A 72,089-nucleotide genomic window follows, 5' to 3' on the forward strand; every position below is an offset into this window, starting at 1 on the left:
TTTCATTTTAAAGGTCATTAATAAACATCTCTTTGGATTTCTTCTTGTTGTATCTTTCCATAGTTTCGTCAAGATTAATTTGGTTTTAACGCTTTTATCATGTTCTTCTCTAACCATGGTTTTCTTGAGTGTTTTAAGATATTTTTCTTTAAGTTCAGGATTAGTGATTTGGCTTATCAGGATAATCAAAAGGTTTTCTTATTCTTCACCTTTGTTTAATACATTAATAGCTTTGCAACAAGAATTATTACAACCAATTTTAATGTTAGGAGAATTAGAAAGCTGAGTTGCAAAATGATAGTCAAAATCACTTGAACTATAGTCATTGATATCAGATAATTCTAAAGATCTTAATTAAAAAATACGAATCAATTCTTTTTTAGCATTTTTATCAATATTTTACTGATTAATCTTATTTTTCAATCTACTAGGCTTTGTGTATAGTTTTTACTAAATTGACCATATTTTTCACAATTTAAATATCTTCCTTTAGTAGGGCTTTGTTTAGCATGTTTCTTGAAAACATGCTTCTTTTTGTAAAAGTCATCAGGTTTCATTTTTTTTTTCGTGTTTTTTTTTTTTTTTTTGTAAAACTTATCATGTTTTTCCTTTTTGCCTGGAATGAACAATAGAAGTCAAATTGTTCACAAAAATATCTCATTTTTTATTTGTTTTTTTTACTATTTTTTAACTATGGTCGAAGCATTTATTATTATTATTACACATGCTTCTACCAAGTTTCTTAATAGTATTGATAATATCACTATAAGTAAAATTATCATAATTAATCATACCGATAGCATTAGTAAGTTCATCGTTTTTACCTTACGAGAAAAAAGATAAGGTAGTCCATCAATGAACTTCTCTTTCCAATAAGGTTTCAGACTATCTTCTCATAGCATAATTCTGGAAATAAAAACATCTTGACATCATTTATAATCAGACATAGTAGGATGTTGCAAATTATTTAGGTAATCAGTAATGCATGTAGTAATATTAGAATGAGTACCAATAAAATGTTTAATTATAGTATAAATAAAAATATTAACATAATCAGGAATACCACGACCAATAATAATATAAAAAATAGACATTTTATTATCATCATGTTTAACAACATTCTTAATAATTTCTCTAGAATTGTCAATAAGATATTTATCCTACCAATGATGAAGAGTACAAGATAATTCAGTAGTAAGTAATTCAACAATTTCAAGATGATCAAGATTATGGTTGGTAACGTAAGCATTAACAACCATAGACATATATGTGTGCATGTGTGTGTGCGCGTGCGCGCTACTTCTAATTCCCTGCAATCATCTTAGTAAACAAATTAGTATATAGGAGGTAGAGATCATTACAAATTGAGATTGTTTTCTTACTTTCTTTTCTGTAGAAAACTTTTGCAGCTAAACACATTATTTATTGTACTTGAGTCATTCATTACTGTAAAAAACAAAACAAATATGCCCCATGTGCAAGCAAAATGAGAAAAGCATTGATAACCTTATAATGCATTGTGAGTTGGCTAGTTAAGTATGGGAAGTGATGCTCAACACTTTTGTAATTGATTGGGTCATCCTTGATGAGTGCTTTTGTTTTCTTGTTGGCTTGTAATATTTATTTTCAATTTCTTTCTGCTAATGGTTGAATAAAGAGAACTGACTTCCTTTTATACTTTTCAACATATAACAAATTTGTCTAAAAGAAATTAAAATAATGTTGTTTATGCTACACAAATGCAAGATAGTCAGATAAGAAAATTAATTTGGATAGATAAAATATTAGAGGATTATGTAGACATATCCATTAATAAGATTTATGCCAATAATCATCAAGGAAACCATTTTAAGGTAGGGTGGAAAAATGTGGTAAATAAATTTAGCAAGAGGATGGAAGTTTTCCTATAAACAACTTAAAAACAAGTGTGATAGTTTAAAAAATGATTACAACATTTGGACAAAATTGGTAAGAAAGGAAACTCGCATTGGATGGGATCCGGTGAAGAAGGTCATTGATGCTATTGATGATTATTGGTGGGCAAAATCATTACAGGTACTATGTTTTTACCTATTTATTTTCTTCTATATAATCAATTAATATTCACTATTACTAATTACACTGCACCCACATACAAGAAATTCTAGAAGCAACTAACTTTCAGAATACAGGTTTGTCTCATGCCTCCAAGTTGGATATAATGTTTAGGAGTATAACTGCCACTAGTGATGGAGCTTGGGCACCATCCTCTAGATTGGGTTCTAAATATGCAATAATATGTGAGCAGGATAATGATGTATTGTTGAGAAGATTGATGATTCAGATGATGAACCTTGTGATATTTAGGCTGATTTAGACTCTCAGACGAAGGAAAGTAAATGGCTTAGTCTCCAATCCAAGATAGGAAAATGAAAAAAGGAATTCAAATATTTGATCAACATTTCACACGTTTTTGTGATGTACGTGAAAATCGGTCTACAACACTATCCTCTGATAAACCTAGTTGTAACATTGAAGAGGTTATGGTTGTTGTACGAAAGTTAGTTGAGAAGTGTTCTCATCGGGTCTAGGTTCTCTATCCATTAACTTGATTTTAGCTTTCTTGGAGATTTTTCAAATTGATTGTGGGTTCAAAGGATTCCATTCCCGCGGGTTCATATAATAGAAAATGACTGAGATTCTTAAGAATACAATTGAGGTACTCCTTACAAAATCACATAGAAAAATATTCATTGCCCTTAAGGACCCAACATTTCAGGTTGATTTTATTAAAAGAATAAAAATAAATAATGACTATCGTGATGTTATTTTAGGAATTCATTGTTACTTTATTTTTCGAATGCTTTGTAATGAACTATTTTAGAGGTTGTTGTGACTTTTTTTTTTTTAATTTCATTATGTGGTTGAATTTTTCACAACATTCTATTTTTTTAGTTATGCTTATCCTTAAGAATCGCATCTTTGTTATTTGTTTTTGTCCATTTTTTTCATCATTTTATAGAAATGGAGAATAATGGTTATGACAATGAAGATTACACAAGCAATATTGATTGTGGTGAAGAAGAAGAAAAATAGAATGATACTAAATTTGTGATAGCATTACAATTAATGGTGGCTTCTAAATATTACACAACGTATATTGTAAAGGAACCTCGTAGGACCTCTTTCCATATGGATCATAAGTTTGTTATGGAGGTTCTAAATGGTCATCATGATAGATGTCATCAACAATTTAGAATGAAAAAATATGTATTTCATATTTCATGCAAATAGTTGAATGGATGATGTAATTTAATGATACACGAAACATAACTAATGAATAAATGGTAGGAATTTTTTTATTACATTAGGTCATGGGTTTGGGAATGAATGACACAAGAAAGATTTCAACATTCGGGAGAGACTATTAGCAGGCATTTTAATATTGTATCAATGGTTGTGTCACGAATGGTGGTTGACGCTATCAATCATACTAATAGGGAATTAAGGGATGCTAAAAATAAATAAAAAAACTCGTGAAGATAAGCGATATTAGCTTTACTTCAAAATTTGTATTGGAGCTATTGATGGAACGTACATGCCAATTACTATTTCTCCAACAAAACAAACTTCATTTATTGGTAGAAAATGGATACATACTCAGAATATCATGGCAATTTGTGATTTTCATATACACTTCACCTTTGTTTGGGCTAGATAAGAAGGTGTAGCACATGATACATGTATTTTTATGGAACCCATTCAGAAGGAGAAATTGCGCTTTCCAAATTCACCTAGAAGTTTGAATGTAATAAGAATAACATTGATAAACTAAATAAGATATAATAAACGATTGTTTTCATCACTTTTCAATATCATAAATTGTATGCAAGTAAGTATTATTGTTGATTCTGGATATCCTTATATGAATGGATACATGATGCCATATAGAAGAGAACGATATCATCTATTAGAATTTCGTCGTGGTCCTCAACCAATGGGTATGCGTGAAATATTTAATCATGCACATTTGTCACTCAGATGCACTATGGAAAGAACATTTGGAGTTTGAAAAAATAGATGAAAAATATTAGATCATATGTCAAATTTTTCTTATAATAAACAAGTTAAAATTGTCGTGGCGTTTATGACTATTCATAATTTTATTAGAAATAATGCATTGAAAGGTCTTGAGTTCAAGCTGTTGTGTAATATTGTACAAAATACACACACCAACGATGACAAATAAAGTAAAGGCAACCACGATCAAGCACACGACACATACTATACGTGATTCGGTAAATTGCCTACGTCCACAGAGTTATAAAAATCTTATTAACCGGAGGAGATTACAATCACTCAATCTCAACTCACACTCTCTAGGGTTTTTGCTATTTTACAAAATATGCACTCACTTGACAATTGTTTTCTCTCAAAATATGCTGAAAGTCGTACAAAACAAGTCAAATATGACATATATATAGTAAACGACACTAGAAACTCTAATCTGGCAAAATCTGTGTTCTTCACTCGAGCGGCGTGTCGAGCGCGCATCGAGCGAACTGCCAAAACAACATTGGGTCGAGCAGGGTGTTGAGCAGACCTTGAGTGAACACTAGGGTTTGTGTCTCGCTCCAGCTCACTGTTGCGTGGTACTCAAGTGAACTCAAGGGTTGAGCTTCGCTCGAGCCCACTGTGGAGCAAACACTCTGTTTCTGGATTTTCAACTCCGAAACTAGTCTCCATATACACCCCAACAATCTCCCACTTGGAGACTGGATCTCCATATGCCAGCCATTGTTTCCAGCTAAGCTTTATCATCTCTGCAATTCACAACTCCCATCTTCAAGCTAGAAGACGCACTGAAGTCAAATCTGACTTCAGCCTTCCACGTACATCGCTCTTAGTCAGCACATCCACTAGGTGACTCACAACTCCCACTACATTAGGAGTATCCAGTCTCGAACCGATCTTGACAACCTCAACCAACTTTCCTAGATTTTCATGAGGAACAACAAAGCTGACTCTCTTTGACTTCCTCACATGTTTAGCGCGATCAAGCCTACTATCACAACCCTACCCCAATCTTAGGACGGGATCGCGACAATTAGACCTGTTCTTTCCTTATCATTTTTAATACTATATTTTTATGTCTTTTTTTTTCCTACAAGTATGATAAGAGACATGAGTGAACATGTCGTGCATGCATTTTGCACTTCTAGTTTAGAAGAACACCTGATAGACGATCAATTCAACATTCTACATAGAGGATTCTCAGAGTCCATCATTCATTCATCAAAACAATTAAGAGGGGACTCAGTCCCTACAACACATACAAAAGGCGTTAAACCTTCTTATGTGGGATTACCATCACCCCACCATAGAAGTTACACCATTACCATCACTCCACCATAGTATTTACATCATGCCCGAAGAAATATTGTTTTAAAGTCAAACCAACAAAATGTCCCAACATGGGATCCATCATAAAAACATAAAAAACATAACCATTATTATCAAAAGTTGAACCGACAGGGAACTCTAAGCATCGGCCCCTCCCTCCTCTGCAGTGCCTAGCTCCACAGCCTCATCATTCATACCTGGAATTTTAAAACATAAACACAAAGTGAGTCTAATACTCAGTAAGCAGTACATCATATTGTTAACTTATTAATCACATACTCTTTTCTTTTGAAAACATGCCTACATAAAACATTTGCTGATTTTTGACAATGCTTTCATGCATAAACAGTTTAAGGAATAGCTATACTTTCATGTATAAACATTTTTTTTCTTTCATGCATAAACATTTCTTGCTTTCATGCATAAACGATTCTTTGCTTTCATGCATAAACATTTTTTTGAGATAACTTTATTTTACGTTTCACTTTCTTTGGCCAATACACACTATTACGCCTCGTGTGTTGGGGTTTGTGGTCTTTTGGATCTGGATCCTGCCCGTGGCCACAAGTTGGGAATCCCTTTCATGGGGGCAGCACTAGGTGCACTACCAGCACTACTTACCCGGCATTGCAATCTGCCCATTCTTTGGCACCCTTTCATTCATAAGGTCGTTACGTATATTCATGCTTTCATTCCTTTTTCGTTCCTTTTCTTTCAGTCAAACGTTTTCATTATCTTTTCTTAGTCCATATGCATATGCGTTTCTTTGAAAAAAGTGTTTCATGTCATGTTACATATAGGTAAGGCATAGCTATTTAAGAGAGAGCATGCATAAAAATCTCATGATGCATTACTTTACATATACAAAATTATAATCAATAGGGTGCTTAATAGGAGCTATCAAGAAAGGCTTGTACATAATATATACTCTTTCTTGAAAAGAACGTTTGAAGATAGAGCAAGACATTCTTTCATAAGAGAGCTTTGTGTAAGAAGCATGGTCATAACTACTTACATCGTGACTTTACAAGTAGATTCCTTAAATCTTGAAATTAAACTTCTAATCAATGAAAGGGAATAACATATTAAAATTAATTTCACTTAAGACTTTACTATCCAATACCCATATGCCCTCCCTTAAATACCAAATGGAATTAAGGCGTCTTCCTTAACCCATTTAGCTACATAAGTGGCACTAAGTCAACTCTTAGTATTCTCCTTCCAATATTTAAGAATCCATGAGAGTGTGAGGCTTGCTTGTTGTCCCTTTTTGAAGGCTACTATTTTCTATACAAGGGATAGGTAAGAATCATAAGTTAAAAAGTATAGGATAGTAGGGGTTTATTTAAGCATGGTGGGGAACAAGGAAGTGCTACAAAATCTGAAAATGTCGACAAAGAGGGCATTTTGACAGCTTTGTAACATCATGTAGAAGTAAATCTAACAAAAGGCCAATGCCCACAAGAGGGTTGGTTTTTGTCACTTGTTCTTCAAGGGTTTCTCATACTAAAGTTTATCTTGATTAAACAAAAATGGTGAAGTTGAGCAAGGGGTAAAGTGGCCTGGTTTAGGCTTCCAAACCAGAACATATTTTCAAAATTTCTGGAGTACATGGACAGCTAGCAAATTCTCAATGCTTTCATGGTCATAAACATCCCTTACTTAACCAAAACCCAATCATACAGTTACTAGCACAAGAGTGGTAAAAACTTAAGAAAGCCTCATATATATATATATATATATATATATATATATATATATATATATATATATTCTAAAAACAATACTAATAAGGAGATACAAGTCTTGGCAAGTTTTAGAACTCCTAAGGTAAGCTTACTAATTTAATTTAAAAGTCTTAGTGGCTTACTTAGGCCATAAATCTTAGGAAAACATGTCTAAAATTATAAACGTTAACTCCTTAAAATTAACACGTAAAGACTCGACTTTAACAAAATTGAAACATGGCTTAAGCTTTGATAAAACACAAGGATGGACTACTATTTTTGCTTTGTACAACACAGTTGGAACCCTCCAAAACAAAGCCTAAACACACACACGGCTGGAACCATAAAACAGCACACACACACACAACTAGAACCATAAAACAGAACACACACACAGGGCTAGAACACCAAAACAGAGCAAAGTATATCTCACAAAACACCTTCATTCCTCTATTCGGCTACTACGCAACCAAAGCAGCTAATAGAGGGAACAAATGAGAATTAAACCCAGAAATCACTACACAACAATCGGTTCACACAATATTTTGAAACCCCCAAAGCACAAGAAAATCTCATGGAAGATGAAATACCTGTTTGGGTCCCCTTTCAAGCCACGAAAATACACAGCAAATGAGAAGGGAAAGAGAAATCCGAAATCTCAAAGCTGGAACACAAACAGAAAATTTCTTAAACAAAACCCTAAGTTAAACCCATAAATCTAAGATTTCAAACTGGAGATTAGAGCTATAGAACTCACTTACAAGGTTGATTTCCTTGAAAGTTTTCGGTGGAGATCTTATGTTTACGAAAAGAGAGAGATCGGCTTTGAGAGAAGAGAGATAGCACGGGTTAGAGGAAACCGAGAGGTGAAGGAATAACACTTGAGAAATTTTCTCTTTTGTTTGCTTTAGAGCTGATAGTGTAGGGAAATGAGGAAAAGAAATTCTTTCCTTGCCTTAGACGATGTCGTGTAGGAGAAGGAAATGAGATTTAATTAGCTTATGGAGGAAGCTACGGGTAAGGGGATTTACTCGGCTTCTTGAGGAAGCTACGTGTAAGGGAGAAGAAAAGTCGATGAGTTTGATCAATCTTATCCCATAAGCCAGGGAATGAATGTTGGAGATCAAAAAGAGTTTGGGCCATTTCTTGAGTAAATAAAATTAAAGGGTTTGAAAGAAAATATTGTAAGGTCCTAAAAATCACACTCTTAAATTATTTAATAACCCACTTTAAAAAAATAAAAGCACACCCATGTTAAAATAAATTAATAAAATACTGAAAGTCTTTATTTCAAAATATTTAACTTAAAAATATTAATAGATGATGTAAGGACCTACGTAGTAGGATTCGGGTATTACACCTACCTTTTTACACTCTTGTATTTTCATATACATCACTGGACCCTGATGTTAAATATAACGAGTTAGATCTCTTCTCATGCGCTAAGACTAGCGCACTCTTAGTGATCTTCTAAGCTCTTCCAAAAAACACTATTACAAAACCACTGTCATCAAGCTGTCCCATAGAGATCAGGTTTTTCTTCAGATCTGGAATATGTTTGACTTGTTGTAAAGTCCACACACCCCTATTTGGAAGTATGATGTGCACATCACCCATTCCCACTACATCCAGTGTCTCTCCATCAGCCACATACATCTTTCCAAAATCACCAGCAACATAATTCTGCATGATCTCTATACGTGAGGTGCTATGGAACGAAATCCCTAAATCCAACACCCAATCATCAATCGGACTATGGACTGTAAGAAGTAAGACATCATGAATTTCTTCTGCCATTACATTCACCGCATCATTCTCAGCACTTTCTTGATTCTTACAGTTTTTCTTGATGTGGTCCGGCTTGCCACAACTCTAGCACGTGATCTACTACCCATATCTCATCTTGCTCTTCCCCTAGCTCCTGGAGCTTGACCTGTCAATTCCTCTATTGTCAACATTCAGGGCAAATCCTGAGCTGAAGAACTCACCCGAGTCTCTTTTATGTACCTCTTCAGCAAGGATCATGTCATGTACATCGTCGTAGTTCAGTTTCATCTTGCCGGCTGAACTACTCACAGCAATCCTCATGGCCCCCAACTATTTGGCAGCGATGCCAACAGAATCAACGTTCTAATCTCATAATCAAACTCAAACTCTATAGAAGATAGTTGATTTGTGATCGTATTGAATTCATTCAAGTGTTAGGCTACAAATATACCTTTTGATATATTCAAATTGAACAATTTTTTCATCAAGTGCACTTTGTTATAAGCCGACGACTTTTCATACATACCTAACAAAGTCGCCATAAGATCCGCCGTGGTCTCTCCTCACTGACATTGTGTGCCACTGTTTTGGACAAGGTCAGCAGAACGATCTCCAGAACATGTCGATCTAACAAGGTTCACTCAGCATCATCCATGCTCTCCGGCTTCTTTCCCATTAGTGGAAGGTGGAGTCTCTTCCAATAGAGATAATCCTCGATCTGCATCTTCCAGTGCCTAAAATCAATGTCGTTGAACTTCTCGATCTCGGGTGCGGGCACTTTATCTTCAGCCATCATTCTCCTTCAGATCCGACTTTAGCTCTTGGTACCAGTTGTTGTGTAATGTTATGCAAAACACACACACCAACGATGACAAATAAAGTAAAAACAAGCACGATCAAGCACACGATGCACAATATATGTGGTTCAGCAAATTGTTTATGTCCACAAAACTGCATAAATCTTATTAACTAGAGGACTTTACAATCACTCAATCTCAACTCACACTCTCTAGGACTTTTTGCTCTCTCACATAATATGCATTCACTTGACAATTGTTCTTTCTCAAAATATCCTGAAAGTCATATAAAATAAGTCAAATATGACATATATAATAAACGGCGTTGGAAACCCTAATCTGACAAAATTTGTGTTCTTCCCACGAGCGGCGTGTCGAGCGCGCATCGAGTAAACAACCAAAACAGTATTGGCTCGAGCGGGGTGTCAAGCAGGGCTCGAGCAAACACTAGAGTTTGTGTCACGCTCAGCTCACTGTCGCGCGGTACTCGAGCGAACTCACGGGTTGAGTGTCGCTCAATCCCACAGTCGAGCGCACGTCAAACAAACACTCTGTTTCTCAATTTTTAGCTCCAAAACCAGTCTCTATATACACCCCAACACAAGCCATACAATGATAATGAGGAATATCTACCTCCTAAAAGCATGTAGGGTGAAGAAGCAAAAGAATACTCAAGGATACAACAATAAGAGATATCCAATGAAGATGCTTAAATATTAAGTATAATTGTATTGCTCTTTCACTTATGAATCGTTGAAGAGATTTTTTTTTCATTATACTTACTAAAAATCCTATTAAACTATTTTCGTTGTTATTTAATTATAAGATTTGATTTCTATCAAGTATATGGTCATAATCTATGAAAAATAAAATTCCCTTTTATGTCATTTCTACCTCAAAAAATAATTTTTAATTTGTCTTCAAACAAATATAATATGTTTGAATGTGTTTTAGACATATAGTTACTAAATAGTAAATAGATTTTTAATAGTAGATCTTATTACGTTAAGCTCTAAGCTATAAGATATATTTTCGATCGTAATCTCAAACATGCACTTAGTCTATTAATAAAATGCTTTTAATCTATTAGAGTTGTGAATTGTGATAAGGGCAAGTAGCGTTTTAATCAATCTATACAAGCTTAGATTGATTGTTTATTACGAGTAAGAATAATCTATTATATTATTATGTTAAGAGAGTACTCGATGCGATTTCCTGTCCACTCTCGAGTTAGTATGGACATGAAGATATCCTACTCAATGAATCGAGCTCGAGCTTGATTCGATACTAATCATGTTGAGTTTGACCAAACGCTACTCACTTGAACTCGACTCAGATTACAATCTTAACAACGAGAACTAGATGGGCTAACTTCAAAACTAACAAAAACTTTGTTTTGAGTAGGAAAAAAAAAAAAAAACTTTAGAAGCATATTGTCAACTATAGAGTCCATTAAGCCCTTTTTTTTTTTTTTTAATTTGAAACAAAGTCTATTAAACCTAAAAACTAATATATATACATAATAATTGTATATCACTTAGCATATAACATCGCTTTAATGAAGAAGAAAAACTGAAGTGTAAGTGATTATTAAGTGTCCAGTTAGATGAAATGTAAGGGATGCTTGAGGAATGAGATGTGATAAGAAATCTGTAAATATTAGTGAAATTATTTAAGTTAAGATGTTTTATTGATTTTTAAGAAATGAGAGAAAAATAAGTTGAATAAAAATATTATAAAGTCAAAATATTGTTACAGTATATTTGCTAATATTATTTTTGTCTTAAGATTTGAAAAAATTGAATTGTTTTTTGTATTTTGTTTAGAAGTTTGAAAAAGTTGTAATGATTAAATGAAAAAGTTAAAAATTTAAAATTAAAAAGTGTTAATGCTTTAATGATATTTAGGAAGTAAATTATGAGAATTTTGAGATGAGATAAGATGAGATGTGTTTTCCAAACAATCCTTTAGGTGCGGTATGGGTATTTTCGCCCATTAACTGTTTTTTTAAAATTCGAATTATATTCCGCATTATTCAAAAAAATACGTTTGAGACTTTTAACTTCTTTAAGATTGAAAAGTACTTTAATATATAACACTCAGTGCATGTCTGAGATTGTAGTGAGAAATATAGTTTATAACTTTAAGACTTATAGCTTAAGTAATAAGTTATATTGTTAAAAAATTATTTACTGTTTGATAACCATATGTTTAAAGAACTTTCAAACATGTTATATTTGTTTGGAAACAAATTAAAAAATGTTTTCCGAGGTAGAAATGACATTATTTGATTTTTAAAGATTATGACCATATTTTTAAAAATTTAAAAGTTGTAATTAACTGAAAGTTGTATGAATATTTTCGTCGATTAATAGTTGTTTTAAAATTTGAATTACGTTTCACATTATCCAAAAAATAACATCCGAGGAAAAGTATTAAAGTGATGTCTTTCCTTAAACGTATTTTTTTATCTTGTTTGTAATTAAAAAATACTTTAATATGTGACACCCAAACAATGTAATTTTTCCATTAAAAAACTTTTAAAGCTATATAAACACTTTTTAAGACTCCTACCGCAATTTCAAACAAGCCCTCTAACAACTTAATTTTTTTATTAAAAAGATCTTAAGTCTATTTAAGCATTTTTTAAGGCGAAATTTAGATTGAGAAACACTCTCAACTCATCTCATCTTATCTTAGCATTATAATTGTCATAAATTCTTACATAAAATACAATAAACAATTTAACTTTTTCAAATTCTAAAATAATAATATTCTAATAAAATTTTATTCAATTTTTACTTTTCATTTCAACTCATCTCATCTTAATTCACTGTTCAAACCTAACCTAAATTTTCGAACAGAATTCAAAACATGCCCTTATAATAGAATTTTAGTAAAAAAAAAAAAAAATCAAACAGAAGCCGTATAAGTACAATTCATTAAGGCCTCGTTTGTTTTATAAATGAAATGAGATGAATTGAGATTAAAATTAAAAGTTGAAGAAAATAGTGTTAGAATATAATTTTTTAATATAATTTTTATTTTAGAATTTAAAAAATTTAAAAAATTTATTTTATTTAATATGAAAATTTTAAAAAATTGTACGATGAAAGTAGAGAAGAGTAGTGCTACAGAGTAACCACTGTAGTTGTGCACACATTGCACACACTATGTGGCTGCTTCTAGGCCTTTTGTTTTGTTTTTTTTTTTTAATTCTCTGTCATCACTTTCTCTCTCTCTCCTCTAGCTCAATTCTCCCCCACGCCTGATTCTCCTTCAATCCAGCTCAGTGCCGCCGTGCGGCGCCCAACCTCACCTCCACCACCGGCGACTCCGTCTCAAGCCAACAACCAAGCCAGCCAGCACCGATATCTCTCATGAGCAGCTCTCTCTCTCCCCTGTAGTAACCCAACCAAAATGGGTTTCACTTGTTTCTCTCCACTTGCGCCATCGTACACGGCCACCGCACATCCACCACCTCACATTGGCGACCACCTCTCGCAGACCCAGCCACCACGAACCTCACTCTCCCTATCCGTCGCACACACGCAAACTACCCATAAAATGGGTTTCACACAAGCTCGGGGTCACCGACGGCCCTATCGCCGCCATGTGTCGATTCTAGCCCCATCAAACACCTCCCTTGACCACTGCGACTCCTCCTCGAGCACCTCCGAGCCAACTAAGCCCTCCACTTCTCTCTCGGTCTCTCTGTCTCGCAGTCCACCTCTCTCTTGCTCTCGACTTCTCATCCATCAACTCTCTCTCTCTTTCTCAACCCAGTTTGGATGATGTGTGAAAAATGTGTGATTTGGATGATGTTATGTAGTGTTTACAAAAATGACTACTCCTAATAGTGGTTTCTCCCAATATTTTTTCAAGTAGAGAATTTGAGATTAGAGGAGTTAGCGAAAACAAAATTCTAATCCAATCTTGAAGCTCTCCTCTCTTCTTCTTCCCACCCCCTAAGCAAACCCTCCCGATACCCTCCTCTCCATCTGTGTTGAGCTGCCGCCCACGCCGGCTAGCTAAAGCTCCTGCTCGTTGCCGCACCTCCTCCTCGGCATACGTCCATCACCTCGAACGTAAGCCTCTCCGTCCGTAGGTCTCTCTCTCTACTTCTGTCTCTCTCTCATCTTTCCCTGTACGTTTTGCCCTACCTTTGCTGTCGTCACCCAAGTTCCGGCACTGCGAGCTCCACCACCATCCGCCAAAACTAGCCTGCTGCGGTACAGCACCGCCACACGACATCGCACCCCAGCGCCGGAAAGTTCCTTTCGGCCTCTCTCTTCTCTGCTCCATTCTCCTCTCTCAACCGTAGTCTTTCTCTTCACCTCAGCCCAGCCAACACCTTGTGGACGCCATCCTCACACCACCAGAAGCCGAGCTCCTCCAAGCCACACAAACCAAGCCGCCCAGTTGCACCGGCAACGACCAAGGGGAAAAACCAAACCACGGAACTCTTCTGTCACACACGTTTTCTCGGAAAAGAGCCGTGGACCAGCAACCATCACCGACGGAGACCTTTGAGACACACCGCCCCTGTAGAGTTGACATCCCAGCCACCAAATTCAGCCGATCACCACCCCAAGTTGGGGAAGATACTTTCAACCTGCCAGTGTGCATCTTGTTTAAACCGTGTCTAACCCGAGTTGTTGATAAATTAAAACAGTTCTAGGTAATATTTGCGGAGTTCCTTTGTATACGTCCTGTGTACTTGGGCCTATTTCTTGAATAAATTATTGCTTATCAAAAAAAAATATTTGTGGAGTTGATTTACTGCAATTTTGGTTAATGGTTTGATTGGTTGTAAATTGATTTTCTTGGAGGTTGTTTGAAGTGTATTACGGGCAGAAGGAGGATGATTTCTGCTGGCTTAATTATTATGGATTGCTGAAATGAAAAGGAGAATTTAGGTGTGAATGTCTCGGATAGGCAGAAAATTGGGCGGGACAAAGGTTTGGTTTTTGGAGCTCGGACGATTTTATAGCTTGTTTGGGAGACAGTTGGAGGTTCAAAGAGTTGGTTAGAGGATGGTAGTAGGTTTATTTCAATGTAGTTTGGTCAATTAGGGCTTGGGTTGATGCTTAATGGATAATTACATGGGAGTACTTTATGCAAATTGTCAAACTGTCCAGAATGAGAGTTTGTTGCTAGAAACATATTTGATGATATGTGGTTAGATTCAATTAAATGGGTCGGCGTGTTAAGTAGCTAGTGCTTATGAAATATTTGAATGGACATACTCATGATTGGAGTAGTTCCGGCCAGTTATAGACAAAGTCCTGGAAGTTATTTTGGTTGGCTTGAAGTTGTGTAGTAACCGAGCTAGAAGAATTGGAATGGTGGGGTTATTGCCATGGAATTATTTACTATGTTTCATCTCATTTCTTTTTGAGGTGCTAGGTTATTTGTATTACATATATATTGTACTAATTTTGTCTAGGATTTGATCGATTATGCTCGACTTTGTTAATAGACAAGTTATGTTGTGCTAGCAAGTTCATGTAAGCGATGCTCCTATGCTAGACTGGCTAAAATTATGCTCCTATGCTCCAAGAGATGTTCAGTTAAGTTTTGTATGCTTTGGTTACAATCCTTGGCATGGGTAATAATTGTGGCCTCTGTTTTGTTATTGGCCCTGCCATAGGTAATAATTGTGGCCTCTATTTTGTTTTTGGCCTTGCCACTGGTATGAAATGTGGCCTATGTTATGATGTTGGTACCAACATCTGTGTTTTGCATCTGAGTGAACTCACTTTGGTGACCCCGCAAGGTTCACCCCGTGGGTGGCTGATTTTAAAAACCCAGATTTTAAAAAATAAAATAAAATCCAGGTATCTGGACGGATATGCAGATATCTACTTGGATCTAAATATATATATATATATATATCCGCATCCGGATCTCTACCCGAATATGGGTTTCTCCGGATATCCACATCCGTATCCAAATCAACACCCTTAAATAACACATCTTGAAATGACTTGAATTCTTCTACTGGTCTGGCAATATATGGATGGATAATATTATATTTTCTGATTACTGAAACTAGGCAATATGCTTTCTTGCTTTCTTTACTTGCATATTGTGTTACCATGTATAATGGTACTAGTCCAAATAATGGACACGTACAGATGGAGCCAAAATGGTGGGATCCATATCTTAGATTACTTGTGATTCATGAAACATTGCATGTGAGGTATGAATCAAACAGGAGTTTCCAAAAAGTGTCTTTCCTGGTAACCAAACATCAATTGTTGGTTTTTAATTTTGTTTCTGATGATTGCTATCCTTGCTTATTTAGCTTCTTGTATGTTCTTCAGGTAAGGTCTGCCCCTTCACTGGGAAGAAGGCAATCAGAGCAAATAAGGTTTCCTAGTAACCTCAGAGTTGTTTCTACCTGTACACTGGCCACACTCCTTCCTCAATATTCTGTCACCGTAGACCAGAGAAGAGATATCAACATTCATAGGGTTTTATATAGTTAGAGAATAGAAAAAACAAAAAGCGTTGGTGCTGGGAAACTCGAGCAAAGATTAGTCAAATCAAGATGGTAAAAAAGGAGAAAATCAGGTTGGGCAGGGCTTTGGTGAAGCAGCACAACCAGATGATGCAGCAGTCAAAGGAGAAGGGCCACATCTACAGGAACCAGCAAAAGAAGATTCTTGAATCGGTCACCGAGGTCACAGACATCGACGCCATCATTGAGCAGGCCGAGGAGGCCGACCGTCTCTTCTCCCTTGACCACCCCATCCCCAACCTCCTTATCAATCTGTTAGTTCCTAAAAAAAAAAAAAAAACTATTTTTATTGTTTGATTTTGATTATTTACATAATATGGTTTAAACCTTCAAAAATTTTGGATGCTAACCCAACTATTTGGTCTTGCTTTTAGGATCTCAACTTTTACATTTCGAGCCGATTCTTTCCTCATGATTTATGTTTTGTTTTAATCTTTATGGCTTAGGAAAATCTTAAGCTTGCCCATGTTACTTTGAATGCACATAAAAAATGGTATTTCTCTTATGCCTATTTCTTGATGTAGGGATTCAAGCACTAGCACTAGCAACATGACACCAGAGGAAAGGAGAGAGCAACAGAAGAGAGAGGAGATGCTGCATGCCAGTAGTCTCCAAGTGCCACGCAGGCATGTGTTTCATCCCTTTCCACATTGGGGTTTTATCAATGTAGTCTAAAAGGTTGTCCTTTTCTTGCAGGCCACCATGGAATGCTGGAATGTCTGTAGAAGAACTTGATGTAAATGAAAGACAAGCTTTCTTAGTATGGCGCCGAAACCTCGCAAGGTTAGGCCTACGCCATTAGTTTATATTGCCCATCAACATGGACTCCAATACACTTGATGTTCGTTCCTAAAATTTATATTTTATATGAAATGCTTAATGTAGTTGAAACATCTGCTTAAATTATTATAATTTTGGCATATGGTTGTTTGACTGATCAAGTCACATTTTTTTTTTATCAATAAACAAAATTTTATTGAGCATGAAATAGAGAGAAAGGCTCGAGTATATGGCACAATTGTTTTGATCGTCAAGAGAATTGTTCTAAAAGCAAACTCTTGTAGTAGTTGACAATGTGTTCTATGATCTCGGTTTGGCTGGAAGAAACAGCTCCATTGACCATCAACATCTCTATGGCGTTGTTCCTTCTATGCTAGTTAGCCACCCGATGAAAAAACTTGGTGCATTTATCCCCTTCCTTCAATCATAGTGCTCTTGACTTTTGTTTTCAAGATATTTCTTCTAGTAGAGAAACCCTTTCAAGGTTTCAGACAATACCATCTCCTCCTCTACTCCCTCCAATCCTTTGAGTTCCTCAAAGAGATTAGACTTTTGAGCTTCCATATTGCCAAACGCTTGCTCATTCCTAGCCTTCAAATCTTTTTTCAGAGAATTCAATTTACATGACATGATGTAACTTGGAGTGCCATGAAATTGATAAGAAGACCACCATTGTCAAACTCGATCGAGGAAGCCATCTGATTTCAGCCACATGTTTTCAAACTTAAAGTGCCTTGGGCCCCTATGAATACCTCCACAATCAAGAAGGATGAGAAAGAGATCTGAGCAAAACCTGGGGAGTCTCTTTTGGATAAGTTCCGGGTAATGTGCTTCCCATTTAGGTGATAAAAGGAATCTATCAATCCTTGACCAAGAGAGGTGTTCTCGGTTGCTTGACCAAGTGGAGGTATCACCTGCAAGAGGAAGATTTAATAAATCTTGTTCATATATGAAGTTAGAGAAATCTACCATTGGTGAATTGAACCTAGAACCACTTGATCGTTCACTCAAAAATCAAATAACGTTAAAGTCGCTACCAACACACCAAGATAAATTCCATATACTGCTTAGGCCAGCCAGTTCATCCCATAGTACTTTTCTTGCACAATCCAAGTTAGGACCATAAACACCTATAAAGGCCCACTGATATCCATCCACAACGTTCTTGAATGAGCAAGCCACCATAGAATGTGCAATCTTCTAGCTTTTCCACCACTATTTTATCCCAGATCACTAAGATGCCACCCGATGCTTCATTGGATGGTAAATAATGCTACCCTACTTGATTACAACACAACGAACTCCTAATAGTGCTTAGAGCATTGGCATTGGATTAGCCAAATGCCTTTTCATCTTTATATTTGACTAATTTTAACAATAAATGGCTCACATTGAATTAGCTAAAGACTTTTCATCTCAACTATAAGCTACAGTAATTTCATTTTTCTTTCCAAAGATGAAAAGTCCTGTAGCAAGTCTAAACCCATTGTTTATTATATTTTGGCTCCTCTCTCCAGTGGCTCTTTTCCTTCTTCTTTCCCGGGACCCTTTTCCTACAGTTGTGATGTATTGCCTCACATTATAATATGGTGGAATAAAAGCAACAAATATCATCTCATGTTCGTTGCTTTACCTTTCTCTTTATATGGTGGGATAAAAGCAACAAATATTGATATCGATTTTTTTTATTGGATTGTGAAAATGAAAATGAAAATGATTGTTAGAAATTATAGGTGATTATAGGAGGTTATGAAAATAAAATTAATTAAAAAATAAAAATTAATTATAAAAATATAAAAATAAAAAATAATAATATTTTATTATTATAGAGAGTGTGATGACTAATCTAATGTAGACTTTAAGTTTTGAATGATTAGCTAAAAGTGAAAAAGTTACATATTAGTCAAAATTTGAAGAGTAAAATAGCCAATCCAATGCCAATGCCAATGCTCTTAGGGGGATAGATTCCAATTTTGTTTCTTGTAAGCAAACGATGTCTAATCTCCAACTGCGTAATTGGTTTCTAATTTTGAGACACTTTTCCTTCTCATTCAGCCCCCTTACATTCCATGAAACAATTTCTGCTTCATAAAACAGCATCCATTGTCCTTCCCTTCAATCTCCACGGTTAGAACTCCTCTCTCCTATTCCATCGTTGACTGTCCAGTTAAGCCTTTTTAATTCTCTAGCCTCTTCTTTGTTGAGTTGATCTCATTTGGTGAGCTAGAGAGAGTCTGTTCAGCCTCTATAGCTGTGAGGAGAGCTATAAATTGGTCCTCAAAACCATTGTATAATATCCCCACACAATGTTGAATCTCCTTGACTTTGTCTAAAACCCTATCAGAGACCTAAATGTTGCTTCTTGGGTGCAAAGAATTCAATGGAGTAGGTGCTTCCCAATATACCTCCTCATTGGCTCGAGGATCTGCTTGCAAGTCACCCACCCTAGTCGATATAGAAGAAAACGTCTGCCATTATTTTCCGTTGACCCCATCCAAATCATAAACAACCATAGCTTTATTTGGGATTACACTTTCCTTTGTATCACCCACTTCGTAAGCCCCAACCTTCTAAACTTAATAAGTCACCTATCTTCAGAGACAACTCTTTCTGGGATGATACCATCGTGTTCTCCTCCATTTGGAACTCCCGGGCGACATTTTATGCTTCAAAAGTAGAGTTAGTGTTGTTGGTATTTGTCGTTGGCGCCAACATTTCATCAACTAGGACACTACCCACCAACTCACCTTCTTTTGTCTGTGGGTTTTGTGTAGTCCCCGGGCGACGTAGCATTGGCTCTGATGGCTGCTTTGCACCATCGAACAACGACCCTATTTTGACGCTATTGTGACCCGTGACATCCCACTGAGTCCCTTGGAGCACTGGCATTGGTCTAGCCAAACGCCAGTGCCTAGCCAAATTTTGGCTAAGTAGCTCAAAAGTGGTCTGCATTGGAGTAGGCAAAACTTCCAAGGCTCCACTTTTGAGCTATGGTAAATTCATCCCCTTCTGCAAATTTGGTCAGCCACTATTCATCGCCAAAATAATATTTGACTCTAAAAATATTCCCTATGGCTACTATTGGATAATTAGATTGAGGAAAAAAATAGTTGGGAAATAATAATTTTAAGTAAAAATTAAATTATTAATTAATATATAGAGTGTATTTGCAAAATATAAAAAAAAAATTAAAAAAATTATTATTAAAATATCTAATATTATATTATGATTTTGACTGTTGGATGGATAGTCCAATGTGGATTAACATCTCCAATGATTTTGGCTTTAGCCAAAACTTTAACTTTTAGTCAAATTTTGGACTTGGCAATGGTCAATGCTCTTAGATCTTTGGGCTTGTATTACCGAGGCTGGGTCGAATTGCCACTTCCCTTTCTCAGCCCACGAGAATCTTGTACCACCGAGGCCCACGAACTTCTTTCTAGCAGCTTCCTTTAACTTTTCTTCTCTGACTCAAACCCAGGCCCATATCCTGGTTTACCTGCTATAATAGGCCACTGACTATCTCTCTCAATTCTATCAGCTCTGTTTTGAGGTTGTGCAGAGTCATCCTTTCTATGTCGCACCCCTCTGTCAGAGAGCCACCATCACTTCTTGCGTAAACTCTAGTTGTTTTCGGCACCTCAGACCTCCTATCTCTACAGGTCTCACAAAGGGTAACTTTTCCTTCCTAGATACCCGTACTGACCTTCATACTCTGTTTCTATATCCCTTGTCGTGATTTCTCATGAATTTTTACGGCGTCACTGTTGGTGAATGGCACTGAGCATGAGACAACCTCTGCATGCACTTTTGATGTAACTCCCCCACATGGGCCGTTGCTTATTTGCTTTTTGGAAGTTTCAGAATCTCCATATTCCTGTGCTACATTTTTGTCTGCACTGCCACATAGCCCATGCAATTCCATAGCCATCTTCCTCCATCCCTTGCCTTCCACTTCCTCAGGAATGATGATAAGGCTCTTTCTCCCACCACCTCTATACTCCACTACTGTCCAGTATCTACCAACTATGTTGGAGGATCTCTGTTTACTAATTTTAGTATGTGAAATAACTAAAAAGACTACTATCACATTAGGTTGTCTAGGGTTGACCCAACTCAAAACTTAAGTGAAATTCTCCCTTTATCCTTTTTTTCTAGGAGTAAATATGAATTACACCAACAATTATGTAAGATACAAAGAAGCTCAAGGTAAAAGCAGAAAGCTTGCGGGACAATTATTACAATCATGGTGACAAGCTGCATGGCAGGAGTAGAAACACAAATCAATTAAGTTCAACATGCCTGTAGTTATAGCAGTAATTTAAAGATAAGACAAAAGTCGATATAACTATGAAGCCATGAAAGTTCTCCACTCACAGCAAGCAACTAGCTGTGTGCCCACTTGTGTGTGTGTGTGTGTGTGTTGGGGGCGGGGGACTTTGCAGACCTAAAAGTCTTGTATGCATTGGCCATCGGCCCATCGTAGAGACCTTATTTTAGCAAACAGCTAGCTGAATACCTGTTTGCACGCGCGTGTGTGTGTGTGATGTCATTAAAATTACGTAAAACTAACAAGTAATCATGTCAAAGTATTGATGTTTGATGTTACATATAAAAAAATTTGAAGATAATTTCTACAACCAATGTGGGTGAGTCTAATATGAAGTGAAGAATCCTAATGATATTTAACAACTAGTTTTTTATCGGTAATATTTAACAACTAAGAAGCTTTTATCACCCAATGCTAAGGGACTTGCATGACAATAATCCTTTTGTAGTTGAATACGTCACTAAAAAGTAAAAAAATTAATTCGTTGACTAAAAGCTAATAGTTAGAAGACTACAAAGCCACAATAAAATAGATTCACCAAACATAATCAATAATAAACATGATTCACTTGACCTGAAATTTTCTCATTATGCAGCGAAATATTAACAATGATAAATTTATTTAAAAACTTGGCATCAAGGGTTTTGTATAAATATGGCATACAGTGAAGAAGCATACATACCATGAACTCTGTGAATTTTATTTTTATTTTTATAAATAATAAGAGATTTTATTACCAAGAATAGGCATAGCCCAAGTACACAAGAAGTATGTAAGTGGAAAGACCTACATATACTCAAGAAGCTGAAAAAAACTAAAGCAAATCGAGAGAATCATCTCCATTCAATAGAAGAGCCTTAGCCCGCAAACTCAAAGTATTAAAGAAAAACTCCCTAAGTTCTCCCATCGAGCATACTTTGTCTTCAAAACACCTCCCATTCCTCTCCAACCATAAACACCACATCAAACACAAGGGGATCATCTTCCAAATGGCAGCAGCACGTTGGCTTCCCTCAAAACCTTTCCAACAAGCGAGAAAATCCACCACTTGCTTAATGCTTAGGCATCACCCAAGCAATTCCTGTCCTACCAAAAATCTCATTTCACAAAATCTTGGCCACCTCCCAATGAAGAAAAAGATTGTTAACAGATTCACCATCTTTTTTACACGTAAGGCACCAATCTACTACACAAGGTCCACGCTTCTTAAGTTATCTGCGGTCAGAATTTTTCCAAGAGATACCAACCAACAGAAAATGCCTTCTTACAAGGCATCTTAACTTTCCAAATGCATTTCCAGGGGTAATCACAAACACAATGGCAGGTTAGCACGTTATAAAAGGAACTAACCGAAAATCTGGAATTTCCTTCATGAACCCACAGCAAGCTATCGTTCCCTTCCCTGAACGATCTTTAAATCATATAATCTTTCTAAATGCTTTGTGAAATGAGCTACGAAAATCTTATTCTGACTTAATGAGGACAATATCCACCTGACCTGCCATTAAAACACTGGTGTTGTGTAAAATAAGTGACTTCCTTCCAAACTTCCAAACAGGTGTAATATACAAAGTCTAAAGGGATGATTGCTTTAATAAAACTAAAGAAAGAGCAAAGCATCTAAAATTATTTGATTTTATAAAAGAGTTTTGAAGAAAATAATGTAATAGATTCTCTTACAACATGCTACTACTGTGGGCTGCTGCTTATTGATTGTAATGGGACTAGTTTTCATGATTTTCTTGTATCAATGTCTAGTTCCTAATTGCTGTTAGGTGTTTTCTTTGTATACACCCTTTGTACTTGGGTTATGCCTACTTTGCGATCAATAAAATTTTATTTTACCAAAAAACAAATAATGGAAGTGAAATAATGTAGTTTTACATACAAAAAAAAATCTTGCCCAATGTTGCACCATGAGGAGGAGTCTTATTTCCTATCAGCCCAAGCTTTCATTATATATGATTGAAGTGGATTGTATAGTTGTATGGGGCTACGGATGGTTTTGAATCACATTTTAGAATAAGTAATGCAGTAGTGGGAAATTGGTTTTGAACTCATAGGTTATGTTTGTGTTTGGGTTTCTTGATTATTTTCTGAATTGTGTCTAAATTGGGATTTCATCTTCAGAAGCCTGTTGAATTGAGGTAAAATTTCAAGTTAGGGCACACATACTAGTGTGTTCTAATTTCACAAGCTGATGGATTTGGGGATGTGGCTTTGCAGATTTTTATATTTACCATCTTTGTGTTATTAGTTGGTTAATAAACCGTTTTTAACTCGTAATCATGATGCATTATGTAAATGTTCTGTTTGATGTATTTGCATCCTTATAGCAATGTATTGTCTTCAGACTTGAGGAGAACGATAAGCTTGTTCTTACCCCTTTTGAGAAGAACCTGGATATCTGGAGACAGCTCTGGCGAGTTGTTGAACGTAGCGATCTGGTAAGATCATATTCTCTTTTAATGGTATGAAACAGAAAATTCTAATTTTACAATTGGGAAACAGTTTCTTTTTAGTGTTTTAATCTTGTGGGGCTGCAGATAAGAATTTAAAATCCTGAAAACCTATCAAAAAATTATTGTGTGGCTGCAGATGCATGAACATCAAGAAGCAGTTAGTCCAACTGATTTTCCCTAATGGTCTGTGAAGGAAAAAAAAAAAGTGGATAGAATATTTCTTAGCTTTTCTAACTTATAAAAAAATATATATATATATTTCTTAGCTTTTCCTTCAGTTTGATAAGTGTAAATATCCCAGGGAGTCTCCGTCAGAAGTTTCAAGATGCTTTTACATTGGGCCAAAATAAAAATAGCTTTATACTACAAATGAATATTAAGCTAAAGTTCAGCCTCTTAGGATGTGCACGAGGAGAGGAGAAGATATTGTATTTCATTCTTAGTATCAGCGAGTCGGGCAATTTATTGTTGTTGGAGCTGCTTGATTTTTGAAGAGGCAAAATATGGTGTAGGGGCATAGCAGTTTTGGTGTTGGTTTGTTTGTAGTTCCTTAATTTTCCTTTTCTTAAATATTGGTTTTCAGTTGATGCAAATTCTTTTGAGTTCTTAGTGGAAGAGAGTATCTTTGTCTTCACATGAAAGAAGCAGGGGTGTGCTCCGCTCAGTTTCTTTTTGGGTTAAGTGCTGTTGATTACCATGGAGGCCCAGTGCAAAAATTGCCTGAATCTGTGAAATCTTCAAGAATTATCAACACAACATTCATTGCGCAATGTTACTCCATTAGATATGGTTAGTTTCTCTGCCCTAGCAAAATATGGGGGAGGTGACCAGAAAGGTTTTGCATTCTTTCTGGAGGCATAAGAGGAAGGGTTGGACATATTTTGCCACTCAGATCTGATTGTTTCTTTCATCATAACAGTTGGGGCAGCATTGTTGTCTTCTTGAGCACCTCATTGAGGTTTTGTTTCATATGATATAAGAGGTTCTTCAACGGTGAATATTATGGAGTCTCAATCTCAAAAGACAAAGAAACGGTCATATGTGGTGGCTCTGGTTGGACAAAGGCAGCTTCTGGCATCAAAAGTTTCAGTCAGGAGGATTTTTAGTATTTATGTAACATGATGTCCAGTAATATTCTTTTTTTTAATAACTAAAAGATTTTATTCATTGAAATTGGCATAGCCCAAGAACATAGGAATTATACAAGAGGAAACACCTACTTAAGAGGAAGAAATAGATACAAGAAAATCATGAAAATCTAGTCCGTTGAAGTCACTAGCTTTAGCCCGTGGGAATAATGTATTAGCAAAGAACAATTGAATGTACTCCAGTGAGCTGCAAGCGTTCCCTATCTTCAAATTCCAATCATTGAGTTCCTTCCATATGCGCCTTAGAGTACAAATAGGAACCATCTTCCACAAAGCTGCAATTTGTGGAGTACAGCAAATACTCCTCCAGCTGGCCAGAAGCTTGACCACACTAGCAGGCATAACCCAGGCTAGCTCTTTCCAAAGAAATCATCCCATAAAGCCTGACGACTTCATAATGGAGTAGCAGATGATCCACTGTTTCACTACTCTTTATGCACATACAACACCAGTCAACAATTATCAATTGGTGTTTCCGTAGGTTGCCCATTGTCAAGATCTTGCCCAAAGAAGCTGTCCATGCGAAAAATACTGCCTTTGAAGGCGCCTTATTTCTCCAAATGTTTTTCCAAGGAAAATGAATTTTCTGCTGGTTTATAAGGGTCTATAGAAGGAACGAACAGAAAATGTACCTTTTCTAGAGGGACCCCACCACATCTTGTCATCCCTTGAGTCCTCAAACTTGTAAGCAGTTGGGCCCTTCCAATGGCTACTTGCTGGTTTGTCAAAAGTTACTTGTTTTTAATGACAAGGAACTTTGGAGACCATGCAAATGTACATGTCTTTACTTGGATAAGATGTTAACAGGAATATTTCATTGTTAGATAGACTTAATTAATTTTTTTGGTCAGTAAACAAATTTTAATTGATCAAAAGTGTATGCAAAAGCCCAAGTATATGGGACATATACAAGAGCAACACCTAGGCGTGCTAGTTTAGTGATACAAGGAATTCATGAAAGGTCATGCCATGAAAATCAATTACAATCAACCAATGGAGTAAAGTATTGAAAAAAAGAGTTCTAAGCTCATCCTTCGACCCCGCACTTGGTCTTCAAAGCTTCTTGCATTCCTCTTCCTCCAAATGCACCACCATAGACATATTGGTACCATCTTCCATATGGATACAATTTGAGAGTTGCCCCGAATACCTCTCCAAGAAGGTAGGAGGTCACGTACCCTTCTCGGCATCACCCAAGCTAAATTATAATTGGGAATGATCACTTTGCTTATTAGATTAATTATGGTAATATTTCTTAAACCTCCGTTCTTTTGGAAGATATTGCTGTGCAGTGAAATCTCTCCAGGGCTAAAGCATAGTAGTTGATTCAGTTCTTACTCTGTTCGCTGGAGATGTTTGTTAAGCTTGAGTTCAGGCAATACATTGTTATAACATGCCATAATCCTATTCCAGAATCCAACTTATCTAAAAATTTATTTAATTAATGACAATATAAACGTCCCAAATATTGTAGATTAGTTGTCATTGTTTGTAATTCTAATAGAACTGTTTAATTTCACTTAATATGCTTGTAAGCATTTAGTTATTACATCTAACCATAATTATTTAAATGCATATTTGTTAGTATGTTTTCTTCAATGTCTTGGCTATGGCTGCACTTCTTTCGAGCATTGAGCTTACTAGCTGGTAGAAATTTTTATCCACCTGTGATGTTGATGTACCCCATCAAGGCATCAACCATAGAGAATTTAAAATTCCTCTTAGATCTCTTTTTCCTTTTGATTTCTATTAAAAGTTCACATTAGTGTTCCTTACACACAAACTAGGTGTTTTGCTATTCATATCTTATTAGCTTTTCTTTTTATGGAACATGTCGAATCATCTATCATAAGTTTTATGTGATTTACCTCGGGATTCTGATTTCATTTTTTTCTTTTCAGCTTGTAATGGTTGTTGATGCCCGAGACCCACTGTTCTACCGCTGCCTTGATCTTGAGGTAATGCTCTCTTTATTTCGTTTTATAAACAGTCCATTTGACATGCTTGAGCCCAATTGGACTTTTTTTTTTTGGGAAAATACGATGTCTTCCTAGACTTGAGAGAACCTGAGAAAATCTAATATGTTCTGTAATGTCTTAGAAGCAAGCATACTATTACAAATTTGACAAATGAAAGTCTTACTAGAAGTACAAAATGGTGACCCTTACAATCTTCATCATGGTTTATGCCAAGCAGGGGAGGAACTAGGCATTTTAATAACGGGGACTGAAGTAAAATATTTTGGTTTTGTAAACATGTGATTAACAGTGTTTAGAATATTATAAGATATTAAAATACTGTGTTTTTAACTTATCCAAAAAAAAAAAAAAAATACCGTGTTTTTAACTTATAAAAAAAAAAAAAATACTGTGTTTTTAAGTTGTTCTTGAATGTCAATATCAATATGGAAACTTTATTTAAAATCTTGAGACCAAATCTTTTAGATGGTTCATCTGGAATGTGATGAGACAAAAAGCTACATATATAAGTTGTAAAAAGAAAGATATAGGACTTTCATTTGGATTTTAATCGACTCTTATCTATTTTGGTTTGATTAATTTATTTGTGAATTCATTTAGCCTAATATATATATATATATATATATATATATATATATTGTCACATATATTCATGTTCTTTTAGACCATATCATGGAATATGCAGAAGACATTACAACCTGTCCAACAAGTTCGTTTTCAATAGAGTTTAGTTTCACTTTCAAAATTCCTGAGGATTTCTTGAATCTGGGGCATTCTTATATGTTGGTTTGGTGGTCTTGTTCAAAGGAATAACATTCTCATCTTATTTGCCTCTTTTTCTTCTCTCATTTTCATTTCCTTCGTAATTATTATTATTATTATTATTTTTTTGATAAGTAAACGATAATGTTATTAATAAAGAATAGGCAAAGCCCAAGTACACAAGATGATATACAAGAGATAAGGCCTATCTAGGTCACAATAGTAGAAACTAGAAAGTCATTAAAATCTAAAGCTATGGCCCATAGAAATAAAGTACGAAAAAAATGAGTGTGAAGTTCCTCTAGTGACCGCTTCTTGTTTTCGAAAGTCCGCTCATTCCGCTCTTGCCATAAGCACCACATAATGCAGGACAAAATCATCTTCCATACGGCTTTGATTTGTGAGACTCCTCTCGGAAGCGTCCAGCTAGCCAATAGATCAGTCACCGTTGCAGGCATTACAAAATATAAGTCAACTCGGCTAAACACTTCCAGCCACAAGGCTCTAGCTATCTCACAATGTAACAAGAGGTGTTCTACTGTCTCATCGGAACTCTTACACATACAACACCAATCGAGGATAACTATCTGTCACATTCGCAGATTATCAATAGTCAGAATCTTTCCCAACGGTGTTTTCCAAGTAAAGAAAACCGCTTTAGGAGGTGCCTTATTCCTCCAGATTTTCCTCCATGGAAACTGAGTATGTGCTATATGTGAAAGGGACTTGTAGAAAGATCGGACTGAAAAAGTGCCTTTACCTGCAGGAGTCCACCACAACCTATCAACTTGCTGACTGTTCGGCTTCACTGAATATAATAGGCTGAAAAAAGCCTCAAAGCTGTCTGCATCCCAATCCTACGCCACTGTACTGAAAGTGACATTCCACTCCACTTGGTCCCCTAAACGAAGCATGAGGTTCGCTACTGAAGCATCTTGATTACTAACCACACGAAAAATAGCTGGAAAAGAATTCTTTAAGGCCTCATTCCCGCACCATATATCCCTCCAAAACTTGATTCGGGACCACCCCCCCCCCCAACACTACTCTAGCACGGCTATAAAATTCCCCCCATCCACGTCGATTAAACTTCCAAACCCCCACACCATCTGCCCCACAAACTCTCATATTTGCGATCAACCACCTGCTTCCATAAGGCGTCTGATTCCATGTTATACCTCCATAACCATTTCTCAAGTAAAGCCCGATTAAAAGTTCTCAAATTCTTTACACCCAAACCTCCTGACGAGATTGGTCTACACACCTTGTCCCATCCCACCAGGTGAAATTTGGATTCGTCCCCATCTCGCTCCATAAGATATCCCGATACAATTTTTCAATCAGAGCCGCCACACTAGCAAGTATAGGAAACAAAGACAAAAAATATATAGGTAAGTTAGAAAGAGTGCTCTTAATGAGAGTCAAACATCCACCCGTCGACAAATACAATCTCTTCCACCTAGCCAATTTCCTTCCTATCTTCTCAATAACAGGATCTCAAATAGACGAGGCTCTTGAGGCCGCCCCTAGAGGCAATCCCAAATAAGACATGGGAAAAGAGGCTATCGTGCACCCAAGTATACTAGCTAGTTGCCTAGTATTGTTGACGTTCCCCACTGGCACTAACTCTAACTTGTCAAAATTCACTTTCAAACCTGACACTGCTTCGAAGCGTTGGAGGAGAGCCTTCAATGCCTTCAACTGATTTCGGTCTGCCTCATAGAATAATAGTGTGTCATCTGCAAAAAGTAAATGAGACAAAGTAATCATGCCCTTATTGGGGTCACCAATCGGGAATCCAGCCACAAAACCGTGAGCAACCACCGCCGATATCATCCTACTAAGGGCCTCCATATGATGACAAAGAAAAGTGGAGATAGTGGGTCACCTTGCCTCAAACCGCGAGAACTACTAAAGAAACCTATGGGGCAGCCATTGATCAAAACTGAGAACCTTGCCGTTGAGATGCACCAACTAATCCACGACCTTCATCTAACCCCAAACCCGCATCTCCCCAGCAAGTATAAGAGGAAATCCCAGTTTACATAGTCGTAGGCCTTCTGCATATCTAATTTACAAATAACCCCTGTGGAATCTAACTTTAATCTACTATCCAGGCCTTCATTCGCTATAAGGACTGAATCCAGAATTTGACTACCTCGAACAAACGCATTTTGTGGCTTTGAGATGATCTGACCCAAGACCTCCCCTAACCTGTTTGCAAGCACCTTAGAGATGATTTTGTACACTCCACTCACAAGACTAATAGGTCGAAAGTCATTAATCTCTGAGGCTCCAATCTTCTTTGGGATCAGCGCAATGAAAGTGGCAATAAGGCTTTTCTCAAACTTTACAACCAAGAATAATTCCTGAAACACATTCATGATGTCCTCTTTCACTAGCTCCCAACAAGTTTGGAAGAAGCCCATCGAGAAACCATCTGGACTAGGAGTTTTATCCTTAGCCATGTGTCTTACTACATAAAACACTTCCACCTCTTCAAAAGGCCTCTCCAACCAAGACGCTGCCTGAGGCTCAATAGTGTCAAAGCCGAGGCCATCAAGCTTAGGCCTCCAACCCTTTCGTTCTGAAAGCAATTGTTCATAGAAATCCACTACATGCTCCCGAATCCTATGGGCCTCTTTGCATTCCATACCATTTATATTCAACATTTCCATTGTATTAGTTCTTCTGTGGGAGTTAGCAACTCTATGGAAGAATTGTGTGCTTCGATCCCCTTCAATCAACCACAATGCTCTTGACTTCTGTCGCCAAGAGATCTCCTCCAAAGATAAAATTCTCTCCAATTTTCAGAATTCAACTCTACCTTTTGTTGTAGCTCCTCAAGTGAGAGAACTCTCTCCTCAAGTATCCTCTCAAATTGTTGCAACTCCTCCATGGATTTCATTCGCTCCCCTAAATAACCAAAAGACTAAGCATTCTAGATCTTAAGATCATACTTCAAAGCTTTGAGTTTACCAGCTAAAATAAAGGAGGGGTTGCCAAGAAACTGATATGAAGACCACCATTGCCTAACCTTATCCACAAAGCCTTCATTTTTCAGCCACATATTATCAAACTTGAAGGATCGGCGCCTGCCTTATATGCCACCACAATCCAACATTATGGGAAAATGGTCCGAGCAAAGGCGACCTCTAGTGAGATTAGAAATCTATCCAATCGGGACCATGTCTGATTATTTGACCAAGTAAAAGAGCCCCCCATGAGAGGAATATCCAACAAATTTAAGTCGAATATACACTCTGAAAAGTCTAACATTGTTGGGCGCATCCTACTGTCTCTTGATTGTTCACTAGAGAATCTGAGGACATTGAAATCCCCGCCTATGCACCAGGGGAGCTCCCACCAGCTATGTAACCCTGCAAGTTCTGCCCATAAAAGTCTTCGATCATTGTCTACATTTGGTCCGTGTAAACCTACACTCTTGAAAGAGTAGGCCACAGTATACTCCCCCACAAACTCCTCCATTTTCTCCACGACTCTTTTATCTCACATCAATAAGATTCCACCCGAAGGCCCTTAGAAGCAAGATAAGTCCAATCCGCATAAGTACAACTCCATACACTTTGCAAAATCCTCCTAGAAACAAAATTCATCTTAGTTTTTTGTAAACATACTATGTTCGCCCTCCACTCCCGAAGCAAATTTTTTATACGAAGTCGTTTATTTGCTTCATTCAACCCGCGAACATTCCAAGATACAATTTTCAGCTTCATAAAGGAAAGGCAAGCCCCTTCCCTTTAGCTCTAGATCGACTTGAGCTTCCCTCATTATTCATCGACCAAGTAAGGCGCTTGAGCTCCCGTTGTTTTTTCGACCCCAACTTCTTAGACTGCGAATGTCCTACTTCAATGGCAATAAATAGGGCCATGAACTGTTCTTCATAACCTACACATTCCATTCCAACACAGTATTGGATCTCCTTCATCTTACAGAGCACCCAATCCGACACATTTGATTCATTGGGTAACATACGATTCAACGGGATAGGCTCCCCTTCATTGGTAACCCACTGCAGGTTAGAAACTGGCATCCCATTGACATAGACTCCAGATGATCCAGGAAGTGCACAGGGGACTCCAACTAATGAGGCGACGCCTCCATGGTGGTCAATGGCAGTTTCTGTCCACCAGTGACAACACATGGCTGTGACATAAGCTCTGCCCTACCCGTCCACAGAATCTCTACCCCTCCCGTCGACATAAGCTCCAAGTGGTCCAGGAATTGCACAGGGGTCTCCATCTGAGGAGGCGACTCTATGGTGCTCTTCGGCAGTTTCTGTCCACACTGGGTGGAGGTGGCAACACACGACGGCAAGAGCTCTTTGAGAAGCCTAGATCGTGACCCTGGCGCTCCTTTTGCCTCCATTGCCGGCACCATCTGGGTTGTCGGAGGACCCATGACAAGTTGCGGTGCTGCCGATGAGGACTTCGGCACGGTGGCTGGGCCGCCGTTAGCTGAGGCCCGTCTGGAAGTGTCCTGGCAGATCCTCCACATGAGAGGCCTCTTCTTCCCAGCGGGCTTGGGCTCAAGTGCGAGAGGCCCACTAGTGGGCCTGATTTGATTCAAGGCCTTTGGAAGGCTATAGCCCTCCTTTGACAGGCCTGGGCCGTCCTGCTGCCCAGCCCGAAACTCTTTACTCAGCCAAGGCCCAGCCCTTTCCTCCCAACCTCTTTCCTCTTTAAGCTTGACAACAGAAATCAGAACATCAATTTGATTCTGCTTTCCCAGTTGCACCTTCGCGTCCCGCAGTGCACATAGCACTTCCCCCTCAGCCACGCCACCTGCCTATCTGCTCCCATCACGTCGTAATGTGTCAAAATCAGAACTGAAGCCTCCTCTCTGATGTACATTGCCTCCACTTATCTGCCTTGACCACTGGGACTGTCGAGGAGGCTCCACCAACAGTGCCTCCTTGTAGGAGAAAGGTGGCTCCTTTCGCACCGGTGGTGGTAATGCACCATGACTGGCGGTGTACTTCCTTTCTTGGAAAGACTCCCACAGTGCCTCCCCCTTTCTCCACCCACTGCTGTCCTTCTCTTTAGGCACAAAGACACAATTTCTTCTACCACCACCCCCATACTCCACCACAACAATATATCTTTCCATACCATTCGAACACCGCTGCGCCAGAAAGCTTCAACTACCCTCCCTTACGGTGGTGAAAAAATCACATTTCACTTCCTTCGAACAACCTATCAATGCCTTGGCCAACAAATGCACTGTTGAAGGACCCAAAAATAACCTTGACTTCACCCTCCTGCTTTCCTCAGTGATGACTAACCAGCCCCCATCCTTGGCGAGTGAGAAAAGCTTGGATTCAATTACAATATCCTTGTGGAAACCCATCTTTCCTCCTTCACCAACCACCCAAGCAACGAAAACTACGTACTTTTTTTTACATGTGTACGGAGAGAAAAGTGTGTGGGGCCTTGAATAAATTCTCGTAATTATTGAAATATTAAAGATCATTTTAGAACGATTCTCATATACCAAGAATCTCATTATATATAAATCTTGTGAGTTGGCTTATGAAGCAGGAGAGGACTCGTTTCCTATTGAAAAATTCATTTCTGTGATCCTTTAAATGGGATTCCCCAGTGGAGGGATCCAATTTTTACTTGTACACAGAATTCTGAGATTCGAAGAAATGTCTTGCATATCTGTCATCTGCAAATAAACTCCTACTAAACTTAATTATTTCCTCTGTTACTGGATGATTTCATGACTGCATGGAGACATGGACATGGGCATAACATTTAGCTTCTCTGAATGCAGGCATATGCACAAGAGATTGATGAGCACAAACGGACATTGCTTCTTGTTAACAAGGCAGATCTTTTACCATTTTCTGTCAGGTTAGTATCTGCTTTATCGAGTGTCTGCTATTTCTTCAGGTGTTTAACCTTGTTCAAGGTTTCATTGGTTAGCTTTCTTGCAGGCAGAAATGGGCAGAATATTTTCGCCTTAATGAGATTCTCTCTGTGTTCTGGTCAGCTAAAGCTGCTTCTGCTACACTTGAAGGGAAAGATTTTAGTGACCCTCAGAAGACGCAAGATACCCAGCAGAAGATGGATAACCCTGATACAAAAATATATGGAAGGGATGAGCTTTTGGCCCGCTTACAGCGGGAGGCAGAAGAGATCGCCAAGATGAGGAGGAAACCACACTCCAATAGTACAGGTTCATCTAATATTCAGTCTGAGTCTCCTCGTAGAGATGTTGCTGGAAGTTCTGCTTCGAAGAGTGTAATTGTGGGATTTGTTGGCTATCCTAATGTGGGGAAGAGCTCAACAATTAATGCTCTGGTGGGCCAGAAGCGCACAGGTGTCACTTCTACTCCAGGGAAGACTAAACATTTTCAAACTCTCATTATTTCTGATGAGCTGACCCTATGTGACTGCCCCGGATTAGTATTTCCATCCTTCTCAAGCTCAAGATATGAGATGATTGCATCTGGAGTATTGCCTATTGATCGGATGACTGAGCACAGGGAGTCTGTACAGATAGTGGCCAATCGAGTTCCTAGACATGTCATTGAGGATGTCTACAAGATTAAGCTGCCAAAACCAAAGCCATATGAGCCACAGTCCCGGCACCCTCTGGCATCTGAACTGTTGAGAGCTTATTGTGCCTCTCGTGGGTATGTTGCTTCTAGTGGACTGCCTGATGAAACTAGAGCTGCCCGCCAGATTTTGAAGGATTACATTGACGGGAAGTTGCCCCACTATGAAATGCCCCCTGGAATATCCAATGAGGAAGGTGAATTGGAAGATACAGTAGAACCACACTTGTCACAAAATGATGATTCAGATTCATCTGATATTGAAAACCCTCTAGAAGTTCAAGGTGAAGATGCACCTAGTTTGGAGCATGTGCTGGATGATCTCAATTCGTTCGATATAGCTAATGGTCTTTCTTCTAAAAAGCTCACGGTTAAGAAGCCCAAGGCATCTCATAAACAACACAAGAAACCCCAGAGGAAAAAGGATCGATCGTGGAGGGTTGAAAATGATGATGGTGATGGAATGCCAGTAGTAAGAGTCTTTCAGAAGCCAGTGAATGCAGGTCCTGTAAAGGCTGAGGATGGTGATTGAGAGTGGGTAACTTCTGTTGGATCATGATCCTGCAGTCTACTTGTGGCTGCAAATTTAGTAATTGACCGCTTGTGTGGCTCGCTCTCTTCAGCTCGCTCAGAAGAGAGAGGATACAGAATGAAAAGAGAATGAAGGTTATATTTTACGTTGCTTCTTGCAGTTGTGTAATTGAAGTTTAGTTGATGGTGTAGAGAATGCATGCGTTTACTATTATCTTTTTCTTTGCTGAATAATTTGAAGACGTGAATTTGACCAAAAATTTTTGTTTGTGTTTCATATTGATCCACTCTTTTCAATAGCAAACTTCAAGCCTGGTAGCGTAGCATAGTGACATTATCTGAATTCATGAGGTAAGAAAGGGGTAGCTTGAGGGGAAAAAACGAATGACCAAAGCAAACGGGACTTTACTCACTAGAAGACCATCTTTATATTTCCTCCTCTCCGCCATTTTTATCACAATAAAAGAGGGCAGAGAGAGACCATTAAAGCTTGTAAAATCACCATAGATAATAGAAATTATCCCCAAAAGACCCATGTGCATGGGCTTTAGTGTAAAGCCGCGAAAATCCTGCTTTTTTACTCGTTCCCTAGTTTCTATACCCCAAGTACCAAGTCACCATCGAGAACCACCAAACGGACAGCATGCTTGTCATCTCGAGGAACACAGCAGGCTCACTGTCAGACACCCTACTTCTTGTCCCAACAAACTCACATAACCAGAGCTTGTCGACTCAAGAAATGGACACGGGGTGGGCACCTAAACTTGCCACACTCATGGCCATGCATAGGCATAGTTGACACCGTTCATGTCGATCCTATTCATTGCCATGGCTAGCTTTTAAATTACTTGCCATCATGGCATGCCAAGCCCGCCACCAATAGAGATGCAACTGCATGGCCATAGTTGACACCGTGCATGGTGATCCTGGCAAGGTTTCAAATTGGTTGCCATCATGGCACACCAAGCCCCCCACCAATAGAGATGCAACACCGCACTAAGCTTACTCCCATTTCTTGTGTGCTTGCTATCTGATATAGCTCGAAAGCTACAAGGATGAATACAAATAGATTTGGTGGATTTTGATGAGAGAACAAATGAAGGAAAACTAGGATAGGTACCTGGAATATCACTCAACTAGGGGATAGTAGATGTCACTCACAAAACCAAGCCAAACACTTAATGGAAGGAGATGAACTCAACTTCAAATGCAAGACTTGCAAGAGGTTTTTTAAACTCAAAATTATATGCCCATTTTGTCTTGTCCATTTCCTTGTGTTTAAATAGAAAATACCTGATTAATGGTGGGAGACATCATTTAAGGCCAAATACAACTTCCTAATGTGTAGACAACTTCCAACATTTCTACAACTTCCAACAGCTATAAATATTAAGTGCTTAACTATTTCCTATATCTAACACACCATACAAGACACATAAATGCTTAAATTCAAAATTCAAAATAAATAATTGCCCATTGTAGATTTTTTCTACACACTATGTCATATGCCACTTCAATTGCCAGGTCAGGTCGCCACGTCATCATATGTGCAATCTACATTATTCTCCTGTTCTTCAATAGAATTTGCCCTCAAGTTGCAAGTCAGGTCTTCCCATAGTTGTTTGCTAATCTTCTTGAGCTCCTCACTTGAAATCCAAGCATCCTCAGAATCCGGCTTGCTTTGCCAATGTATCAAATACTGAGTATAGGTTTCATGGCAAGTAGTGATGGAGCGAACATCCAGAACTTCAATAGACTCACGAAGGGGACTTGGTGCACTATGCTGGAAATCTTCTTGACTTATCACATCCTTTTCTTCTTCTCCATAATAAGGGTAGAGGTCGCATATATTGAAGGTAGAACTAATTGAAAGCCCAACTTTATAGGCATTAGGCCCCAACTTCTTCAAAACTTGGCAAAGACCAATCTTTTTTTGTTTGAGTTTGTTGTAGGTTTCAATTGGAAACCTTCCCTTTCTTAAGTAGACCATGACCAAATCTCCTTCATTGAACTCCAACCTTCTCCTATGCAAATCAGCCTTGAACTTGTAGTTTTCATTAGATTGCTTCAGCTGATTTCTAACTTGCTCGTGAATGGACTTGAGATGTTGTGCAAATTCTTCAGCCTCCATACTAACCTTGCTTTGGCTTTGTAGAGGCAGAAGATCCAGTACATGACTTAGATTCTTTCCATAATCCATACACAACTTCAAATGGAGACTTCTTTGTAGATCGGTTGATGGAGTTGTTGTATACAAACTTAGCTTGTGAAATAACGAACTCCCACCTTTTCGAATTTTCGCCAACTAAACTTCTCAACAAGTTTCCAAGTGAACTGTTTACTACTTCAATTTGGCCATCTGTTTAGGGATGGTATAAACTTGAGAATTGTAGCTTGGTTCCCATAAGCTTCCAAAGTGGTCGCCAAAAGTGACTCACAAATTTGAGATCTTGGTCTGAAGTGATGGTCTTAGGAACCCCATGCAAATGTACCACCTCTCTAAAAAACAAGATAGCAATACTTGAAGCATCTATAGGATTCTTGCAAGGAATGAAGTGTGCTGTATTTGAAAAGCGATCTACAACAACAAAAATACAATCAGTTCCTCCTTGAGTTCTTGGCACTCCAAGTACAAAATCCATTGAGGATCTTCCCAATGGGCATTTGGGATTTGTAATGGCTAGTATAAACCAATGTTCTAGGATCCTCCTTTGGCTCTTTGGCAAATTATATATCTTTAGACATATATAGCCGCATTTTTCTTCATAGCTGGCCAAAAATACCATTGCTTGACAAGAGCTTCTATTTTATCTCTCCCAAAGTGTCCTCCAAAGCATCCAGCATGCAGCTTCTCAATAACAAACATCCTCAACAATCCTTCGAGAATGCAAAGCTGGTTTCCTTTGAAGCGGTAGCCATTGATCACCAAAAATTTCTTATTCTTTTCACTATTCAAATCCTGCAAGATTTTTTAAAAGAAAACATCTGAGGCATAATGATATGGAAATAACTCAAAACCAATGATTTCAAAAGAAAGAGTAGTGAGCGAAGTGTGTCTTCGGCTCAAGGCATCAGCCCCTTTGTTGGAACTTCCAGCTTTGCGTTGTAAGACAAAGTTGAATTTCTCCAAGTATGAAACTCATCATGCATGCCTTGAATTTAACTTCTTTTGCCCCTTCAAAAATCTCAAAGCCTCGTGGTCGAAGTAGAGGATGAATTCGACTCCAATCAAATAGTTCTCCCAATGCTGAAGTCCTTGCACAATGGCATACAACTTCTTGTCATAAGTTGAATACTTCCGCCTTGTATCATTGAGAACTAAAATACATCACTACCCTCTTCTCTTGCATTAACACAGCTCCAATGCCAACATTTGAAGCATCACATTCCACTTGAAAAGGCTTGAAAAAGTTATGGAGAATTAACATTAGAGCCTCAACTAGCTTGGACTTGAGTAACTCAAAACTTCTTGCAGCCTCTTCTGTCCAATGGAACTCCTTCTTCACACCTCCATCATTGGAGCAATGATGGTGCTAAATTTGTGGATGAACCTCTTGTAGAAAAAGGCTAAACCATGGAAGCTTCTCAGATCAGTATTGCACTTGGGCATAGGCTACTCAAGAATAGCCTTCACCTTGTCTTCATTCATATGTATCCCATCTGTACTCACAACATATCCTAAGAAAACAGCTCAGTTAATCATAAATGTGCACTTCTTAAGGTTCACAAACAGTTGATTCTCTTGGAGAACCTTGAATGCATTGGTTAACTGCTCCAAATATCGATCTTGGCTCTTGGTATAAATCAATATATCATCAAAATATACTACCATATATTTACCCATAAAGTTTCTCAACACTTGAGAGTCATCAACCACATGAATGTACTTGGGGCATTGGACAAGTCAAATGGCATAACTAGTCATTCATACAAGCCATCTTTTGTTTTAAATGCAATTTTCTACTCATCACCCTTTCTAATTTGAATCTAGTGGTAACCACTTCTCAAGTCAATTTTAGAAAAAATCTTTGCACCAGCAAGTTCATCAAGCAAATCATCCAAACTAGGCATGGGAAACCTATATTTAATGGTGATTTTGTATATGACTCTACTATCCACACACATTCGCCAAGTTTCATCCTTCTTAGGTGTTATGAGGGCCAGAATAGCACAGGGGCTAAGGGACTCTCTAATCAACCCATTTCCTAATAATTCAACAACTTGCTTTTGTAATTCAACATGTTCATTAGGAGGCATCCTATAAAGAGGCAAGTTAGGGAGTACAACATCTGGAACAAAGTCAATTCAATGTTGAACATCCCTTAGTGGAGGTAGACCCTTTGGCAATTCCTCTAGAGCAATTCCTTTGAATTCATTCATCAAACTTTGCACCTTAATTGAACCTCTTTGGCCTCTTTTTCTTCCTTCCCAGCCACTACATGCATATACAACACACCCCATTTTTCATAGGCTTATCCAAACTCCTTGTAAGACAACCACTAATTTGCAAACTAGAAGAAACATTAGTTGGTGCATCTTTGAGACGGTTTAAAAAATACTTCACGCATGATAAGTATGATTTTTATGTGATTTTTATTACTCTTTTATCTATGAAAAATGTTAGTTTTCCTTCAATTCTATGGATTTTATTTTATTTCTATATATTTTTCTTTATTTTCTTAGATTTGAATGAATGAGAAGATTTAGTGCAAAGAGATAGCATTTTGGTACAAAGGAGGAGACTACGGATCCAGACCAATGAGAGGCGACGAGAATTGGAGACAAGAGTTAGGCGATGAGCGAGATGTTTTACCTCCTGGGTGAGAAGATTGGCGACAAGGCTTTAGGCGGTTAGATTGGGCGACCAGTCTAAATGACTAACTTAAAAGACCAACCTAAACGACATCGTGGGCAACAACTAGTAAAGGCGAGTAGCTTTACCGCTCAGTAGGTTGGTGAGAGGAGTCTTTCATCTCAATTAGGAACCTTACATCTTGGTCATTGGGTGAGGAGACCAATTATATTTAGCATACACGGAATCTACTCGGTGGGACCCTTCTAAGTTCCGCAATCAATTTACTGACCACCAAATCCTCCCAAATTCTGCAAATCAATCTGCTTATTACTAAATTTTCCATTTTAGATAATTCTGTTCTTTTTTGGATAATCTCCTTTTATGTTAATATTTATCTTTAGAAACTATTTTCTAGATCTTTAGGCTAGATTTCAGCCGTATTTATCTTATTTCTGGATTTGAATTTTGACATTTATTTAATCCAAACTTGTGGGATGAATAGAGGAGAGTCTGAGTTTTAGAGTCCAATAGTCCAGAGTCCAGTTTCTTAGTTTTTAGTTTTTATTCTTTAAGTTTCTTTTAATGAGGTAGATCTGGAGAGCAGAAGCAAGAGCCGCATACTTCATCAACCGACTCCAACAAAGAATACTAATTTTATTCTTTTCCTTTTCAATTTCATTATGAACTAATTTTATTTTCTAGAACTTTGATATAGTCTAGCATTGAACACACAATTTATATTCTCAGTTATTTTATTTTCAATATTTCCATGATTGAGTATTTATTCCTTATTTTTAATGCTTACAATTTTTTATCTAATTATTATTCGATCTATTGAATCCCAATGAGAACTAGAGGTGATTTTTGATTAAGAGCTCTAGGATTAAGCTTCATTAGTTAATCGAAAGTAGAGTTACTTTATCGCGATTAATGTGATTTTCAAGAAAAATGCAAAGAACTTAATAAGTCTCCAATTAGTTAAATTCACGATTTTATCATCAACTTGAAATAATTGAGATTCTATAAGAAGGAAGAATATATTGTGTGGGATTTGTTAGGTGAAATCAAACGCTCTAGATCTATTTTTATTATATTTATTATCTTAGATTTTATGCTCTTTTATTCTTAAATTTATTTTTGTTAAGAATTTCAATTCAATTTAGATAGTAGAATCTTTCTATTTTTAGGTTTTCCAAATAGTAATTAATTTAGTAAATTTTAGTACTCGATAACAAAATTAATTATTTTGGGTTTGACATCCGTTTTCTTTAACAAACTTTACTACTTGTTACGATTTTGTACGCTTGCAAATATTTTCAGCACAACAAGTTTTTAGCACCGTCGTCGATGATTAATTATTTGTTATTGATATTGATACTAGCTAGATTGTTACTAATTTCTAGCTAAGGGGGCCAACTGGGTCCCCTTAGCTAGTATATTTTTAATTACTTTTATACTTATAAATAATTTTTAAATCAAATAAATGTAGTATTTTTTTTTAAGTGAAAAGAAGCGGGGTGGATTAGGAATCGCCCCGCACCCCGCCCACGGGGGCGGGGGACTGGGTGAAACTTCACCCCATCCCCCCATGAGGGGCGGGGTGCGGGGAAGGGGTGCCCCGCTCCGTAAAGGGCGGGTAGCACCCCTAGCCCATTACGTGTCCAATTTCCAACATCAAAACAATCCTTATTTAAACATGTTTAATCCCAAATGGAGAAATCACCTCAACTTTGCATGGAGCAATAATCAAGGGCCGGCTATACCACTTCAACAATTTCCACAACAAGAGAAGAAACCGACATTTGAGGATATCTTTATGTAGTACATGCAAAAAACTGATATGGTGATCCAAAACAACTCAGCTTCAATCTGCAATCTTGAGACACAAATCGGTCAGCTCTCAAACATGCTTACCAAGAGGACATTAGGGACGGTGTCGAGCAACATTGTGAGCAATCCGAAGGAACATGTCAAAGCCATAACATTGAGAAGTGGTCGGTCATATGACCAACCGCAAACAGTAAGTATCGTGCGAGATGTAGAAGCTGTCGAAGAAAGTCGAGTTCGAGATGAAGAAAGTTGAGTTCGAGATGAAAGAAGCAGAGTGGGCTGTGGTCGACCAGCAAGCTGAGAAGACTAAGGAGAATAAAGGGGTTTCAAAACCCAAGAAATCCAAGGAGTTTCTATCCGAAACTTATTCTCCTTCAATTTATGATCCACAAATTCATTTTCCGCAAAGATTAAAAAAAATAAGATTGATAATCAGTTCTCTAAATTTCTTAGTATATTTAAGCAACTGCATATTAATATTCCTCTCATTGAAGTTTCAGAGCAAATGCCTAAATATGTAAAAAAAACTTAAGGATATATTATCAAATAAGTGGGAATTAGAGGAACATGAGACTGTAATGTTGACCGAGGAGAGCAATGCTATTTTACAAAAGAAGTTGCCGCCTAAGTTGAAAGATCCGGAGAGTTTCATGATCCCTTGAACTATACAAAATTCCTATTTTGATAAATTTTTATGCGACGTAAGGGCAAGTATTAATCTAATATCTCTGTCTATTTTCAGAAAACTAGGTCTTGGAGAAACAAAGTCGACCACTATCTCTCTACAGTTGGCTGACAGATCTATTAAATATCCAAGATGACTCATTGAGAATGTACTGATGAAACTTGATAAGTTCATCTTTCCAGTCGACTTCATTGTGCTCGATATGGAGGAGGACAAGGAGATCCCTTTGATACTGGGCTGACCTTTCCTTGCGACAGGTACAACCTTAATTGATGTTCAGCAAGGGAAACTCATTTTGAGGGATGGCGAGGAACATGTCACTTTTGATGTATTTAAATCTATGGAATTATCTTCCGAAGTATATTCTTGTTTTCAAATAAGCGACCGAGACATGGTCATGGCCGATGAGACTTATGGAGCTGAATCTCCAAAACTACCACTTGAGGTATGTCTTACTCACTCTACGACTATTAAATCCAAAGATGAAAAGGTTAGGGAGTGTGAGAGATATTTGAAAGCTACACCATCTTTTTCTCCTTCAATCAAACCAAAAGTGGAAGAGCTAAACTCATCTCGGGCGACACCTCCGAGTAAGGAACCACCAAAGCTTGAACTCTAACCGCTTCCATCAAATTTAAGGTACATTTTCTTAGGCCAAGACTCTACTTTTTCAATTATTATTAACAGTTCCTTGAGTGATGTAGAGGAGGAGAAGTTGTTGAGAGTCTTACGGGAACACAAGATGGCCTTAGATTGGACCATCTCTGACATCAAAGGAATTAGTCCTTCAATTTTGATGCACAAGATTTATGGAGGATAATTTTAAGCCGATCGTCCAAACCCAAAGGAGACTAAATCCTTCCATGAAAGAAGTGGTGCATAAAGAAGTATTGGCAGCTGTTAGATGTCGGGATCATTTATCCAATCTCAAATAGTGCATGGGTAAGTCCAGTGCAAGTCGTCCCAAAAAAAAAAGAGATAACCGTGATCAAGAATGATAACAATGAATTCATACCGACGAGGACGGTCACAGGATGGTGATTATGCATAGACTATTGAAAACTCAATGATACAACTCGGAAAGACCTTTTTCCCTTACATTTTATTGATCAAATGCTAAAAAGACTTGTCGGCCACGCTTACTATTGTTTTTAAGATGGATATTCCGGTTACAATCAAATAGCCATTGCACCCGAGGATCAAGAGAATACCACTTTCACCTATCCCTATGGCACTTTTACATATAGGCGCATGCCTTTTGGTCTTTGCAATATGCCAGCCACTTTCCAAAGATGCATGATGTCCATCTTCTCGGACATTGTGGAAAAATGTTTAGAAGTCTTCATGGATGACTTCTCGGTTTTTGGTCATTCTGTTTATAATTGTTTATCTAACTTATCTTTGGTTTTGCAGAGATGTAAGGAAACAAATCTTGTTTAAACTGGAAAAAATGTCACTTCATGGCCGAGGAGGGAATAGTGTTCGGCCACCACATTTTCTTCAAGGGAATATGAGTTCGACCGAGCAAAGATAGAAGTTATTGACAAACTCCCACCACCGACCAATGTGAAGGGCGTGATAAGTTTCTTGGGTCACGCCAGGTTCTATCGTCGGTTTATCAATGATTTTTCCTAAATTACTAAACCTCTTTGTAATCTGTTGATTAAAGCTACTCAGTTTGAGTTTTCTGATGAATGCTTGCATGCTTTTGAAATGTTGAAAAAGAAATTAATTTCAGCACCTATCATTGTTTCACTGGATTGGAGTTTACATTTTGAATTAATGTGTGATACTAGCAATTATGCTATAGGGGCTATTTTGGGGCAGAGAAAAGATAAAATTATTCATATTGTTTATTATACAAGTCGAACCTTAACAGAAGCTCAACTAAATTAGGCTACTACTAAAAAAGAATTGTTAACGGTTGTGTTTGCATTTGACAAATTTCGTTTTTATTTGATAGGTTCAAAGGTGATCGTCTACACCGATCACTCCGCTCTTAAACACTTGTTGTCGAAGAGGCATGCCAAACTGAGACTGTTAAGATGTATTTTGCTCTTACAAGAGTTTGATTTGGGAATAAAAGATAAGAAATGTACCGAGAATGTAGTGGCCGACCACTTATCTCGTCTTGAGCTTAAAGAGGCGGTTGGCAAGGAGAAATTCTCAATTAATGAGACCTTTTTGGACGATCAATTAATATATATACAAGTCGTTCCATGATATGCCGACATGGTAAATTATTTAGTGTCCAAAATTCTACCGGCTGAGATGACATATCAATAAAAGAAGAAGTTCTTCTCCGACTTGAAATATTATCTTTGGGAGGAACCTTTTCTATATCGGCACTGCGCGGACCAAATAATCAGGAGATGTGTACCTGAGGAGGAGATAGAGAGCATGCTCAGACAATGCCACTTATTGGAAGCGGACGACCACTTTGGTGGAGCAAAAACAGCAGCGGAAGTTTTACAATGCGGCTTTTATTGGCCGACTATTTTTAAAGATTTTTTTAATTTTGTTAATTTATGTGATCAATGTCAAAGGGTTGGCAACATTTCTAAGAAACATGAGATGTCTTTAAACAATATTTTAGTATTAAAATATTTGATGTTTGGGGTATAGATTTCATGGGTCCTTTTCCATCCTTATATTCTAATAAATTTATTTTGATGGCTATAAATTATGTCTCTAAATGGATGGAAGCGGTCACCTTGCCGACCAATAATGCAATGGTCGTAGTGAATTTCCTGCGAAAGAACATATTTTTCTGATTCGGCACTCCGAAGGCCATAATCAGTGATGGCGGGAAGAATTTTTACAATCCCAAATTTGAAGCGCTACTAAGTATATAGTTACCCATCACTCAGCAACACCATACCATCCTCAAATGAGCGGCCAGGTCAAGGAATACAATCGGGAGCTAAAACGCATACTGGAGAAGACCGTGAGTATCTCTCGAATAGATTGGGCGAAAAGGTTAGATGATGCGATATGGGCCTATCGGACAGCATTCAAAACACCGATTGGAATGTCACCTTATCGGCACGTTTATGGAAAAGCATGTCATCTACCCATGGAACTAGAACACAGAGCCTATTAGGCGATGAGGACATTGAACTTTGATTTACAAGCGGCTGGCAAGAAGAGAATATTACAAATCAACGATATAGATGAGTTTTGCAATGATGCTTATAAGAAAGCTTGGATTCACAAGGATAAAACTAAAAGATGGCATGCTAAGCATATTTTGAGAATGGAGTTCGAAGTGGGGCAGAAAATTTGATTATTAAATTCAAGACTACGACTTTTTCTGGGAAATTTGCGATCTAGATGGCCGGGGCCATTTGTTGTGATTCGTGTTTTTCCTTATGGGGCAGTCGAAGTCCATCACGAGACAAAAGGGACATTTAAAGTAAATGGACAAATATTAAAACCCTATATGGATGGAGACTTTAACTCCAAAAAGTATTCCATCTATCTCGCCAGTGATAAATGATGAAAAGATAATGTTTAGTTATAGACTTTAAATAAAGCTCTTTTTTGGACGCAACCCAAGTTTTTATTTTTAATTTTTTTAAAGTTTTATTTTTGCTTAATCTTATTATTTTGCTTTCATCTTTCAAGAGCGAAAAAGCCAGGGAGATCTCCAAGGGGTACACGGCTACACCTTCAAAACAAATCAGAGGAGCATCTCTTACCTCCTCTCATTCTCTTCTTTAGTTTTTCTTCCTCTTTTCCATTGAGGACAATATTATATTTAAGTTTGGGGAAAACGAAATGATTTTATGTATTAAAAAAATAAAAAATAAAAATACTAATAATAACAGTATGATTTGATGAATAAAAAGCCTACGATAAAAATATGGTTGAAATTGATTATAATTTTAAGGAAAAATTCTCATTGCTTGAGTCTATTGTTAATCCTTGACTTGATTTTGCTTAATTTGAGATTTTTTATATTCAATGAATGTTTATCATGATCATTAATTGGTTTGCATGCCTAGAGAAGTTTTTTGTGAATTTGTATGGTCTCAACTTACTCTAGAACTTATTTGATAACACTTGAGGCGAAATCTTAGACAGAACATTACTGAAAAAATGATTAAGGCATTTTTTGAACCAATTGAGCCTTTCAAACTTATCTATTTATTATCTTCATCCCTAGTCACCCCATTGAGCTTTATTGAGTTATATTTTGGCCTTATATTTTTCTTTCTTGTAAATCTCATATTCCTTACCCTATTTGAGCGTAAACATTGATTTCCTTACCTTTCAAGAGAACTAAGTTTATACAAAGTCACAGATTCACAAGAGCATGAAAGGCAAGAGAGATAAAAAGTTTACAAGTAAAGTTAATCATAAGTTTAGGGTTGTGAAAAGTCAACTCGTCTACTGTATGGCCAACAAGATAAGGCCAATGAGAGTCATTCACAATGGCAATAAAAAATGTATGGTTTATTTAAAAAAAAAAAAAAAAAAAAGTCCGACCTACCAAATAGAGGGGTAAAAAGAGAGATCCTTGAAAGTATAATAAAGAAAGGTATATTGAGAGACTCACAAGATTGAGAAAAGATGTTTGTGTTAGAAGTACGAATGTTTTTCTATTAAGTGTTCAAATTTAAGTTCTCTTGTTTTGTTTAAATCCTATCTTTTCTTTGTAGCCCTTACCCTAACCTTACATTATAAGCTTAATAAAGACCTATTAATCCTTTGTGATAGTTTATCTTCTACATTAGTGGAGAATGATTTGAAAAGCAAGCCTACAGAATTTTTAGATATCCATTATTTATTTACTTGTTTGCACAAAATTATCCGGGGAGCTAATGATAAAGTGTGAATGATAGGTATACATGAATGTGAAGATGGATAATGCAGTGGAATTAAGTTTTGAATTAAATTTTGGACTTGATTGATCTTGAATGATTCTCTTGAATTATAAACTTTAGGCAATCTTTGAGACAATAAATTTTATGAATCAAACAAATGCTTGTTTTAATTGTTTTTCTCTTTTTCTTTTCTCAAGGGTAAGGAAAGCTTAAGTTTGGGGGTATTTGATAAGTGTGATTTTTATGTGATTTTTATTACTCTTTTATTTATGAAAAGTGTCAATTTTCCTTCAATTCTTTTGATTTTATTTTATTTCTATATATTTTTCTTTATTTTCTTGGATTTGAAGAAATGAGAAGATTTAGTGCGAAGGGATAGCATTTTGGTACAAAAGAGAAGACTATGGATCCAGAACAATGAGAGGCGATGAGATCAAAAGAAAGCCAAGGAGATTTAGACAAGGAGATCCAATGGCAACCAAAATTGACGACAAGAGTTAGGTGATGAGCGAAATGTTTTACCTCCTGGGCAAGAAGACTTGGCGACAAAGCTCTGGCTGGTTAGATTGGGCGACCAGTCTAAACGATAACTTAAAAGACCAACCTAAACGACATTGTGGGCAACAGCTAGCAAAGGCGAGCAGATTTACTGCTCTGTAGGTTGGCGAGAGGAGTATTTCATCTCGGTCAGGAACCTTACATCTTAGCCATTGGGCGAGGAGACCAATTATATTCAGTGCACAAGGGATTTACTCGGTGGAACCCTTCTGAGTTCCACAACCAATCTGCTGACCACCAAATCCTGTTGAATTCCACAAATCAAGCATCTTATTACTGAATCTTCCATTTTAGATAATTCCGTTGTTCTTAGGATAATTTTCTTTTATGTTAATATTTATCTTTGGAAACTATTTTTCATATCTTTTAGGCTAGATTGTAGCCGCATTTATCTTGTTTCCTAATTTGAATTTTGACATCTATTTAATCCTAGCTTGTGGGATGAATAGAGGAGAGAGTCTGAATTTTAGAGTCCAAAGTCCAGTTTCTTAGTTTTTATTTTTTATTTTTTAAGTTTCTTTCAAGAAGGCGGATCTGGAGAGTAAAGCAAGAGCCGCATTCTTCTTCAACCGATTCCAATGAAGAACACTAGTTTTATTCTTTTTCTTTTCAATTTCATTATAAACTAATTTTATTTTCTAGATCTTTGATTTAGTCTAGCATTGAACACAAAATTTATATTCTAAATTACTTTATTTTCAATATTTCCATGATTGAGTGTTTATTCCTTGTTTTTAATGCTTGCAATTTTCTAACTAATTATTGTTCGGTCTATTGAATTCCAATGAGATCGAGAGGTGATTTGTGATTAAGAGCTCTAGGATTAAGCACCATTAGTTGAGCGAAAGTAGAGATACTTTATCATGATTAATGTGATTTTTAAGAAAAATCCAAAGAACTTAATGAGTCTCCAATTAGTTAAATTCACATAGAGATATGATAGGTTATTAGTCGGAGATATTTTTAATATTATTCGAGAGAAGATATTGAATAGTTAAGGGATTTTTATCATCAACTTTGAATAATTGGAATTCTATAACAAGGAAGAATACATTATGTGGGATTTATTAGGTGAAATCAAATGCTCTAAATATATTCTTATTATATTTACAATCTTAGATGTTATGCTCTTTTATTCTTAAATTTATTTTTGTTTAAGTATTTCAATATAATTTAGATAGTAGAATCTTTCCATTTTTCGGTTTTCCAAATAGTAATTAATTTAATAAATTTCAGTACTCAATAACAAAATTAATCTTTATGGGTTTGATATTCGTTTTCTTTAAAATATTTTACTACTTGTTACGATTTTGTACACTTACAAATATTTTCTGCACAACAACGCATCTTCTAATGATGTTGTAGGTATTTCTCATTTCATCATGTTGAGCACTTCTATAAACCTGCCATGGTCTTCCAAGTAGTAAATGACATGCATCAATAGGTAAAATATCAAAGTAAACTTCATTTTCATATTTTCCTAAGGAAAACCTCACATTGGCTCGTTGTGATACAAGCACCTCACCTTCCTTCTTGAACCAAAAAACATTGTAAGGTTTATGATAGCGTTCACATGACAGTTTCAAATTTTCCACCATCACCTTCGAGATCATATTTTCACAGCTTCTAGAATCCACCATAAGAGGCACTTTTTCTATGAGAAAGACAATAAGTTCTGAAAATGTTGTGTCTAAGCCATTGCTCATCTTCTTGTACAGTTATCACCTTTCGAATCACCAAACTCTCAGCATCACAGTCACCTTTGCAGTACTCTTCTTCATGTTCCCTTTCATCTTCATCAAAGATTGGTGCTCTCTCCTCTTTTTCAAACTCTTATTCCATAAGATGAATTTCAGCCTTCTTTGTAGGACACTCATATGATTAGTGCCCCCATATCACCACATCTCAAGCACTTGTAAAAGGATAAAATAACTTTTCCTTTGTCTTTACTCCCTCCTCCACTAGATGGATTTGGCCGGTCATAACTTGGAAGAGCCACCACCTTCTTGCCTTTCTCTTTTGTTGCCTTTGGTCTATTATCTTTTCTGAATGTGCTCCACTTTAGCTTTTCCTCAGCCTTGAGTGCTATTTGATGAGCTTCTTCAAGTGTATGTAGAGAATGCATGATCAGTTCACCTTTATCTCAATCCACTAACATACCTAGTCATGAATTGATCATTTGACTTTTGCACATTTATGCAGCTCGTCAGCTTGTAAAATTATCTCTTTTATTCTACCAATGGTAGAAATCTCTCATCCAACTTCAAATTATCCAAATTCAACTTTATCTCAACCCACAGTGCAATCTTTGGGATGCCTCTCCTTTCCCTTGATCATTGGTATTGTTGCCACCATATCAATGCATGGCCTTTTAGCTTTGTAGTTACGAACTGAATTTTTCTTTCCTCCGAGAGGTCCTTCTATTCAAAGATTGCCTCCAAAGAAGCAATCCAATCGCAATACTCATATGCATTTAGCCTCCCTTCAAAGTCTTGAAATGTGCATTTGATAGTGCGATCATTGCTCTCCAAAATCCTAGCTTATTGTTCCATAGACAATTGAGCTGCTTCAGATGGGCTTGGAACTGAAGAACTTGAAGAAGAATAATTATCTTTGTTTTCTCCACCCACTCCATTATAGAAAACATGACCTCCACTTCTATGGATTTCACTTGAGGAGGAGGATGGGAGCCTTTCTAGAACCTCATTAAGCATTTGTTGAAGGTTCTCATTTGCATTCTTCAACTCAGCAATTTCGGCCTCCATCTCTACATTAGTTGGATTCTTTCTTCTTCTAGGAGCTGTCTCCACAACCAAGATAGCCTTGCTCTGATGCCAATTTGCTGCAGCCCAAAAGCTACAATGATGAATACAAGTGGATTTGGTGGATTTTGATAAGAGAACAAACGAAGGAAAATAATGATAGGTAACCTGGGATGTCACTCAACCAAGGGATAGTGGATGTCACTCAACACTATCTAATTGTGGATGTTACTCATACAACCAAGCCAAACACTTGATAGAATAAGGAGATGAACTCAACATCACATGCAAAACTGGCAAGAGGATTTTTAAACTCAAAATGATCTGTCCATTTCCTTGTATAAACAGAAAGTACCTGATTAATGGTAGGAGACATCATTTAACGCCAAATGCAACTTCCCAATGTGTTGGTAATTGTTGTAGACAACTTTCAACACTACAAATATTAAGTGGTTAACTATTTTTTATGTCTAACACACCATACAAGACACATAAATGCTTAAATTCAAAACTCAAAATAAATAATTACCCATTGTAGATTATGTCCAGCACACATGCCATATGCCACCTCAATTGCTAGGTCAAGTCGCCACATCATCATATGTGCAATCTGCATTATTATCCAAGAGTAAAATTACCCCTATTACAAGCTCACGGCCCACGCACCACAAGGTTTTATTTAGGCAAGCATGATGGTGGCAAGACTCATCGCCAACTGTTGCTTAATTATTCTCCGTCATTTGTGAGCTCCAGGCTCACCACCACTAAAGTACTAGACCTGCCTGGTTCTTCTACCATAATCTCCCACCAGTCATAAGTCATAGGGAACCAATAGGCGGTCATGGTATGCAATGCACCATATCCAAGCAAAGTTTGCACACTTGATATCAATGGGCGAGCAAGCCGCCTTTAGGAGAAGCACTGGAGAGTTACATAATGTGCCATGCACCTTGCGATGAGTGCCCATATAACGTTGAGCATGATTAAAAACCATGCCACACATGCCATCTGACTCCATGCACGTGTTGGGATCCATTGATGCAATCTCAGACATTTAGCACTGATGTAACTATTCAATAAGAATAATGATATATACAAACCCTAAGTGTATAAGCCTCACGCATACATTTTATAAAAAACAAAAAACAAAAAAATAAAACAAAACAAAAAACAAAAAGGACCACACTATGAAAAAGTGTGAAAAACTTACGTTTTCTTAGTGGGTCCCACTTTTTTGTGCAAGGCTTGTGCAGTTAGGATTTGTTTCTAATATTACTCATTCAATAATTACTTGTGAAATGCTAATTTATGCACCATGCACATGGAGATGAATACCCAAACAACGTTTACTAGGATTAAAACTAATGCCACACACGCCTTATGACTCCATGCATGTGTTGGATGCCACTGACTCAATCTCAGACATTTGGAGCTAATGTATCTATTCAATAATTACTTGACAAATGTTAATTTTTTCATTGACCACATCTTACTATTTCTGGATAGTATCACCCAAAAATTTGTTGTTGAAACAATCAGAGTCAAAATGAAACACTACAAGTCACAACGAGAAAAATGTTTTACCACCTAGTGCAATCATAACCAAGACAAAGCACCAAGGTGAGGAAACGAAACACAAAGATAGATAAGCAAAACAACCTAAACAAATGACCTCCAATCCTCAATGGACAAAAAATTCAAAGATTAAGTTCCTTGGTTCAAGTTTGCATCTCTTGCACTTGTGATTTGAATTATTTACATTAACAAACTTTATCCCACATAGTTCTCTCCATGAAACTCCTTAGATTTTCCACAAAACTCTTGCTATAAGGTGCCAACAATGCGGTCTCCCTCAAGCCATGCTCGAAAATATTGGATCTCTACTAAGCTCCAACGAAAAAGCATCAATAGCAAGGTAGCCTTCGAGTCACACTCGGACTGTCTAGGGTTTCCATAAAGCTCCAAAATAAACAAGTGGGAGCGTGAGAACAAATAAGCAACTCAATTTGTTCATCAGTCTCAATAGAAGGCACTCAATTCTCTGTCAAACAAAGCTTGAAGATTGGGCCAGTTGGATCAAGATTGAACCTCTGAAACCCATGGTTTGGTTATTTATACTAAAAGTTTAGTTTCTCGTAGATTTATTCATAAAGCTCCTCAGATCCTCCACAAAGTGATAACAACAAGGTGACCCTTACGCTATTGCTTGGCCACCATGAGTCTCAATAAAACTACTCAGATTTTTCATAAAAGCACCAATGGTGGGGTGACAATCAATCTACTCTTTGGCACCCTAGGTCTCTATAAAGCTCCTTAGATTCTCCATAAAACACCAGTGGTGAAGTGATCTTCAAGCTACATTTTAGCACCCCATACTTTCCATAAAGATTCAACGAGACTTCCTATGGATGTCAACAATTGGTTCGAAGATAAATTAAATTACTGCAACTAGAATAGCAAAGGCCTGAAATGCAATATTTGTGGCGATTTCTCCTGAGGAATTCAAAAGAATATCTATGTGTGAAAGATACAAAGAGGCATGGAACATTTCAAAGGTCACTCATGAGGGTACCAAATCAGTGAAAATGCTAGATGATGAGACTTTGATGCTTTTTATGCGAGACTTAGTGCATGTTTGGGATTGCGATGGAAAATATTGCTTATAGCTTTAAGGCTTAAAGCTTATAAGTAATAAATTCTACCATTAAAAATTTATTTACTATTTGGTAACCATATATTTAAAGCACTTTAAAAAATGTTACATTTGTTTGAAAATAAATTAAAAAAATATTTTCTAAGGTAAAAAAAGATGATCATTTGATTTTTAAAGATTATGATCATATTCTTAAAAGTTTGAATAAAATTATCTTAAATTTGTATGTATATTTTCACTCATTGACAATCTTTTTAAAATTTGAACTACATTCCAGGTTATCTTGAAAAACACGTTTGAGGAAAAGCACGTTCGAGGAAAATGATACTTTTCCTCAGACATACTTTTTAGCTTATTTGATATTAAAAAGTTTTTTAATATGTAACATCCAAGCAATCTAATTTTTTTATTAAATAGCTTTTAAAGCTATTTAAACACTTTTTAAAACTCCGAACACAACTCCAAACAAGCCATTAATGAGATTGTCGTTTCTAATTTCAATCGACACCGAGGGTTGCCCTAAAAGGAATCAAGAGGGGACATTGGGCTGCTGTCGGCCCTAGCAATCTCCACGCAGGGCTTCTTCCCCTTGCCTGTAGGAGGAGGGTTGGGGGAACGCTTTTGAGCCAATATGGCTTCTGACCACATAGGTATAGTGCAGTCGTCGAAAACAGAGTGTCTTAAGGGAGGTAAAAATGCCCTTATGTTTTCCTCCCATGAAGAGCCTCTGAGAGAACGTCGAATGGGTGATTCTTCACCCATTCTTTGACAAAGGTGATACGACGTAACTCCTCATAAGAAGCCTTCAGTCGTATCGCCTTATCATCAGGAACCACCCCCCATATGGCCTAGACAGGGAACTCACAGCAATTTACCTGTTTGACAAGAAATTCCCACCCTCAGCCAGACACTAAGAAAGATTTGGAGGTCCAGTCTTTGACCTTGCGATAACGCTGCTCCAAGGAGACAAGGGTGTGCATTGCCCTGAAACTGCAAATGTTCCCCTCACGTTTTATTAGGTTATGGGTTAGAAAAAACTCGCAGCCAATGAGGTCGGAGTGCTCTGGCTCAGATTCTAATAAAGCTTGCCGCCAGAGGATGCAATAGCACATCAAGATCCGGCAAGGTTTTGGGTGGAGTTGAGCGAGGGCCAATCCGAGGTGGTCTAGTAGGTCATGGACAAGGTGATGGAATGGTAGCCTTAGCTCGCAAGAGAGTATGCTAGGGAAGAGGGCAACCTTCGAGGCATAACCCTCGTCATCGATAGCCCCTTCACGCGGTCCAATAGGCTTAAAAACCACCATGTTGAGGACGTCAAAGGTGGAAGCCAATGACAACAAGAACCTGAGGGTGACATCTGAGCACCAGTTGTACCCAATGAAGAATTGCTCTGCGTTACGAACCTCAGGCAAGTTAAGGTCTCCGGGAATTTTGGATTGAACAGCCTTCTTGGGAGCCATTGAGATTGAGAAAAGTGACGGAGAAAGAAGGGAGTCGAGCAAAGAGAATGAAAGCCTAGAACACAGAGAGAAAACGTTTTGGTAAAAATGAGAAAAGAGGGCAAAACCTCGTTTATATAATGGAGAGTGACAGTTGGCCTTCCGCACCAATGTGTCAGAAGGGGGATACGAAAGGTTTGGATCCCATGGAACATGCGATACGAAGCAACTTGGGAAAGCCAAACGACGCACCAAGCCGGGTCTGAGGAGTCGAGTTGTTGGGCTATAAGGGGTAAAAGCATAAAAGAGGGAATGAGAGGAGAAAAGAAGAGGGAAAATTAAATTCTCATCGAACTGGTTCAATGAGAATTAGTGGGGTAATGGAAAGGGTAAAAAGGCCTGGCCCAAGAGCCCAAAGCCTCATGGGCCATAGGAGGCCCATCGATCTGGCAAAGCAAAGATAACGGCTTGTGAGAGGCCTGTTCAACCTAGCCCAAGAGTAATAAGACATTGACAGAAATGGCCAAGGGTGACGTGCACCTACCTATCAGCCGCCTTAGATCATCACTAGCACGTAGCTACCAGAAGGCGTGTGTAGGAGACGCAAACACATCAAGTCCCTAGAAAACAGTTGCTAGGAAGCGTGCGAGAGAGGCAACCATGACCCATATTCTAAGGAAAGAAAGGTGGGCGCCGTTGTAACAGACTGAGAAGCAACCGAAATGATGGTCATGAAGTAGCAGTTGTGGCGATGTGTGCTTAAAGAGCAACCATAGTTCACTCCACAGAGAGAGAGAGAGATGGGACTTGTCGACCCTGGCTGAAAGGGCGCAGAGACGTAAATCAGAGCTTAACGCCGCATTATTCATTTCCTTCAGGGTACCACACCCCCTAACTGATTCACATGCTTGAAGCATGGGGCATGATGGGACAGCTCCTCAGAAATAGAAGCCAGTGAAACCCCAAACCTAGTATAAAAGCCAATTAAGGGTATATTCAAACTCACGGAGTTTGAGGGTAAAGAAGACACTTCCTAAAAAGGAAACTATTAAGCATAAGAGAGTCCACTGACCACCCCCGGATCTCCTTTCTTTATTTATATGTTTACAGGTCCAGTGATCCACCCCTCAACTATCCGAAGAGACTTTACGATACATACGAAACACATCCAAAAGAATATTATATTCAACCCGAATCCTATTATTATACGTCAGATTCGTATCACAGTAATTTGTAGGTCACGTCAAAACAGGCTACAGTCCTTAAAAAAATAAAAATGATGAAAATAAAGAAAGATGGGCTAAAGACAAATAACATGTGTTTATATATATGAAACAGAGAAAAAGGGATGAATTAAATCTGAAAACGAAAAAGGATGGATCAAAGAAGAAAAGCTTTTCTATCTTTATATAATAATAATAATAATAATAATAATAATTTTATCATTTTTGTGATGGAAATATACTAATTTAAATACCCCTAAAACAGAAAAAGATAGTAAAATCGGAGTAAAGATCATATGTGAATGCACTTGTCTTGTGATATATTCTATTCTCTTTTTTTTTTAATTTTTTATTTTATTTTAAGCTTGTGATTTATTCTATTCGATACGTAACAAACGTATTATATATGTAAAATTATGCTAATTATCGGCTACTATAATCCTATAGGCTATCGCATATAATGAATATTAAATAGTGATGCATGATTTACTAGCTTTAGAGTTTGCATTTGTATTTAACGGTGCTATAAGTTTCTTGCAATCCATTTAAGAAAATCCTTTTTTTAGATGGATTCCAATTTCTTTCTTTTTTTCTTAAATAATTGTATGAGAATTACACATCCTAAATTTATATCTACCATTACTCAAATAAAAAGGAGAGCAATGCAATAGACACCAAAGATGTACTTTGTAATGCATAAGCTTTGCAAATAATTCATATATCCCTAAGGGTGTAAACTCAAACCGGAAAATCGGTCCGGACCGGACCGAACCGGACCGGTTTTGAACCGGTCCAGTCCGGAACCGGTTTTTAAAATGTAAAAACCGGCCAGTTCCAGTCCGGTTCCGGTTCTGAAATTTTTTGGCCCGGACCGGACCGGTTGATTAAAAAAAATAAAAAATAATATTTTTATATATAAGTTTTATACAAAATATGTTATATATATATTAAATATTAATATATATAAGTTTTATATATAATGTATAGTTATAAATTTTTATGTGAAATTTTATATATAATATATATTCATATATGAAATAATTTCTTATTATAAATTATAAATTATTATATAAAATGTTAATACTAAATCACTAAAAGTTTATAACTAATACTAATATATAACTTATAACTATACCAATAATCTAATATTAATACTATTATATAGTCTAATATATTAATAAAAGTATAAAACAATTTTTTTAAATCAAAAAAATTTTTTTTTATAAACAAATTTTTAATGACAAATTATGAAACTTACATTTAAAAAAAATTGAAAAACTGGACCGGACCGGACCGAAAACCGGTAAAACTAGAAGTACCGGTTTAGGAGGGTAACCGGTGCGTAATCGGTTTTGAAAAATACAAAACCGGTACATAGCGGTTCGGTCCTAAATTTTATCCAAAACCGGACCTAACCGGACCGGTTACACCTCTATATATCCCAAATAAAAATACACACTAATAACATCAACTCTTTTTTTCTTTTTCATTTTTTTAATATTTAAAAAAAAAGGCTATCAGTCCGATATATTGGTCAGATGCCTCGGTGATTTTTCACTAAACAATATTCATTTTGCATGACTTTTACATCAAACTTGTAGTGTGTTTAGAAACAATAAATTAGATTTTTACACCACAAACTATTTATATGGTATAATTTATTTTTTAAGATTCAAATTTAAAAATTTATTTTTCAATTACTTAAATTATATTACGTAGATAGTGTGTGGTGTAAAGGTTTTCAAATAGAATTATTATTTTAAATATTCTATATTATTATTACATATTTGTTGGGAGTATTTAAATTTTCTTTCTAAAAATATAGTTTGAGATTTAGTTTTAATGAGTAAAATTATGTTCGAGTCTGAATTTAAGTCCCACATTGTAAATTTAAAAATTACCACATCAAGTATGAAATACCCATTATTCTTAGAAGAGATCAGATTCGGGTCTTGGATCATCCGAGTTGAATTTTGAATGAACCCAAAAGCCGTTGCTTGTTGACGAATGCCATCCCCTTTCAATTTTAAAAATAAATACGAAAAATACTGTTTCGTTGCTGCAACGGTAAAAAAAAAAATTTCCACCAATTTATATACAGATAGCCATTTAGAGGAGAGATTTGAGCGAGTGAGCGAGCAAGAGAGAATTGAGAGAGACAGATGTAGGAGTTTCCTTCTCTCTTTTCATCACTTAGTGGGAAACTTTCGTATGGTCCCTGAATCAATTATTTCCCGACATTTTCTTTGGTTTTCTATAATCTAAACATTGTAACTATCTTTTATATGTGTTCCTTCCAAGTTGAAAAGAATTTGAGGAAAGCAGCTACTAAAACACATAGATGGCGATCAAAGGCATTCGATCAAGGTACTTTCTATTTTTCATTTTATGGATTATTTATGAATTTGACATCATTAGTATCAACTGTTATTCAGTGGTTTTGTTTTATTATGATTGTTTTTTTTTTTTTTCATTGTTTTATTTGGTTTCAGAAACCGAGATGACGAATTCAATATCAAACCCGTGGCTGGAAAGGTGTAATTATCTTCCTATCTCTATCTCTCATTTTTTAATTGACTGGAAAATCCCAAATATAGTGTTTGGCTGCCGAGAAAACTTCGTTGAAGAAAAGCAAAGTTGTTCCTTGCTTGGTTGTCTTAATTGAAAGGAAAATCAAAGAGAAAATTTGAATAAGTTTGTTTAATTTTATAGCATATACTCAAATCCTGATTGCTGCACTAATATTTGTTGTTCTTTCAAATTCTTAGCGAATTAAAGCAACTTTGTTCAAACTACTTCAGCTATAGGTGGAACGGGTTCGTGAAGATTTCCAAAGAAACATTTCTCTAGTCCTTTAAAACATCCAGCATATGCACTTTATGCCTTAAAATGACCTTTTCTTTTCTTTGTTCCCCCTTTTTATGCCTTAAAACATGAGAGATGCAGTCACTGAATGAGAGAAACGTAGAGAAAATAAAATATAGATTTATTAAATTGTGTGGTAAGAAATAAACCTCTTTCACATTGTTTTCATTTTTACGTGAAAGAGACTGATTTTCATTTATCACATATTTGAAGGAATGGACCAATTCTTCTAAATGTCCAATTTGTTTATTGTAACGGTCTCATAGTTTCGTCAAAAAACTGTTTCATTAGTTAACTTTTTGCCGCATAAATTGTTATGTGGCACTTGTGGGAACTCCCCATACATGAGATTCCACGTGCATGCTGGGATCTGGATCATTGGCTATATGAAGCTGGAATCTGGCACCATAATTTTAGTAACATCAGGAATTATGACAACTAAGTTTTAGTGTGTGGGATATTATGTTAAACCCCTAAGAATAAGGTTTTTGTGAATTTTTAGGCTTAATTTTTTGTTTGGCCTAGTCCACCCTATCCAAAAATCTATTGAAAGTTGAATCAATAATGTGCTTGTCAGTATGCATGGTGTTTCTTTATAGATGTTGGATTCATAGACACCCTTATTATCTACAGATGAGCTAAAGAGAATTTGATTAAGATGGTTCAGAATAAAATGGAAAAAATAGTTTATATTTCATTATATGAAGTGTTTAATACATCATCAAACTCAATATATAATTCCTATTTACATGTTAATGCTATGTGCATCTAAAGTAACATAGCATTCCTTTGCCGAATCGGAATATTTGATGCATTCTCATTTGTTAAGAATAAAATAAGAAGAAGCTAGCTATTGGCTATGCTAAACATACCAAGTTCTATCAAAAACAAAATAGAGAACTCGAATTTCCTGGAGACTTCAAACATGCCCTAAACCTGTAATAAAGGTGTGATATATATATATATATATATATATATATATATATTAATTTATCACCAAGAGTTCATGTTTAGGGGCTGTTCAAATTTCTTCTCAATGCCTCGTGTAGTTGTTCAATGAGCCAGTGTTGGGGACTGGTTAAAGTTCTGCAATATGTAAAAGATCAGGAACTTTGCAAACAAAATTGGATTCAAGCTTGAGTTCATGATCTGTTTTGTATTACTTGACATAACTTACTTGCAGGTTTGATGAAGCTGCAGCATAGCTTTCTTGAAAGGGGTTTTGAAAGTGGTCTTGTAACTTGCTGCAGTAAGTGCATTCCTTTCACTTAGTTAGATCAAATTGCTATACGGTGTTTATTTCTTCCCAAGTTGCATTTTTGTTTAGCTTTATTTCAAATGAAGCTAAACAAATCCATGGTTTTGAGAGAGAAAAGGGTGAAAATAATTTATATGTATATTAAATTTTTTATTGAATAAGAAATTAATTTATTTCGGACTCATTTAAGTAAGATTTCTAATGTGTGGGGGATGTTATGATACATTTTATAGCCTTAAGAATATGATTTCTAATGTGTGTCTTAAGGATATATATTTGATCAGTGCATTGTATTTCTTTGTAGATGTTGAAATGCTTCACAGACGCTCTTATGCTTAGAAGTTCAGAAGAGACTACATGATCCCAGGAAGGTAAGAATTATAAAACACATTTGTCAGCTCTATTACTTTGATAATTTTATATTTCATTATCTACAGTTTAAAATTGCCTGACTGAACTCTTTGTTAGAGAACTGAACTGATTCCATTTATAATACATGTTTCTGCCATGTGAATAAATTAGAAAGATCAATACATATACAAACTTATGCTTAGCCATGTGATGAAATGGGTAAAACTCTTTAGTATGAACTTGAGAATATGGACTTGCATGGTGCACACGCGCGCACATGGGAATATTGGTATGTGTGTATATTGTTGTAACTTATGTTCAGTTCATTATTGTATACGTACGTAAATTGAGTTTGACATTTTTCCAAACTAATCCCTAGGTTGAAAATGTTTCGAAAAGATGCTTGAGTTAACGCCCGTATATCAAACAAATTGATCTCTCCCTCCAAATTCCTTTATTTCATCAACACAAACTTAGAAAGTGGCAATTTTTTATCATGTTACGACGAGTTACAGACAGACGTGTCACCTGCACTACAGTTGTAGAAAGTCTAAAATCATAGTCAACATATCGCATCAACCTAGAGTATTAAAATATTAAATATAAAATAAAATAAAGTGTACAAAATAACTAAATTTAAAATAATCAAATTCATTAGAAAATGAAAAACAATACTTAAAAGCTATATAATATAAATCATAAATTTGTCTTTTTTAAAAAACAAACTAGTTAAATTATAAACTAAAAGATTGAAAAAAATTTAAAAATTAAATAATCAAAACTTAATATTAGAAAAAATCTGAGCGAATGATAATTTTGATATGAAAAATTCTACTCATCATCCCCTACATAATTTTTATATGTTGTGTGTGGAAAGATGAGTAGAAAAACTCAATTAATTTAAGAAGAATAAAACTAATTCCATACAAACACAACATTAGCAGACAAAGACATTTGTAGATGTAAAACTCGAGTCCATTATTGAGATCAAAGTAATCGCTATAAACAATGTGAAAGAATGTGAGAAATACTTCAAGAGCATTGGATGGCTTATGCATATTCATGTTCATATTCATATTCATATTCATATTCATATTCATATCCATATTTGCATAATATCTCCTCAAATTAGTCTGCATTGGATTATGCATCTTTAAAATTTTGCATATGGAACGTATTTCTTCAAATTTGAAAAAAACTATTCAATCTCCAAACATTATTTTACTATTTTTTCTCTCTCCTACCCTTTGATCTCTCTCTCTCAACAACAACTCAAACAAAGAAACCAAAGAGGATCGAACGAGATTGATAATTGCTTATTTGAAGCATATCAAGAAAAAATAATTTTAGGAAAAAAATAATATTTTATTATTATTTGGTTCAAAGATGCATATAATCCAATGTGAGAGTTTTTCTTGGTATGCAAAATTAATCTCTAAAAAAATATGATTTTGCATATGCATATAGAGAAACCAATGCTAGTGCTTACTAGCATATGCAAAAATCGGAGGAAGCTCCTCAAATAATTTTTTATTACATACACATACATATACATATATACATGCATACATATGTGTGCAAGAGTGGTTGTGGGTTTAAAAAAGAGGAGATTGGAGTGATGGTGATGCACTGATGATATTGAAGGCCTAGTTAAAAAAATTGAGTGTTTTTATCTTTTTATTCGTTTTCCAATTATTAAAATATTTATAACTTTAATGAAATTTATAAGTACTATCCACACAGTTAAAACTATAAAAAATTTTAGTTATACTATCTTATACTAAACATTTAATATAAATAGATGTTATAATTTTCAAGGTATTTGGGAATTTTTTTGCCACAACCTTGTATGACAGAACAAAAGTACTTGTTTGGTTAATTATTGCAGTATTCTGCATTGGTTAGTGATTTGCTCTATCTTATTTTTTAATTTTTTGCATCACATATCATGTGGTACTCTCAGCTAATTCTTTTTTTAAGCTTGCTAATGATTTTAGAGATGAATAAGAAGAAATTACCGTACAACAAAAGCATGATTGATTGCTACAAAAGAGAAGTTATCAAAGGTCAATTATTTAATTGAATATATATATATATATATATATATCTCTCTCTCTCGATTTCTCTATTTGTTAAACTCTCTTGGTTATCGTATTCTAGGGTAAAATTGTGCACTAGAGGCAAGGAAAAGTTGTGGGGTGACTAAAGTGCATACATGCATGCAAACTAACATATGTACATCCATCCATCCATCCATCCATACATACATACATACATGCATGCATGCATGCATGCATCCATCCATCCATCCATACATACATACATACATGTACGTACATACATATGCGTTCGACAATCGTTGTGGGTTAAAAAATATAAGATATGGTGATTATACTGATGGTCGAGTGTTTTTTCGAACTCAAGGCAAATAGTCGAAACTTTTTTGTTTTTATCAGTCTTATTATTCATTTTGGTTATCTGGTTGTCTCATGCCATCATCCCTTGTGGACTACTACTTCTCAAAGTATCTCCTTTATCCTTGTTGAATTTACCATTGTCTTTTGATATATTTTATTTAAAATTTATCAATATAAAAAATGGAGTGTTTTTGTCTTTTTATTCACTTACAATTATTAAAATATAAAAATATTTGTAACTATAATGAAATTTACAATACTATCCATATCGTTAAAAATATAATAGTTCTTTCACTTACAATAAAATCACTTTTATATTTTATCTTATTTCAATATTTGGAATTAATAGATTATTTTATACCGAGCATTTTATATTAATAAATGCTATCATTTTCAAGATGTTAGGAAATTCTTTTGTAACCGTAGGCAACTTGCAAGGAAGTTGGTGGGCTCAATCTTGGATGACAGAACAAAAGGGGTATGTACTATTTGTTTGGTTAAATATTGTAATATATCTTTAATAATCAACTCCTGTAGGAGAGGGTACTCTTATCTAATTACTTTTTAAATTATCTAATTATCAAATTATCTAATTACTTTTTAAAATTTGCTAATGATTTTCGAGATGAATTAGAAAAAATTAAAGTATGTTGTACAGCAAAAGCATTATTGATTGTTGCGGAAGGGAAGTTTCACGTAAGGTAAATAATTTAATTAAATATTTCTCTGTCTCTCACTCTCTATTTCTCTATTTGCCTTAACTCTCTTGGTTATCATATATTATAGGGTAAAATTATGTACTAGAGGCGAAAAAAAGTCATGGAATGACTAAAGGTGTGACCTTGAAGTTGAAATGAAAGTAAATAAGAAATTGTAAAGATTAAACACACAATTTGACAAGTTCATTCCTCTAATTTTGACAGACAGGTAAAAGTTTCAATATTTCTTTAGCTAGATGATTTGAGGTGCTTATTTAGATTTTTGTAAAGTACATACATACATACATACATACATATAATCATGCATGCATGATTAATACATATAATCATGCATGCATCATGCATGCATCATGCATGCATCATGCATACATACATACATGCATGCATACATGCATACATACATACATGCAAACTATCATACATACATACATACATACATACATATACATGCATGAAGACATATATACATTTATGCATGCATGCTAGCATATATGCATACATACATAAATACATACATGGTCGAGACTTATTTTGGTTCTATAGCCATCTCATGCCATCCTCCGTTATGGACTGCTACTTCTTTAGGGACATTTTTCATCCCAATCGAATTATTTATCATTTTCTTTTGATCTATTTTATTTAAAATTTTGTAGTTAAAAAAATGGAGTGTTTTATATTTTTATTTGTTTAATTAACGCTGTTAAAAATAAGAAATATTTTAGTTATTTCACTTACAATAGAAATCATTTTTATATTTTATCTTATTACAAATATTTAGAATTTATAGATACTAGCTTATACCGAACATTTTATATTAGCAGATGTGTTATCATTTTCAAGGCGTTAGGAAATTCTTTTGCAGTATTTTGTTTGATTAAATATTGTGATATATATCTATAAGAATCAACTCTCCTAGTATTCTTCATTGGAGGGTTAGTGATTTGCTATATTTTCATTTTTTTTCATTTTTTGCATCTCATATCTTGTGGTACTCGCATTTAATTATTTTTTCAAACTTGCTAATGATTTTAGGGATGACTTAGAAGAAGTTAACGTACAACAGAAGCATGATTGATTGCTGTGGAATGGAAGCTCCACGCAAAGTCAATAATTTAATTGTATCTTTCTTTCTCTCTCACTCTCTTTCTCCTTATTTCTCTATTTGCCTGAACTCTCTTGATTATCGTATTTTAGGATAAAATTATGCACTAGAGGCGAATAAAAGTCGGGGAATGACTAAAGGTGTGTATGTGGGTGAGGTCGAGATGAAAGTAAGTAAGTTGACAAGTTTCATTCCTTTTATTTTTATAGATAGGTAAAAGCTTCAATATTTCTTAAGCGAGATTATTTGAGGTGCTTATTCGGAGTTTTGTAAAGTATACATATGTATATACGTACATACAATGCATAAATACATACATACATATACATATGCATGCATGCTTGCAAACATACATACATACATACATACATACATACATACATACTACCTACCTACCTACCTACCTACATACATACATACATACATAATTCATACATACATACATTCATCCATGCATGCAAACTAACATACATATATCCATGCATGCATGCATGCATACATACATACATACATACATACATACATACATGCATATATATACATACTTACATACATGCAAATTGACATATACATACATACATTCATACATACATACATCTGAACACACATAAATGCATACATTTATGCATGCATGCATATAGACATAAATACATACATGGTCGAAGCAAAAAGTCGAGGCTTTTTGGTTGCTTAGTGTTCTTTATTTTTGGTTCTTTGGCCATCTCATGTCATCCTTCGTTATGGAGTACTACTTTTTTAGGTATCTTTTTCATCTCAATCGAATTATTTACCATTTTCTTTTGATTTATTTTATTTAGAATTTATCAACGTAGTTAAAAAAAATGGGATGTTTTTATCTTTTTATTCGTTTACAATAACTAAAATATATGTAACTATAATGAAATTTATAGTACTAACCACGTTGTTAAAAAAAAATATTTTAGTTATTTCACTTACAATAGAAATCACTTTTATATTTTATCTTATTACAAATATTTAAAATTTATATATTATCTTATACCAAACATTTTATATTAATAGATGCTATCATTTTCAAAGTAGTAGGAAATTCTTTTACTCTTGGATGGACATAACATAAAGTGGTATTTATTTGTTTGGTTAAATATTGTAATATATATATCTATAAGAATCAACTCTCCTAGTATTCCTCATTGGAGGATTAGTGATCTGCTATATTTTCTTTTTTTCATTTTTTGCATCTCATATCTTGTGGTACTCTCATTTAATTATTTTTTTAAACTTGCTAATGATTTTAGAGATGAATTTAACGTACAATAGAAGCATGATTGATTACTGTGGAATGGAAGCTCAACGCAAGGTCAATAATTTAATTGAATATCTCTCTCTCTCTCTCTCTCTCTCTCTCTCTATATATATATATATATATATCTCTATTTGCCTAAACTTTCTTGATTATTGTATTCTAGGGTAAAATTGTGTACTATAGGCGAAGAAAAGTCGTGGAATGACTAAATATGTGCATGTGGGTGATATCGAGATGAAAGTAAGTAAGAAATAATTATAAAGATTAAACACACAACTTGACAAGTTCTTTCCTCTAATTTTGACAGACAGGTAAAAGCTTCAATATTTCTTAAGCGAGATGTTTTGAGGTGTTTCTTCGGATTTTTGTAAGGTAAACATACATACATACATATACGCATGCATGCATTCAAATATACATACATACATACATATCTACCTACATACATGCATGCATCCATACATACACACATGCATGCAAACCAACTAACACATACATACATACATGCATATATGCATACATTCTTGCATCTAAACATACATGCATGGTCGTGGCAAAAAGTCGAGGCATTTTGGTTCTTCTGTTTTCTTTATTTTGGTTCTTTGGCCGTCTCATGTCATCCTCTCTTATGGACTACTACTACTTTAGGTATTTTTTTCATCCTTGTCATATTATTTACAATTTTCTTTTGATCTATTTTATTTAAAATTTAATAGAGTAGTTAAAAACAAATGGAGTGCTTTATGTTTTTATTCGTTTACAATAACTAAATATTTGTAACTATAATGACATTTATAATACTACCCATGCTATTAAAACTAAAAAAATAGTTTAGTTCTTTCACTTACAATAGAAATCACTTTTATATTTTATCTTATTACAAATATTTAGAATTTATAGATACTATCTTATACCGAACATTTTATATTAGTAGATGCTATCATTTTCAAAGTGTTAGAAAATTCTTTTGCAGCAATCTTAGATGGACAGAACAAAAGGGGGTTTTGATGTTGTGTTTTGCAGCCCGAGTAGTACCACGATAACCAAGCTCCACGCCACCTGCAACTAAGAGGGAGAAGAGGCTCCGGGGACTTTTGGGGTCACTCTGATGCCAAAGTCAGTGAATAATCTTGTAGGGACGAGTAAAGCTCAAGAGATAAGAGAGAATAGTAAAAAGTTATCAAAGAGCCTCCCCGTAGAAGGGATGGCTGCTATTTATACCTGATTCGGGCTCCACTGTCGAGGGAGATCGTGGCGTGTCAAGACGTACCTAAGTCAGATCTGCTACCACTCATTCTATGCTACAAGCGTGTCAGTCATCGACTTAGGCTGCCAAGGGAGTTCGTGGCATGTCAAGGCTAGGTCAAACCTACTGCCACCTTCCTACCAGGATTGGGTGTCTGGTCGTGGTCGAGCCGTCCTACACACATTGCATTGAATGCAATGTGCCTTGGGTCTGACAAGACCACAATTGGGCACGTCCAATCATCCGCGTAAAGTAGGGCATCCTTCCTGGTGCCATACGATTGGCACGGGGTCCTCTGGCCCGAGCTCACAACCCACGGCTGGGTTTCATCTTTGGGCCTGGGGTTTCGTAACCTGACCTCCTTGGGCCTGGGCCCATCCCAGAAGGGTCCTTCCTCTTATGGTACCCCGCGAATTCCTTTCACGGGCACATGGTGGGAATTCATAACACTTTTAATTATGGGGTCACCCATTTGGCTTCCATCGCCTCAACTTTCTCGAGGTCACCCGTTCGATTCCTGCTAATTTAGCTTCTCGAGTCCACTTGCTCGTTCAAGGAATGAAAGCTTCTCCCCATTTCCTGTGATCGTCCCGTTTCCCGATGATTGATGGGAAGTGTCGGTTGTCCTTCTTCACGTCCCGGGATCTCATTGGTCTGTGCCGCCCACTTTCCTAACCCGACAGCTACCATGCGCGCAGTCATTTTGGCTTATGGTGTCGCGTGGCATTTACTGACATCATTGTCGTCAGTACCACTTCCTTTCCCGCGCTCCCTCCAGCCTTCCTTTCTTATATAAAGTGCTCCTCTCCTTCTTCTTCCCCCATTTCTTCCTTCAACTGTTCTGCGTGTTTTAGTCGCTCCACTCTATTTCTTTCTCTAGCCACCGTGTTCCCACCATTTCTCTCGTCCTCTCTCCAATCGTCACGCTTTTCTCCCCTTTGTTTCTCCAACCACCGTGTTCCAAGCCGTTGCACTTTTCCTGTCCCTTCCTACCACTGTCATGGTACCTAAAGTCGATCTTGTTCCTCCGTATTTTGTGGGGAAACGCTAGGTTTCCTCCATTTCCGGTGACTACCTCTGGGCATTCTACTCCAAGTATAGGATTCCTCCCTCCGTTGTTCTGGAGATTCCTCGGAGTGGCGAACATGCGGTGAATCCTGATGGCACGGCGACGAGGGTGGCTCTTTTCTAGTTAATGCCGCCTCCTGTTCTGTGGTCCAGTTCGTGAGGTTCTAAATTATCTGAGGTTGGCCCCGGCGTAGCTCCATCCCAACGCATGGCGACTCCTGATATAGAAATACTCGGATCTAACAGCTCAGCAATTCTTGTACGTATACCGCCTTAACTACTGGTCAGGTAGCATCTGTAGTTTCCAAGCCCGGTCTTCAGGCCAGAAGATCGCATCACTCGAGCCGCGCCACTCAAGCATAAAGGAGTGGTCCCGAAAGTTTTTCTTCATGTCGGGGCTAGACTAGGAGTACCCCGAGGGGGAGGTTGCCCACAAGGAGTATCCTATTCAGGCGTGTTAGGGATTCCCCTTTCCGCGAAGATCCTTGGAACTTACCCTCAATCAGAGGGAAGAGACTCAGTTGGAGTTGTTAACAGCTTAGGTGCGGGCCCATCCTAACGAGTCACAGACGGATGTGGTCCTCTTAGATGAGAACATCCGCAATTACTTATCTATGCCTGATCTCCTGTATGCCATCGGGAGAAATTTCTTGGGTGTATCCCTTCTCCCCAGACTCGGTCCTCTCCCCGGACCTGGAAGCGCACCTCGAGTTCTTCCGTCCTCGGGCAAAGCGACTAAAGGTTCGCCACAATCCTCCCCCACAAAGTGGTGAGGCTGGGGATTCTTCTCTTTCTAGTGGTCGAGTCGGGGAGCCAGGAAGCCAATCCCACGTGCCTCGAGACCAGGAGTTCCTGCGTGTGGAGATTCCAGTTCCTTCGTCATGGGGGAGCACAACGTCATTTCCTAGTGGCTTAGGCTCTGTTGCTAGGCCCTACTCCGACGTGCTCTCAGCCAGCTCCTGCTAAATCTTTTCCGGACCCATTGCTTCCTTTCACAGAAGAATTGGATGCGTGTGACCTTCTAGAGGCATTTTTTTACTCTCTGGCACACCCCTGCCTCGTGGGTAGGGCTGTACAGAAACCGAAGCCACCGACCGGCCACGTCAGGAACCAGTCGGAACTGGTGGAGAACCGGTCGACGCGCGGTGGAAATTTAAAGAAACTGACGTTCAGCGGTTCGGTCCCGGTTTGAAGTTGGACCGGACCGCTGAACTGACCGATATAATAAAACCTTTATTTTTTTTAATATACCCTTATCGAAACGACGCCGTTCCACTTAAGTTTAAATGGAACGACGTCATTTTAGTTAATAAGTACTGCAACAAATAATGAAACGACGTCATTTGACATTAAACAAAACGGCGTCGTTTTATTAAGACGTAAGAAAAAATAAATAAGTCTAAAACAACGCCATTCCACTTAAGTTTAAGTGGAACAGCAACTGCGTAGTTTCGAGACGAGTCTTCTTCTTCCCCGGCTTATAAGTCTCTCTCTCTCTCTCTCTCTCAGTCTCTCTTATTATTCTCTTAGTAAAACTGCCAGAGAACCGACACCGACTGAGAACCGCCTCGATTGGTGTCCTCCTCCCCATCGACCGGTTACAGTCAGTGCCTCCCCCATTTTTTCAGACGTCGGTCGGCGTTGGTTTTGCCTAAAAATTGCATCAACAACGTTGGTTTTCACCCCTACTCGTGGGCCTAGCTCGTTCAAGCCCTTCACTTTTTTCGAGGATACACTTCGGGAGGAGATGGTCTGCGAGGTTCCCCAAGTAGGGTCGGCGGCCGAGCCCCGAGACGTAGAGCAGACTCTTTCCTAGGACACAAGCCATGAAGATGCTGAGGGCGATGAAGACGAGACGACCCAGTGGCTCGGGTCACGGGAGGCCGATCCAAGCCCCTACTGTGCCACAAGCCAAGAAGGGATGGGGCAGAATTCGTCTTCCAAGACGATGAATAAAAAGATGAAGAATAAGGAAAAGGAGTCGATGGAGAAGGAGAAGGGCTGAGACCCGAAGCTCCTCATGCTACAACTCGGAGCTCAGAGGAGGCCGCTAGACCTACCTTTCCAGTCGTGGGGGTTGTTCCCCGTTTAGTATACCGGGCTGAGTGGGACCGATCGTTGCCCATATTTCTAAGAGCCTCCCGTTTTCATAGATTTGAGTGACGATGATGACTCTGAGGCTTTATCTCCCATGGTGCCCGAGCCATGCAACAAGACTTGGGGACCCCTTCCGAATTTTTCTTGGCAGCTAGCAGTCACCGGCCCCTCATCTTCCTTCGTGGCAGAAAGGACGCAGGCCCCAGCCTCAACCCTGGAAGAGGCTTGTGCCGCTGCCACCAAGCGTGTGGTGACTCCTATTCGCCCAAGTAGGCTCTTCCTTCGTTTGACATATTCTGTCGAGCCTTCTCCAGCCTTTTGCTTCTTACTTATATTATATATATATATATATTTTTTTTTTTTGCAGGCCGCAGATCAGTTGGCCAAGACAATCGGTGGGGAATTGGGAAAGCTGGAGGAGGCCAACTGGGAGCTCGAGAATTTGTCGCGCTTTGGATATTTCAAGTTGAAGCTGACAACCTGAAGAATAAAGAGCCTCAAGACTGAGTGGAAGGAGTTGTTCAGCGAGGTGGTGTATGTGAAGGAACAAAACCAAAACCTGGAGGCGGTCGCAGCGAGGCATAAAGAGAAGAAGAAGGCCCTTAAGGGTTTATTGCGCAATGCTAACCGGGACATCCTTCCGTTGACGTCGGCGAAGAGGCATGCCAAACTTCTGAACGGAGTTTGGTCGCTCAGGAAGCAGAGTTGGAGGCCGCTCAAGAGCAGTTGGAGTCAATTCAAAAGGAACTACGAGAGTCTAGGGAGGAGACGGAGTCCGCCCGAAGGGAGTTGGAGGAATCCTGACGGGATGAGGCTCTAGCCGTCGGACAACGTTCACAGCTGTTGTTTGGGCATTTTAGGCATTCTCATGAGGCCCCACACTTAAGAAAACATTGACCTCCTATCCCGCAACATGGAGATTGCCGGCCTGAGGCCTCGCCTGGATGACGTCGCCAAATGTTCCAGGGAGATCCGATCTCGGATCGCAAATGCAAATGCCATCTGGGATGCGGCCTGGGCTCACGACTATCGAGATGGCCTCGATCGGATGCTCAAGCACTTCCTGCAGAACCCCAAGCTGGACTTGCACACTTTGTCTCTATCCTCCCTTTTTCCAAGTTCCGAGGCGCAAGCTTACATTAAAAGCTTTGGGAAGCCAGGGTATCCCATGTTCCCCCTGAGCGCTCCCCTGCCTCCTTCACCCCAATAATGGGCTCGGCGCCCCTCCCTTTCCCTTTTTTTTTGTAGTACTTTGTATAATGCTCCCTAGTCTTTTATTGTAACTGTGCATATTGAATGAAATGAAAACCTGTTTCTCACAACTGCTGTGTTCTTTTGTCTCTCTTTCCTCTTTTCCTCCTCTCTTTTTTCTTTTTGCAGTTCTTACGGGGGCTTGGCTTTGTTGGACGGGGGGTCGGGACCCGAGGACTTGGGACCTTAAGCCACAGCGAGTCAAGGGACTCGTCTTCGTAAAGACTCGGCTTAGCGAGTCAAGGGACCGTCTTCTTGCGAGTGTAAAGACTTGGCTTTGTTGGATGAGGGGTCGGTACCAAGTCCAAAGACTTGGGATCTTACCCCGCAGCTAGTCAAGAGACCCTCGTCTTCTTACAACTGTAAGGACTCGGCATTTGTTAGACTCGGAGTCGGGACCTAGTCTTGAGACTTAGGACCTTACTCTGCAGTGAGTCAAGGGACTTGTTTTCTTGTGAGTGTAAGGACTCGACTTTGTTGGACGGGGGGGTCAGGAACAGATCCTAAGACTTGCCCTTACTCTGCAGGGAGTCAAGGGACTCATCTTCTTGCGAGTGTAAGGACTCAGCTTTGTTGGACTGGGGGTCGGGACCTAGTCCTGAGACTTAGGACCTTACCCCACTCGAGTCAAGGGACTCGTCTTCTTACAAGTGTAAGGACTTGGCTTTGCTGAATGGGGGTCGAGACCAGGTCCTGAGACTTGCCCATACCAGGTAGTGAGTCAAGGAACTTGTATTCTTATGAGTGTAAGGACTCGGCTTTGTTGGACGGGAGGTCGGGACCAAGTCCTGAGACTTGCCCTTACCCCGCAGCAAGTCAAGGGACTCGTCTTCTTGCGAGTGTAAGGACTCAACTTTGTTAGACCAGGGATCAGGACCT

At 37.2% G+C, this 72,089-nt stretch overlaps 1 protein-coding gene and 1 long non-coding RNA gene across 4 annotated transcripts; one reads left to right on the forward strand and one right to left on the reverse strand.

The window, feature by feature from the left end:
• Positions 1-5,274: 5,274 nt before the first annotated feature.
• Positions 5,275-7,993, reverse strand: LOC108988266. Of its 2 annotated transcripts, none has more exons than XR_001995648.2 (3): positions 7,871-7,993; positions 7,700-7,773; positions 5,275-5,579 (listed from the first exon to the last, which is right to left on the reverse strand). It is a non-coding gene; the product is annotated as an uncharacterized LOC108988266 (long non-coding RNA). The 2 variants fall into 2 exon arrangements; XR_004798359.1 differs by having other exon boundaries at positions 7,867-7,993.
• Positions 7,994-13,554: 5,561 nt separating this feature from the next.
• Positions 13,555-35,008, forward strand: LOC108988271 (GTPase LSG1-2). 2 transcript variants are annotated; one of them, XM_018961484.2, is made up of 8 exons: positions 13,555-14,354; positions 16,003-16,453; positions 16,724-16,825; positions 16,896-16,982; positions 23,663-23,756; positions 26,821-26,877; positions 33,460-33,539; positions 33,623-35,008. In XM_018961484.2, the coding sequence occupies exons 2-8, from the start codon at positions 16,230-16,232 to the stop codon at positions 34,776-34,778; spliced, it is 1,800 nt and encodes a 599-aa protein (XP_018817029.1). In that variant the 5' UTR covers positions 13,555-14,354; positions 16,003-16,229; the 3' UTR covers positions 34,779-35,008. The 2 variants fall into 2 exon arrangements, with proteins under 2 accessions (XP_018817029.1, XP_018817030.1); XM_018961485.2 differs by having other exon boundaries at positions 13,602-13,761.
• Positions 35,009-72,089: the final 37,081 nt, after the last annotated feature.

Source organism: Juglans regia, chromosome 14 (assembly GCF_001411555.2).
Source record: "Juglans regia cultivar Chandler chromosome 14, Walnut 2.0, whole genome shotgun sequence".
Classification (NCBI taxonomy): Eukaryota; Viridiplantae; Streptophyta; class Magnoliopsida; order Fagales; family Juglandaceae; genus Juglans; species Juglans regia.

Bases quoted from the DNA above. Each gene is read 5' to 3' on its own strand.
- LOC108988271 (XM_018961484.2), top strand. From the start codon at position 16,230: ATGGTAAAAAAGGAGAAAATCAGGTTGGGCAGGGCTTTGGTGAAGCAG. The intron at 16,826-16,895 runs GCATGTGTTTCA...CTTTTCTTGCAG, and splicing joins AGTCTCCAAGTGCCACGCAG to GCCACCATGGAATGCTGGAA. The intron at 33,540-33,622 runs GTTAGTATCTGC...GCTTTCTTGCAG, and splicing joins CTTTTACCATTTTCTGTCAG to GCAGAAATGGGCAGAATATT.